Source organism: Dipodomys merriami, unplaced genomic scaffold (assembly GCF_024711535.1).
Source record: "Dipodomys merriami isolate MVZ:Mamm:240054 unplaced genomic scaffold, mDipMer1.0.p SCAF_23, whole genome shotgun sequence".
NCBI classification, from domain to species: Eukaryota; Metazoa; Chordata; class Mammalia; order Rodentia; family Heteromyidae; genus Dipodomys; species Dipodomys merriami.
Genome location: NW_027203715.1, coordinates 22,786,136 through 22,858,224, shown reverse-complemented (window position 1 = coordinate 22,858,224; position 72,089 = coordinate 22,786,136).

The window sequence follows — 72,089 nt, the reverse complement described above, 5'->3', positions numbered from 1 at the left end:
ATGTATTGTGTATTTTATTGAGTATAAGATGGCATATATAACTGTGCTCACATGGATGACAACCTATTCCCATGGGTGTAGAATTGCGTATGGTTTCTAGATCCTAGCTGTGACCCATGACTTGCACAGGATAGGAAAACATCTGCAAGGTTTGGCATCTCACATCAGGATGAATTTTTTGGCAGTGCTGGAACTTGAACTCAGGGCCTAGCAGAACCAACTGCCAAATGGGTCCACATGAGCACACCAACTTGTGAGCCACTAAGAAGGTAGGCCATACCCAGGACCTGAGATCTAGCCCCAGGGTGGGGGTGGAGCAACATATTCATCCATTCATAAGCTGAAATTAATATGCTAATAAATGCCTGTTTGTATAGAGTAGGAGATGTGGCCACCTGTGTTGGAATCCTATCTTCCATGTGACTACCGATTCTTGGATCTTTCCCAATGCTTCGATTTCTTAATGTAAGTATTGTCACACTTCATGCAGTCTTTTTTTTTTTTTTTTTTTGTCGGTCGTAGGGCTTGAACTCTGGGCCTGGGTGCTGTCCCTCAGCTCTTCAGCTCAAGGCGAGCGCTCTACCACTTGAGCTACAGCGCCACTTCCACTTCATGCAGTCTTAATTAAGATCTTGCCTATCATTTCCTATGTGAATCATGCACGCACTTCTCAACTCTTCCCTAGGCCTGAATTCAAGCACCAGTACTGAAAAACATAACATTTATAGACATTTTAAATATTTGAGTTATATCTCTATATTCATTTTAAATCATGTTTGTTGGAGTGATTCATTATATTATATTATTGATTGATTGATTGATTTAGCATTTATTTTATGGACTGTGAGTACACCTATAACATTTATTACATTTGTCCCAATCTATTCCATAGCATGTAACTTTGCAGACATAATATGTACATCATATGTGACACCTAGCACTTGCACAGAAAAGGAAAACAGATGCACACATGGAATCTTACACCAGGAAGAAACTTTTGGCAATGATGCGACCTTGACTGAGGGACTAGGAGGCCCAATTCATGAAGGGGTGAGTGTCAGCACGGCAGCATCTAGCCCATGCAGGTGCCAAGTGGATCCCAAGACCTGGGATCGAGTTCCAGGTTTGGCCAAAATAGCAAAAATGTTCTATGCATATGATGGTATACAAATAAATATAAATGTAGATATTTATGTACTGCCAGAAATGTGTATTTAGTATTCAATGACACATACTATGCTCCTACAGATTCTCAGGTCTTTAGTGAAAACTGCATTTAATCAATAGTATTCTTTTAGTGCATAATAAACTATGAATTAAAATCAGTCGGTGTCCTGTGATTATTGGGTCTAATTTTCTGTTAGACTGATTGATGAACTGATTGTAACTGGCGTGACCAGGATTCAAACTCAGGACCTAGGTGTCCAGGTTGGCCTATGGCTTCGCTGACAGCCTGCCAGCCTTCAGCAGTGCCGGATAACCTACAGGTTGTAGCTGTGTCATTTGGACTCGGGATGGTCACCATGCAAGAAAGGAAAACCATGAAATCGCCAACCATCCACAGATTGCGGATTTTTCAGTGCTATATTCATTTTGTTTTTCTGTCAGCCCCCGAGGCCTACCATCCCATGATAGGCTGTGTGTCCAGAGGCTGCATCATCCCAGCCTAGGGTGATGGAAGCTGAGGTTCCAGCCCTGTGATTGGCAATCAATCAATCAATCAATACAATTTTAAAATATTAGAAATAGTTCGGTGCCGGTGGCTCACTCCTGTAATCCTAGCTACTCAATAGGCTGAGGATTGTGGTTCAAATCCAACCCAGGCTATAAAGCCCATGAGAATCTTATCTCCAGTGAAGCACTAGAAAATCAGAAGTGGTGCTGTTGCTCAAGCAGTAGTGCACTTGCCATGAGCTGAAGAGCACAGGGACAACGCCCAAGGCCAGAGCTCAAGCCCCACGGAAAAAAAAAATTGTAAAAATACTAATGAAGCTCCCCAGCTTGGCATTCGTGCCTTTTTATTTTCCTGTCTGGTATGGGATTTGAACTCAGAGTTTGGGTAACTATAATGCACTGTGGGGGATGGGGAAACTCACCATCTTTGAAGACAAGTAATTCAGGCCTGTTCCCTAGGCCTGAATTCAATCCCCAGTCCTGTTAAAGTAATATTCATCCACATTTGAAATAATGATTGATATCTACATACTTATGTTTATCGTATATTATTTTACTGTGTATTTATTTTATTTTTTGCACTATTCATTCATTCATTATTTATATTGACTATTATTACACTTATAACATGTATTAAATTGAATACATCTTATGAGAACTATACAGATTAGCATACATATTCTATATCTTACTTCAGACCCAGGACATTCACAGAAATTCTATAGTAGATGATCCCATGCTTAGAAAAACAGAAAGAATACACCAACCAAAGTCGAATTCATCCCTAGACACCCCAGTGGCTCACATCTGTAATCCCAGCTACTCAAGAGGTGAGAACTGGAAGATGAAGTTTCAAAGCCAATCCAGGCAGAAAAGCCTGAGAGACAACCTCTCCAATTAACTGGCAAAAAGCCAGGCTACAAGTATGGCTGAAGTGGTAGAAAATCAGCTATGAGCAATCAAGCCAAGAAATAGCAAGCTGAAATTAAGTGCAGAGAGAGGGGAGTAGGGGAAGAAAGCAGAGAGAAACCCTCCAAAAACAGAGAACAAAACAACAGTACACACATCCCACCTAATATATGGTACCAACAAACTGAAAATAAAAAATCAAGCTTGTGCAGTTGTATGACTTTACATGAGCAAATATGCTTTTAGGTACACTTCAAAGTTATGTTTTGATAATATATATGTATATATATAACAAATGTATATATATATATATATATATATATATATATATATATATATTTAAATAAACTAAGAAACCAGCCAATGAATAAATACTTCTGAATTAGTGCCTTAACCATGGCATTGTAAATTATTTCTATTAAAAGTGTATTTCAAGTTTCTTTCCTCAGAATCAATCTAAGTTTGTTCATGCTCTGGGCTTCGGTGGCTCATGCCTATAATCCTAGCTACTCAGGAGGCTGAGATCTGAGGAAGGAGGTTCAAGGCCAGCCTGGCAGGAAATTCCTTGAGACTCTTATCTCCAATAAACTGGAAATGGCTCTGTGGCTCTAGCCGTAGAGCACTTGCCATGAGTTGAAGAGGTGAAGTCAGGCAGCCAAGCCCAGAGTTCAAGCTCCACCACTGACAAAAAAAAAAAAAAAGAAAAAAGAAAGAATGAAGGTTGTTCATACAGATCAAAAAATTCTAACCTTCTGAGCTTTCGGAAACTTGCCTTCCTTTTCTTCCAGAGTCTTCTGCTCTTTAGGCAAGTACTCCACTACTGAGCTACATCCCAGTCCCAATGTTTTAGTTTCTCATTTTACAATTCACTTTATTCCCAAAATGCTTACAAGTACCTACTGTCCTCACAAAAGTGAGTTTTTATTCAGAAACCCAACCTATTGTTGTATGAGGACTTCCCTAGTTTATTTTGTGGTAGGCACTGAGGAAAACTCACACGATACAATTGTAGAGAGTTTATAGTTATAGAAATAACTCTAAATAGAAATAACATCAATTGTCCCTCTAGGGAGGAATGATGTACTCATTTTCATTCTCACTCTTCATGGCAGATGGTCAAAATGGAAACACCAATGTGCTATGCTGAAATGTAAACGTTTAAACTCCTTTTTGAAAAACTCTCATGTTATAAAATCAAAATGTGGCAAATGAAGGCCAAGTGAACTTTAAAAAATATGAAAAATGCTAATGAAGCTTCCTGTCTTGGAATGTGTGTTATTTTTTTGTCTGCAAGGCCTGGGATTCGAACTCAGGGTCTGAGTAACTCTTGCAACTAGGGGAAGGGGAAGGTCTCTATGCTTGAAGACCAGAAAGTCAGGCCTCTTCCCTAGGCCTGAATTCAGGCCCCAACCCTGGAAAACATAGTCCTTACATGTATTTTAAAGATAAGATTGAACTTCCAGACAAGTGTTCAGTCTATATTATGTTTGGTGTGGTTATTCATTGTACTTTTTGGTTTATTCGTTTATTTACCATTTATTTTTTTAGACTATGATGACACCTAACCATGTATTACATTGTTTACACCCTATCACATAGCATTTAGATTTGTTGACTTGTTCTCCATCATGCCTGACACCCCACACTCTAACAGAAAAGGAAAACAGGTGTCACACTTGGCTTCTTACTCCAGGAGGAAATTTTTGGCAACCTCTGAGATCGAGCCCCACTGGTGGCCAAAATAGCCATACATGGATAGGCAGGTGGTAGTACACCAAAAATACATATTAGTAAAGAGTGCCAGAGCCATGTATCTAGTATTCAATGACATCTGCTACGTTCCTACTAAGTCTTAGGTAGTTATTATGCCTCCATTGAAGGAGTATTATTCTTTTCATGCCTAATTAACCATTAATGAAGTTCAATCAGCATCCTAGGATTATTGTGTGTAATTTGAGTCCAGACCACTGCACGAACTATTCAATCATGAGTTGGATACCATTCCATCGGAATTTCTATGCACAGGCAGGAGTCTCTTGGGATCTCCTGCCATTGGTAGTTGTCAGGACCAGGATTTGAACTCAGGGACTGTGTTGCGGGGTTGGCCTATGGCTTTCCTGACAGTCCACCAGCCTTGAGCAATGACAGGTCACCTGTGCGTGGCATCCATGTCATTCAGACCTAGGATGGTCACCATGCAAGGAACCAAAGCCAAGAAACCGCCTACCATGGGCAGCTGGCGCCTTGTTTTAGTGTCATTTTCATTTTGTTCTCCTGTCAGACCTCGGGTCTTAGGATTCCAGGATCGGCTTTGGTTCTGGAAGCTGCACCCCAGGCTAGTGTGATGGAAGCTGAGACAGAGCTGTCACAATCTGAGTTCAAGCCATTTCCATGGCCAAAAACAAACAAAAAAATTAAATTAAAAAGTAAAACAATTAAAAAATTAAAACAATTTAAACAATTATGAAAGTTATTTATCTCCATGTTTTGCAATTCGTGCCATTTTTTCTGCCAAGCCTGGGATTTGAACTCAAAGTCTGGGTAAATAGGCAGCACTGTCAGGCTAGGGGAATCACACCATACTTGAAGCCAAGAAAGTCAGGCCTCTTTCTTAGGCCTGAATTACAGCCTCAGTCCTGAAAAACATACTCCTTATATGCATTTTATTTACATTTTAAAGACAGGATTTATACTTCCATATAGTCAGACAATATCCTGTTTGTTGTGGTTATTCATTTCATTTCTTGTTTTATTCATTTATTTACCATTTATTTTACTGACTCTGATGACCCCTATACCATTTTTTACATTTTTTTACTTCCTATCACATAGCATCTAGATTTGTAGATGTGTTTGCTATCATGCCTGACACCCAGGACTTTCTCAGAAAAGGAAAACATGTGTCACACTCAGCTGCTTTCTCCAAGATTAAATTTTTGATAGTGCTGGGATATGAACTCGGGGCCTAGCAGGCCCAATTCATGAATGGGTAAGGGTGAGCACGGTAGCCTCTAGGCAATGAAGCTGTGAGGTGGTTCCCAGGCACTGAGATGGAGCCCAGGTTTGGCCAAAACAGTGATACATGGATTGGCACATGGTGGTATACAATTAATACATATTAGTAAAGAGTGCCAGAGCCATCTATCTGACTGAATGACACCTACTACATTCCTACCAACTCGTAGGTATTTATTATACTGCCTTTGAAGTTTTACTATTCTTTTCATGATTAATAACCTATCAATTAAAATCAATCAGCATCCTAGGATTATTACATCCACTTTTAGATTTGACTGATGCACGAATTACTCTTTCAATCAGTATTCCTATGCATAGGAATGAGTCTCTTGTGCTGTCCAGCCATTGGTAGATGTCAAGACTTAGATTTTTAACCCAGGGCCTATGTTGACAGGTTGGCCTATGGCTTCCCTGATGACCCACCAGCCTTCAAGAATAGAAGTTCAGCTCCACTTTTACAGCCATGTCATTCAGACTCAGGATGGTCACTCTGCCAAGAAAAAAATAACGTAAAACCCCCAGTCCTCTGCAGCTCGCCACTTTCTGTGCTGTCCTACTTTTTTTTTTCTTCATGCAAGTCCTCTTTGCCTAGAATCCCAGGATTTACTAAGGATGAGAGGCTGCAGTCCAGTCTAAGGCAATCAGAGCTGAGGTATATTTGCCATGACCTGAGTTCAAGCTCCATGGTTGTCAAAAAAATAAAATCCCCTGGTTTGGAATTTCTGCCAGTTTTCTTTCCTAGCCTGGGATTTGAACTCAGGATCTTGGTAAACCTGTAGCAATGTGAGGGAAGGTGTAGAGTTTCTACTACTTGAGTTCTAATCCTGTGCCAAGACAAAAACAAAAAACTTAAGTCACTGACCTCAGCTGGGGGTTCAGGAGATAGCTGTGGAGATGGGAGGGAAGGGATGGCAAGAGGAAAACAAAGGAGGAGGCAACAATGCTCAATAGTAAATGTACTCATTACTTTGCTCATGTAACTGTAACCCCTATATACAACATTTTTACAACAAAAAATGTACAAAAAAGGAAACAATTTAGAGCTCGCAGAACCACTTTGCAGGTAAGGGAAGGATGTCTGAATAGATATACAAACTGCTGTTTTTAAAATGTTCAGTATGGAACTGAATAAAAATAACTGCTTCCATTTAAAATAATTAAGTGACAGTCTTGGAATTGGGGCCAGTATTTCTGCCATTGCTGGGATTTGATCTCACCATCCGGGTAACTCTTTTGCATCGTAGGTGAAGGGGAAGCTCACTGTCCTTGAGGAAAAGAAATTCAGGGTAGATTTCCCAGGGCCTGAATTAAGTCCCTATAATGGAAAATAATATTTATGTACATGTGTAATATATGTTACATATTACATGTGTATGTTTAATACATACTATGATTTTTTATTATTGATTTTGTATTTCTGTATTTCTATATTCATTTACTTATTGTTTATTGTATTTATATTATTATTCACATAATATTTATTACATTTTGCACATCTATTATAGAATTATGCACAATAATTTAGGACATTGACTCATTTTTCATTAATACTTTATTATAAAGTGTTGAAACATGATACATAATTAAATGGAGGCATTTGTCACACTCTTCACATGTTTAGAGTCTTTCTCAAATATGAGATTTGACCTGTTTATCTTAACACCTTCCTATAGGAATTTCTTTAGATGATTTATACTCAGAAGACTTTCCTTGAGGATAGGCAAGTTGAGGGATAAAATTGTAAGGGTGGGACTGGGAATGTGGCTTAGTGGTAGAGAGCTCGCTGAACCTGCATGAATGCCAGGGTTTGAATCCTCAGTGCCACATACTCAGAAAAAGCCAGAAGCTGTGGAGTGCTCAAGTGGTAGAGCACTAGCCTTGAGAAAAAGAAGCATGGACACAGTACCCAGCCCCTAAGTTCAAGCCCCAGCACTGGCAAAACCAATAGGCCAGATGCCAGTGGCTCACACCTGGGACCCTATCTTCTCAGGAGGCTGAGATCCGAAGACCACAGTCCAAAGACAGCCTGGCAAGTAAAGCCTGTTAGACTCTTATCACCAATGAACCACCAAAAGGCCCCATGTGGTGCTGTGGCTCAAGTGGTAGAGTTTTGCCCTGAGATGGAGGGCTCAGGGACAGTGCCCAGGCTTGAGTTTGAGACACACAATGGAAAAATGTGAGGGTTAATCAAAGTACTTTTCCTATTTGCTAATTAGGAGAACATTCTCTGGAAAATTAACTCTGATATACAACCGAATTGGAGTCAGAGCTCAAGGTTAATGTTTACCAGATCCATTTGCCCAGCCTCTCAGACTCTAGCTTTATAACCTTGTGTCCTAGAGTTCTGAAAGGTCCATTGGAGAAAGGCTTAATATGCTCCTCAAGTCCTTTGTCATAAGTAGTTGACTTGTATTGTCAATGTTTTTACAGTTCTGACCTAGCAAGCCCGAGTAGCCAAGGCCCATCCCCTAGCTCAGGAGGCTTGAATCTGAGGATCACAGGGTGAAGCCAGCCAGGTCAGGAAAGTCTATGACACTCTGACTTCCACTTCTGAAAGGGCTGATGTTCAAGAGCTTCCTGGATTTCCCTTGGTGATGAGAAGTTACTTGTACTTGAGTTGAACTCAAGGCCTGGGCACTGTCTCTAGCACTCTACTACTGGAGCCACAGCACCAAATATGGCTTTTTCTGTGCATGTGCTACAGAGGAACGAACCCAGGGCTTCTTGCATGTTAGGCACTAATCCACATTCCCAGCCCTCTCATTTTTTCTTTATGGTTGTTTCTACATAAGTTTGCTACCACTTTACATTCCCCAAGTTTAATTTTCTGAATACAAGTTATTTCAAAAACCCTGATCTTCTCTTCCCCTGCCTGATTTGTGACTGTTCCTGCCTTGGCCTAATAATAATAGGAAATAAAGGCTGCTGAGATCTTAAGTGTGTATCATATGAGGACACAGGCCTGGAACTCTGGAAGAGAAAAGCCATGGGCATGAAAAGAAGAGAATGATGCAGTATGTGCAACAAGCCTATCTGAAAAATAAATCTGTACATAAAATGAGAAGCATTGCATACAATCTGATTCCACTCAGAGAGGTAATATACACACATAAGTAGGTAGGACACTGATACATACACTTGGCCTTCTCTTTTTGAATTTTTTTGGTGGACATCCCAGGGCTTAAACTCGGGGCCCTATGTGTTCCTCAGCTGTTTTGCTCAAGGCTGAGACTCTGCCACTGACACAGCTCTACTTCCAGACATCTGGTCGTTAATTGGACATAAGCGCCTGCAAGGCTTTCTTGCCTCATCTGTCATGTATCTACTGCTCAGCTTTCTTTCTCAAAGCTGGAGCTCTACCCTCTGGGCCACTGATTCACTTCTGGTTTTCTGGTGGTTTAATGGAAATAAGAGTCTCACAGACTTTCCTCTCGGGCTGGCTTTGAACAGAGATCTACTGAGGAGACTTCAAGTGGCTTTCCTGAGGGATTCACTGAGGATCTGCTCCACACAAAACCTTAGTCTAAATCTCGAGAGGTACTAGAGAAAAATGGAAACATGAAGATGCTTCTGTTGTGTTCTAGATATTTAAGGTTGGAGACACAAAACATTCATAAGTATTAGATAATTTTATAGGCCTAAGGAGCCATTCAGACAGTATGAGGATCGCTCCAGCTTTTGGTCCTCTCGTCCTGAGACAGTAAACTCACTGCAGCTCAATGCTAAGTGATTGAACTGGCATGTCCTGTGGACATTTGCTGCCAAAATCATGTCACACTCATTTCTCACTTTTGGCTTCAGACCTGTGACCAGAGGAGAAGATGAGGAGAGAAAATCCTTCTCAGAGAAAGCACCTATAAAGAACATTGGGTAGTTTACTTATATATTCAGAGCATTGGAATGATGCTGTTAAGTAGTCAGATTGTCCAGATTAAAAATGAAGAAGAAAAGAAAGGCAGGTGCCAGTGTCTGCTGACTGTAATCCCAGCTCCTCAGGAGGTTGAGATATAGAGAATCTGAGTTTGAATCCAGCCAGCATAGGAAAGTCCATGACACTGTTATTTCTAAGAGATCACAAAAAACCCAGAAGTGGGGCTGTGGCTCCAGGTTAATGCACTACACTTGAGCAATAGTAACTGAGGGACAACGCCTATGCTCATAGGTCAACTCCAGGACCTACTTCCATGTATTGTGCATGTGTGGATGTATTCCTATATGTGAAGCTCCAGAGTAGATATGATGAAAGGCACCAAGCTAGAAAATTTGTTTTCAAAACAATGATTTCATAACACAGAGACTGCTTTCATGACAGTGCATGTTCCTGGGATCCCCTCACAGTTCCCAGTGCAGCCTGAGGGTTTCTTTGCTTCCCAGGCCTGCTGGAAGAAGTCTCTCTCATTGTCTGAACAGGCAGACAAAAGGCCTCAGTCCTGTACAGCTGTGTAACAAACTGCATCTGGGCCAATTAGTGAGGATGAGTGTGGATGGGCTCTGAAGGTCAGGACAAAAAGGCCTCTTTTTACCCCAAATTATCTCTCTCCCCAGTGCTCCGTGTTGACAGGCAACCTTCATTTGGGCCACCTCCTGTGGCAGGCCAAGTTCTCAGCACTAATCCTGCCTTTGTGAGACTATATTCTGGTGTTCAGAATCAGTGCTCAATATAATTCAGGAGTCCTTCTGGCAGACAACTAGGGCACTTAACCTCAAGAAATGTTTCATTGAGGCCGATGATGGGCCTATGATGCCTCTGCTAGGTGTCCGGAAGCTTTGGAAATCCAAGCACATGTCTGATCTTATTTCCTGTCATCTAGGACTGCTGAAGCACATTAGGTTTTGAAACCTTTGACCTCTCCTAGTTGAGCCCTGGGTGGCAAGGTTTTGGGGTTGAATACAGGGCCTGGGTGCTGACCATGAGCTCAGTGCACGAGCCCAGCGCTTTACCATTTTGTGTCACCACTTTACTTCTGGTGTGTGTGTGTGTGTGTGTGTGTGCGTGCGTGTGCACACATACACCAGTCCTGGAGTTTGAACTCAGGACATGTGTGTGTGTGTGTGTGTGTGTGTGTGTGTGCGTGTGCGTGCGTGTGCACACATACACCAGTCCTGGAGATTGAACTCAGGACCTGAGCACTGTACCTAATTTCTCTTGTACAAGAATAGCCCTCTCCCACTTGAGCCACAGAGTCACTTCAGGCTTTTTTCTAGTGATGTGTTCCTGAGAAGTCAAGTCCAGGGTTTCATAGATGCAAAGCACTCTATCCCTAAGGCACATTCCCACCCCTCTACTTCAGGTTTGTTATTCATGTCATATTTTTCTGCCAGTCCTGGGATTTGAACTCAGGTCCTAGGTACATCTACAGCACTGTGCGAGAAGGGGAAGCTCACTGTACTGGTAGACAAGAAAGTCAGGCCTGTTCCCAGGGCCTGAATTCAAGTCCTAGCTCTTGCAAAAATAATATTCGTATGCATTTTAAGTACAGGATTCATATTTACATACACATGTTTACTGCATATTGCAGTTAGTTATTCATTTTATTTTATGTTTTATTTATTTCTTATGTATTTTAGTGAGTATGATTACACACATAACCTTTTTTACATCTTATTACATAGGACATAGATTTGCCAATGTACTATACCTGATTCCTGAGACCCAGGACTTTCACCGATAAGGAAGAAAAACGGGACATTTGGCTTCTTCCCCCAGGATTACTTAAGTTTTTGGCAGTTCTGTGATTTGAACTCAGGGCCTGGAAAGCCCACTTCATGAATGAGGAGTGGGTCAATGTTAGCACACCAGTCTGATGCAAATGAAGTTGTCTGGCAAATTTGGTCCTAGGAGTGGCCAATATATAAACACATAGATTTGTAAGATGCAGTGTGTGTGTATTTACATATGTATATGAATCTATAAACGTATACAGAGACAGATAGACATTTATGTAGATTCTAGTGTATAACTCTATATAAAGAGTGATGTCTATATCTTACTTTTGTATATTCTATTACTACTAATTATTCCGTCTAAAATTATTCCTCCATTAATTAATCATGGTAGAAGACTTAATAAAGTATTAATTAAATTAATCAATGACCTATATTTAATGCATACAATCTTACATTAGAAAGACTAGTTAATTAGTAATTCAATTAGTACATTTCAAACATTCTATTAGTGTTCCTAGAGATAGGAACCAGTTTCTTAGGACCTTCAGCCATATCTATGTGGCAGTCCCAGGATCGAACTCAGGGCGCAGGTGTCTGGGTTAACCTCAGGCTTCACTGACAGCCCACCAGCCTCAGCCATGCAAAGTCATGTACAATTTTCAAGCCAAATCAGTGAGACCCAGGATGGTCACTGTGCAAAAGAAACAAAGGTAAAACTGTTGTGAAAAACTTTCTGGTTTTCCTCTTCCATTTTGGTTTCTTTGTTTGTTTGTTGGCCAGTGCTGGGAGTTGAAATTGGGTCCTAGGATCCCTGGATCATCTGTGGGTGTAAAAGCTGCACCCCAGCCTAGGGTAATCAAGGCTGAGGCAGACTTGTGACGACCTGAGTTCAAGCCCTGTGCCTGCCCCCCCTCAAAAAAAATTAAGGTTCTGGCTTGGAATTTGGGACATTTTATATTCCATACCTAGGATTTGAAATCAAGGCCTGGCTAACTCTATTTTGCTGTGGGTAAAGTGGAAGCCCACCCTCCTTGAATAAAAGAAAGTCAAGAGCAGTTCCCAGGGCATGAATTCTAGCCCCAGGACTGGCAAAATAATATTTATATACATTTATAATGTACACCATATATATGTATTTGCGTAGGTATTACATCTTGTACCTAGGAAACAGTATTTTCACAGACAGCAGAACAGGTCAACATTGGCTGCTTAATCCACCTGTTGTCTTTTGCACTGCTGAACTCAGGGTCTAGAATGCCCAATTCATCAAGGGATCAATGTAAGTGCAGCAATTTCAAACAAATACATTGCCAGGGAGTTCCCAGGACCTAAGTTTAACCTCCAGAAATGGCCAGTATATAAATAGATAGATGCCTAATTGCTACAAATACATATATATATGCATAGAGAGTGAGAGAGAGAGATGTATATGTATATTCCAGTATATGTTTAAATATATAATATATTTATAGAATGTTAGATGTCTATATATCATTAATTTACACGTAATATATTACTAATAATTATTAGGTATTAAATTATGCCTTCATTTAATGATGCATCATGGTTTAAGGCACAATTAAGCACTTCTTTGTGCAAAATGAGCTCACGGAGAATGTCTAAGCTCACAGTTCAAGCCTCAGGATCTTTACCAAAAAAAAAAAAAAAAAATAGAGCCAGTAACTCCATGTGTCTGTGTTTGTGTGAATGAATTTCTATCAGTGAACCTCCAGAATGGCTATGAAGAAAGGCACCCAGCTAGGAAATTTGCTTTGAATAGAATGATTTCATAGCACAGAGGGTGCTTTCAAGACAGTGCATGTTCCAGGGCTCCCCTCCCTGTTCCCAGTGTACCCTGAGTGTTTCTCCACACCCCAGGTTGCTGGAGGAAGTCTGCCTCTTTGTTGGAACAAGCAGACAAAAGGCCTCACTCCTGCACAGCTCCGTAACAAACAACTCTATCCAGGCAAACTAGTGATTATGAGTGTAGGCAGGCCCTGAAGACCAAGAGAAAAAGGCCTCTTTGTACCCCAAGATATCTCTCTCCCCAATGCTCTGTTTTGACAGGAGGCCTCCATTTGTGCTATCTCCCGGGGCAGGCCAATTTCCCTGCACTTATCCTGTCTTTGTTAGACTGTGTTCCAGTGTTGAAACAAACTGCTACAATTAATTCAAGATTCCTTCTGGCAGACAACTAGGGAGCTGAACCTAATGATTCATTATTGGCAACGGTGCCTCCCTAGGTTTTTGGAAGCTTGCTACATCTAAGGCAAGCACTCTACTACTGAGCCACCTTCCCTGCCCTTCTCCTTTTTCTTTTATCAGTCCCGAGATTTGAACTCGGGACCTAGGATCTCAGGATGGGCTGTGGGCCATTGACTGCACCACATCCTAGGGTGATCGAAGCTGAAGCAGAATTTCCACAATCTGAGTTCAAGCCCCGGGCCTGGAAAAGGCCCAAGGCCATGACTTTGAATTTCCTCCATTTTTCTGGCAGGCCTGGGATTTGAACTCAGGGTCTGGGTAACTCTGTGACACTGCAGGGGAAAGGAAGCTCACTGGTGTTGAAGAGAAGAATTTCAGTTTCCAGGCCTGAATTTAAGCGCCAGCACTGGAAAAATTGATATTCATATATGTGATCTTTTTACATACATGGGCTTACTCCATATGACATTTATTACCCTTATTTATTCATTATTTATTTTATTTAGTATTATTACATATATAACATTTATTTCATTTATTACATCTTATCACATGCATATATTTGCATATGGGTTATACTTCATACTGAGACCAAGGATTTTTACAGAGAAAAAAAAATGTGTCAAAGTAGGCAGGATGACAGATATCAGCCACAGATGCCTAGACTGTAACATTTTGTACGGGTGTCCTTGGGTCCCCTTGGTAGGGTGTTAGTCATGAGCCCAACAGGGAAGAGTCAGTGTCTAGGCCCTGAGTTCAAGGTTCATGACCAAGAAAAATAAACCAAAAAAATTGTCTGCAGGAGAAAACTCACTAGAGTTCAGTACATACATCATTTTGGCCCTGACATGGGGACATATCTGAGCCTCAAGGTTCTCATCTGCACAATAATCAGTGGAGCTCTTACAAGGACCAGATGCAAGAATGCACTCAGTACACCATTCCTCATATAAGACTCATGACATAGCTGTATCCCACACGCTGTCATTAGAATTAGGGTGCTTTCATTAGTGTCACCATACTACACAAATTTCACATCATATGATTTAGAGGGGTGGGTTTTTTGTAGGGAGGGGGCGGTGAGTCAGCCACGGGGATTCCACTGAAAGTTTGGGGGTACTGTCCTAAGATCTTTTGCTCAAGGCAAGAGCTCTACCACTTTGAGCCACAGCTCAGAGTTTTGCAGACTTCCTGTCAGGGCTGGATTTTAAAACTACCAGTGTCTGATCTCAGCTCCCCAGTATCTTGGATGATAGGGCTGAGGAAGCCACAAGCATCCGGTTCCGTGTAGCTGGTTTGCAGCAGTTTACCTCTGGCTACATCAGGTTAGATGGCAGCTCTCAGCACCAGACTCCTAGCTTGCCTTACAATGAGGTATTTGCAGTCCTATTCTTATATCTTTGCAGTCAGAACCTTCTATCGTTTTGTTTTGGTTCCAGTCCTGCATCTTGAGTAAGTGTCTAGACACAGTCCCTAAACTTTTATGCTCAAAGCTAGTACTGGACTGATTGAGTAACAGCATGACTTCTGGATTTTTCTGTGCAAGTGGTAATGAGGAATGGAACCTAGGACTTTGTACATACTCAGTGAGCACTCTATCACTGAGCCACAGGAGTGAAAAGTGTATAAACAGATAAATGTGTAAATTGGTAAATAAAGATAGATAGATAGATAGATATAGATAGATAGATAGATGTATATGTATAAAACAAGAGATGTCTGTATATTATGAAACTGCATATATGATATTAATACCAATTATTGGCAATTAAATTATTCCTTCCTTTTTAAGTATCATGATTGAATACATAATAAAGTATTAATTGAAAATTAGTCAATGTAGAATAATTGTGCATAATTTTAGAATATAATCATATACTAACTACTAATTTAAAGGTTACTTTTATAACATTCCATTTGTATGGATGTATATCAGAATGAATTTCTTAGAACCTCCCACCATTCATTAGTGGCAGTTCCAAGATTCGACCTCCAGGCTAAAGTTGCTGGTTTCAGCTAAGGCTTCCCTAATAGCCCACTAAACATTAGCAATGCAGTGTCATGTACACATTCTGGGTCTTGTCATTTAGACCCAGGATGGTCACAATACAACGAAAAAAATACGTAAAACCACCTTCTTGAACTTCTCAGTTTTATCCTTCTCCTTTTTATTTTTATTTTTTGCCACCTCCAAAATTTGAAGTAGGGTCCAATGATCAGCTGTTGCAGAGATGTGAAGACCTGAGTTCAAGCCCTGTGCTAGGCCAAAAAACAAGTAATAATAACAGTAAGACCCTGGCTAGGAAATTGTACCATTTTTCTAGCAGGCCTGGGATTTGAACTCAGGGTCTGGGTAACTCTGTGACACTGTGTGTGAAAAGGGAAGCTCACAGTCCTTGAAGACAAGAAATTCATGGGGCTGGGAAGGTGGCTCAGTGGTAGAGTGCTTGCCTTGCATGCATGAGGCTCTTGGTTCAATAACTCAGCACCACATAAGCAGAAAAAGCTGGAAGTGGCACTGTAGCTCAAGTGGTAGAGTGCTCACCTTGAACTGAAGAGCTGAGGGACAGTGCCCAGGCCCAGAGTTAAGGCACCATGACTGGCAAAAAAAAAGAAAAGAAAAGAAAAGAAAAGAAATAAAGAAAAAAGAAATTCAGACCAGTTCCAAGGGCCTGTCTTGAAGCCCGAGAACTTGAAAAAATAATATTCATATATATGATATCTATTTACATACATGGGTTCTACTGCATATGACATTTATTACCCTTATTTATTTAGTATTATTACACATATAACATTTCCTTTATTATATCATATCTCATAGAATATATTTGCATATGGATTATACATCATATTGAGACCCAGGACTTTCACATAGAATGAAAAAAAAGTGTAAAATTGGCTTCTTACTCCACAAATAAATTTTTGGCCATGCTGGAATTTCAACTCAGCCTACAATGCCCAATCCATAAACGGGGTACAGTCTTAGCACACCAGCCTCCGGCAAACTGAGCATCCAGGAAATTCTGAGGACCTGTAATCAAGCCATAGTAGTGCCCGATAGATAGATGTGTAGATTGATATTATACATATATAATATATACATACATATATATCTGCATATATATGTATATATTTATATATACACACACATACAAAGGGAGAATGTGAGGATATTATTAAATAATATATATGTTCTTACCAATTATTAGTTACTAAATTATGACTGCATTTCATGAGGTATCATGGTTGCGTACTTATAAAAGCATTAATTACAAATATAATCAATATCCTTAATCATACCCTGGTGCTAGAATGGAAGATATAAATCCATTAATTTTTGTGTGGCATTCTAAAATAGAATCATGAATTTACTGTAAATTTAATTATTACTTTTATAACATTCCATTAGCATTCATATGAACAGGAATTAGTTCATCAGGATCTCCCTCCATTTGTGGGTGGTAGTCATAGCATTCGAATCCCAGGCCTGGGTAGAGTACTTTGAATGCAAACCATTGGAATGACACCATGAAGATTTCAGATTGTCATGATTTTAAAAAAGAACAACAAGAAGAAAAGAAAGCCAGGTGTCAGTGGCTCCTACCTATAACCCTAACTCCTCCGGAGGCTGAGATGTAGAGAATGCCAATTTGAATTCATCTGAGGCAGGAAAGTCCAAAACAATCTTCTTTCTAAGAGATCATAGGAAGAAAAAAAGCCCATGAGTGGGGCTGTGACTCAAGAGCAGAGTGCTATCCTTGAGCAAAAGGAGCTCAGGGACAGGGCCTAGACTCATAGTACAACCCTGAACCTGCCTCACCCCCCCCCAAAAAAAAAGGAGGCAATAACTCCATGTCTCTCTGTATGGATGGATGATGTATGGATGATGGGCATTCAGCAGGTTGCCCATGTCCATCCGCCCAACCTGGGCAAGACCTCAGAGAGTCCTAAGTCTGAACCAGCCACTTGAACAAAGCATCCTTCTCTGCCATTTAATAAGTGAAGCCCTGCCGGGTTTGCATGGGCTGTGCAACAGGTGACTTATATCCTGGCTGAGATATCCCATTGGGACACCTAGCAGCCAGCCACTGCCTCCAGGGAGACCAGAAGTCATCGGTCAGGTCATCAGAATGGCATCTGTCATGGGTGCAGTGTGGATCTGAGCTGTAAATCAGCATTTCAGACCAAGTTTCTGGGCCAGGAGGGGCAAGGGCTGCAAGATGGCACAGCAGGTAATGCCTACTCACTGGGACTAATTTGTCAGGCACACCTTGGGTGGGTGTTGAGTGGGGCTCATGAAAGCCTTGTAGGCTCAGGAATCCACAGCTGGCTGGCTGCTGCTTGTAGCAGTGGCTTTCCCAGGAGTCCCAGGGCTCAGAGCCCTGCTTTCCTCACCATTGCTAAGCGGCCGATGAAGATCTGCAATCATGCACCGAGTATAAATGAGCATCCATCGTGTTCTTCTCTTGGTCCTGTACCCTATGCATGGATGGAGGTGCAGGTGCCATGGAACTTACTGCCATGGCCCACACCACTCAGCCAAAGAAGGAGTTGGGGAGAAATAACTTATGTGTCGAGAGTTCACTATGACTGTGCCTCTAGATTGCCCCCAGTTCTAGCTCAGCTCATCATTACCACCTTCCTCTGTGTGTGTGTGTGTGTTTGTGTGTGTGTGTGTGTGTGTGTGTGTGTGTGTGAGTGTGTGTGTGTGTGTGTGTGTGTGTGTGTGTGTGTGTGTGTAGGTGTTCATGCACACATCTTGGTACTAGGGCTTGAACTCAGGACCCGGGCTCTGTCCCTCACTTTTTTCATTCAAGGCTAGCAACTCTACCACTTGAGCCACAGCTTTTCTTGCAATTTTAGGTGGTTATTGAGAAAGGAGAGTCTCACACACTTTAGAAAAGTGAGCTGGTGATAAGAAATGTACTCATTATCTTGCCCATGGAACTGTAACCCTTCTGTACAGTATTTTCACAATAAAAAAGATCCTACTGATACAAAAAAAAAAAAAAAACAAGAAAAGTGAGCTGGGCTGTCTCTGAATGCCAATCCTTAGATCTCAGCCTCCTGAGGAGCTAAGAATAAGAGAGCATGAGCTGTTAACATCTGATCACACTTTCCTTCTTGGCTAAGACAATGTACCTCTCTCCGAGCTTAGCACCATCTACAGCTAACCTTCCTCCCCCTCCCTCTACTCCTCTAGACTTCAGAGGAAACGTACCCTCCCCTGAAGACATAGAAATAGGATACTTGACAGGTTTGAGCTTTATGTTCTCCACACAGTCAAGGGCTGCTGGGAGCTGATGTAGAGATCAGAGATCTAGGCCAGGGCAAGTAGACAGCTGTTAGAACAGAAGACAGTATGAAGAGACATCCTTGCAGCTGGATGCCAGTGCCTCATGCCTATAATCGTAGCTAGTCAAGGCTGACACATGAGGATCAAGCAAGATTCAAAGCTAGCCTGGGGAGACTCTTACCTCCAATGAATGACCAAAAAGCTGGGAAGCAGAGCTACTGTAGTTCAAGTGGTAGAGCACCAACCTTGTGCAAACAAGCTAAAGGATACCACTTAGGCTCTGTGTTCAAGCCCTAGTAAAGACACACACACACACACACACTAACATCCTTAGCAGGTGCCAGTGGCTCATACCAGCAATCCTAACTACTTAAGAGGCTGAGCTCATAAGATGGCAGCTTGAAGCCAGCCCAGACGGAGAAGATCGTGAGAATCTTATCTCCACTAAACTACTAAAAAAAAATGAAATGTGAGCTGTGATTCAAGTGGTAGAGTGTTAGATTTGAGCAAAGGAAGCTCAGTGCCTAGGCCCGGAGTTCCAGCTCTAAGAGTTTTTTTTAAGACAACTTTTGTCCCCCTCCTTCCCTCAGGCCATAAATCCAGATGTTGGTCATCCTAGATCTCACTTCCACTCCTGCCACTTCCACAGAACCACAAGTGGGTGTTACTGGCCAGGTCTGGGTTAAGAAGTGAACGTACACAAGTGGGGGCATACCCAGGTCAAGGCTAATGCCCCAGAACATTGAGATATTGGCCATGCCAGTCTCTCCTCCCCCAATTCCCTGGCCCTGGAATCTAAAGTCTGTGCCTCTGTATTCTGGGCATCCAGAATTCTCTAGAAGGATTGGAGAGGCCCAGCTGGGGCTGAAAGATAGACTTGCCTGCGATAAAGTATGTTGACATTTCCTAGACACCAATACATATTTCCAAGCCACCTTGGCCTCACCTCCAATGCAGCCTAGAATCCTCCTTGCTTGGGCGGCCTTCAGTCCACTATCAAGCTGGAGTTGGCCAGAGTCACCGGCAACACCCTTCCCCCACTCCACTGCCAGCATGCTGAGAGAGACATGCAGCCAGAGGTCTAGCTGAGGAAAAGGGCAGGACATCCATGTCTGAGTTCCCCACCTAAAGGCAGGCAAGATTCTATTTCAGCTAGCCCTGCTGACCCAGAATCCCCTGCAGGAGGCCAAAGATTTGGACAGCTGGACTTGGGCTCCAAAGAAAAGCTTGAACTCAGGTCTCTGGCAATATAGGACTCATTGTAGACCCTGATAGGAGGATAAAGACAAAGTCGGTGTGGAGGAGGAGCACCATCCAAGGTCAAAAAGAGGCAGACAGGCACCCAGGAAGGGGACAGAGAAAGATGAGGGACACACACAAACACACACACACACACACACACACACACACACACACACACACACACAAATATGGCACTGGTATCTCACACCTGTCATCCTAGCTACTCAGGAGGCTGAGGTCAAAGCCAGCCAGCACTGAAATGTCTGTGAGGCTCTTATCTCCAATGAAACACCAAATAACCAGAAATGGAGCTGCAGCTCAAGTGTTAGAGCACTAGCTTTGAGCACAGAAGCATAGGAACTTCACCTAGACCCTGAGTTCAAGGCCCAGGTCTTCTACATCCAAACACACAGACACAGACACACACAGACAAAAGACACATGAACACACAGACACACACAGTGGTAGCCCAAAGCCTCAGCAGTCCCTGAGCACCCTGAATATTCCACCCCAGAGATGATGGCACTACCATCATCAGACCAACTGTAGACAAAACTCAGAGCCTCTCACATGTCTGGAATGGTTCACAACACATCATGGCATTTCTACTGTACACACTGTTATGCAGAAAATTCAGCTACCTTTTATTTGGTTGTAGGTTATGGGGTTTGAACTTTGGGCCTGCCAGAAGGCCTTCAGCTCTTCAGGTGAAGGTGTGCTCTCTACTACTGGTGCCACAGCACCACATCCAATTTTATGGTGGTTCATAGGGATAAAGGCTCAAAGACTTTCCCGCCCAAGCTGGCTTTGAACCGTGATCCTCAGATCTCAGCCTCCTGAGTAGCTAGGATGACAGTTATGAGCCACTGGCAGTGCCCGGCTACACCCAACTTCTTTTTTTCTTCAGCTCTTTTCTTTCTTTCTTTTTTTTATTGTGAAAATACTATAAAGAGGGGTTACAATTACATGGGCAAGATAAGGAGTACATTTCTAATCAGGCATTGTAGCCTCCTCAGCAGCCACCTTCTTATTCCAAGGGAAAACCCAACTCATCAAGACACAAACCAAATGTAACCCTACACTTCAGACTGGTCACCAGCATTCAAAACCTTCTTCCATGGATGGAGAGCATATAATTGACACTACCATTCCACCCCTGCTCCCATTCACCCACTCCCTGCCTGCCATAGCCATAACCTCTGGAGTTCTTGGTAAGGCACCACCCACCCTGCGTTGGCTTCACACTGGGGTAAACCTGGGGAGTTATTAGAAATGTCTGTACTGTGGGGCCAGCATCTGGTCTCACAACCTCAACCACCCCAATACTTCACTATCTCTTGCAAGCAAGGAAGGGGTATCTTTCTTTCTTGTTTGGTTTTTTGTTTTTGTTTTTTTTGGTTGAGAGCCTTGAACTCAGGGCTTCGGTACTGTCACTGATGTCTAATTTTCCTCAAGGCCAGTGCTCTACCACTTGAGCCACAGTGCCACTTCTGATTGGAGACTGGAGATGAGGCTCTGGAGGGACTTTCCTGCTAGGGCTGGGAAATAAGATCCACTGCATCTCAGACTCCCGAGTGGCAAGGATGACAGGTGTGGGATGACAGGTGTGAGCCAGCGGCTCATGGCTTAAGGTGTCTAGTCCTTCAGAATTTCCACCTAGTGCTCCTCTAGAAGATACCACCTAGACTCCCCTCTACCTCCCTCAGACACAGCAAAGGAAGGCTAGAATCTGGGTGTGGCCATGGGGATTAAAGGGCCCCCTCCACATCACTAACCTCCTCTAAGCTCCCATCTGCCTCCTCTGGATTGCCTGGTCTTCCAGGGCAGATCAGACCCACTAGAAGTTCTGGGGCCTCCCCTATTTCCCCCTGCCCCACCAAACTGATACCTGAGGACTTCCGGGGCAAACTGGTCCATGTCCTGGTGGAAGACCTTGGGAGGCTTGCTGAAAACTGGGTACAGGGGTGCAAAGGGCAGGAGTGTCCAGCTCCCCTCTGTCAAAGGAGACACAAAGCACGTATTTATCTACTAAGAGCTTCAGGGCATAGCCATCCACCTGTCACCAAGGTCCCTGGGAGAACTGCTTTATGGTGACAGCCCTGGGGCCTGACCTCAGAGCCCCGGTACTATCCCTGACTTTCTTTGTCTCCAGAGGAGTGCTCTTTCACCTGAGCCACAGTGCCACTTCCAGCTTTTTCTGTGTATGCAGGACTTAGAAATTGAACCCATGCTTTCCTGTGTGCTAGGCAAGCCCTATACCTCTAAGACGCAATTCCAGCCCTGGATAGCTGTCCTTCTGTGACCCCTCAGGCCTGTCTTGGGACAGTCTCGCACATCTATACCAAGTCTCTCACCAGCAGCCCTGGTTGGAAATGAACATGCTCTGCTATGTTGTCTCCAAGAAGCCCTTTCTGATCACCTTGGCATAGCTGGAGATTCTCCGCTGTGCAGGCTGCCAAACTTATCAAGCTCTGCCTTCCAGCCAGTGTGAGTTGAGAATGCATGAAGGGGAAGGCCTGGATTCCACCACCAGATTTCTGAAGGCCCTGATACACCACCCAGGGGCAGGTGTTGTATCACACTCCGTGAGAGGGTCTCGAGGCCTGGGCAATCTGTGGGCAACAAGACAGGACCATTTCTTTGTGTGGGCTTGAACTGAGGATCTGGGAGCTGTCTCTCTGAGTTTTATTGCTCAAGGCTGGCTCTACCATTTGAGCGACAGCTCCACTTCTGGCTTTTTGGTGGTTCCATGGAGAGTAGATTTTCATGGGCTTTCCAGCTTATGGCTGCCTTCAAACTGTGATCCTCAGATCTCAGCCTCCCAAGTAGCCAGGATGACAGGCATGAGCCTGAACCCCAGGTGATGAGCACCAAAGTTTTTTTGGTTTTTGTTGGCTGATGTTCATCTCCTATCAACTAGCAAGCCTAAGTTAAAATAATCAGTTAGAGGGGATCAAATTCCTCTCCTAGGTCAGTTAATCCAAGGAGATAAAGTGTCTTTGGAAAGGGCTAGTCTGGGTTGCCTAAGGGATGTTTGTGTGTTTGTGTGTGTGTATGTGTGTGAGTGTTGGGGTCCCTACCCTCAGCTCTGTGGTGCCTCATCCTCCCAGCAGGGAGTGCACCCAGGATCTTGACCCCAAGGGAGGTGGATGGGAGAGGGTACCTAAGGTCACATCCAGGGGGATGATCTGAATTCTGTCCTGCAACCTAAGCCTGGACAGATAAAGGAGAGAAGGAGAGGGTTGGGGGAACATCAAAGTATCCCCTTACCTTTGGCTGAATGTACCAGCGAGAAAACTGAATACATCTTTCTTGGTAGTCAGCTAAAAGGTGTACAGTGTTCATTTATTTTATGATTGTGTTAGTCCTAGGGCTTGGATTCAGGGCCTGGGTGTTATCCCTGAGCTTCTTTTGTTAAGGCTGAGGCTCTACCAGTTGAGCCACAGCACCACATCTGGCTTTTTTGTCTGTGGTTTTGGGGAGGGAGGTGGTTTATGGGAGATAAGAATCTCCTGGACTTTCCTGCCCAGGATACTCAGAGTCACAGACATCAGATCTCAGCCTCCCAAAGAGCCAGGATGATGGTTGGGAGCCATGAGCTCCTGACTGCCACCATCCATTTATAATCCCTTAAGCCCAGGGCCAGGCCACCCATACTACACCTCCTTGTTGGGAGTAGGAAGCAGACATGAGTGGGTTTGATACTTCAACAGCCTACCTATCTTTGAGTATTGTTCTGGGTCAGTCTGATGGAGGCTTCATCCTTATCCACAGCAATGACATGGCTCTGTCACCAGAACAAATTTCCCGCCCCCCCGGGGAGGTGTCAGGTCTTGGGTCTTTCTTCTGAGCCCCACCACCATAACCAAAATGACACTCCCCAGCAAAGGGTAGTACACACAGAGTGTTTTTATTGTCTTATAGCCAGGGTCTTGTCAGATAGGTGGGGGTATAGGTCAGAGGTCCTGGATTGTGCTGGGCAGGGGGACAAGGTGACCCCTCCTCATCCACTTTTCTTCAACGGTGTAGCAGAGGGATGTGGGGAGGGACTCATGGGATGGACAATGAATAACCGTCACGGTCTAGCCAGGGCACAGAGGGGCTTACCTCATGAAGCTGCTTCAACAGGCTGAGCAAAACAGCTCCTGACCCACAGCCCACCTCCAGAATGAGAGGGCCACCTTGGGTTCCAGGCACATGGGGATGCTGGGCCACTTCCTCCAGCACTCATTCAACCAATAACTGAGAGAGAAAGAGAGAGGGAGAGAGAGAGAGAGAGAGACAGAGAGAGAGGGGGGAGAGAGAGAGCAGGGGAGAGACAGAGAAAGACAAAGGTCCAGAATTACACTTAAGTCAGGTGCCGGCGGCTCAGACCTATAATCCTACTTATACGGGAGGCTGAGATGTGAAGATTGTGGTTCATAGCTGGCTTGGGAGGAATGTCTGTGAGACTCTTATCCTCAAAGAACCAAAAGAAAACCCGAAGTGATGCTGTGGCTCAGGGGGTAGAGTACTAGCCTTCTTCTGAGGAGCTCAGGGATTGCATCCAGGCCCAGAATTCAATCCCCACAAATGACAAGAAGTGGACTTCCCACCACAAGAAGTGGACTGAATAACACCCACTGTTCTAGGAGGCATGGCAGAGAAATCAGGCCAAGATTCTTGTCAGCTGGAGGTCATGAGTAGATCACCTGGCTTCTCCATGACTCATTTTCCCCAGCTGGAAAAATGAATAGAATGAAGGATCCCTTCCTCATGGAGACAGGGTAATGATGAAAGACAGCCATGTTTTGTTTCATAATCCCACACCTGTTGCATGATTAATAACAGACCCCATCTGAGCCCTTTCCCGGCAACTTCCTGTCATATGCTCACAGAATTGTTGAGAACTGTATCTGACACCTGCTCCCTCTGTGCCTGGCCCTGCTCCAGAGATCCCTCTGTATTAATCCCTTATTTACTCACACCTGTCCCATGAGGAGACTTAGGTCCAATGGTTGACATCCAACCTAGAGCTTCACCTGTGGTCAAGAATCGGCTGCCGTGAACTAAGAGTTTGGGACAATCCATCTAAAATGATGACTGAGCAGGGCGCTAAATGTCTACCACCACCACCACCACCACACACATACACACAAACACTTCTCCACCATCCTTTACAGGCAAAGATGTTTTACTTTCTTTCTTTTTGTTGGGTGTGGGGCTCGAACTCTGGGCCTGGGTGCTATCCTTGAGCTCTTCAGCTCAAGTCCAGCACTCTATTACTTGAGCCACAGCACCACTTCTGGTTTTCTGGTGCTTTATTGGAGAGAAGACTCTGAGGGTCTTTCCTGCCCAAGTTGGCTTTCACCCATGATCCTAAGATTCAGCTCCTGAGTACTTAGGATGACAGCCATGAGCCAATGGCACCCGGCCAAAGAGGCTTTTCCATGCCTGTCATCCTATCCCCTCTGGAGACTGAGTTCTGAGGACTGCAGTTGGATGCCACCCTTGGCAGCATAGTCATTCAGAACTCTTATCTCCAATTAAACACCCAAAAACCTTGCAAGTGGAGCTGTGGCTCAAATGGTAGAGTGCTAGCTTTGAGCCTGAAACCAGGGATGGGACCCAGGCCCTAGTTTTAAACTTTTTCTAGCATAGACACACCTAAGAAAAGGAAGTAGGTGAACACACGGGAGCTCAAAGCTCACACATAATATTCAATACTCACAGAATAGACCCCATCCTGCTCTGATTCTCTAGATTCTATGTCCTAGGTCATGGCAGGCTGAGATGGGACTGACCATGCACCAAGTCAGGACATTCAAGTACAATCTCATACTGAGGATCCAGTGATCTCATGAAGGACTCAAGATCTCTCACTGTCCTGTCTTGACACTGGGCAGTCAGGTGAGATCTAGTTATCCAAACAAAGGATATGGGAATGAATGAATTTCTCAGCCAAGAGATGCAGACTGGAGGGCTCTAGGTCCCTCTCTCTCAGGGAGGAGAAAAGGGCTGATCCATCTCAGTAATATTCCTGGGTTGTGAGTATCCTCAAAGAAACAACCCTGCTCCCACCCCAGTGCCTCTGGTGTTCTCACCAGCCTCGACCTTCAGTCCACCCTCTTTAAATCCCACATCTGCCATCTAGACTAAAGGCTGAGCCAGCAAGGAGACCCACCTCTACCTCTGAGAATGGCAGTCACAGGGCCCAAAGTCCCCTAGAGGAATTCTCAGAGCAACATGGGTCTGACTCTCGCCCTCATTCCCTGGGTGTCCTCTTCTAGTGGCATGCTTACCTCTGTCTCTGGTTGAGGAATGAACACTGGGGGTGTCACCTTCAGATTGAGCCAGCAAAAGTGCCAGTCCACAAGGATGTACTGCACAGGCATCCTGCAGTGGATGACAGCCAGGTTGTCAAAGGTGAACCCAGAGTGCCAGGACTTTTAATAGCCATGTGGCTGGGTTGAAGATTCTATCACTGATGGTCTAGGTTGTCAGGTGAGGTCATGGCTCCAATGGCCTGACACACTGGATCTGGGATCATCCTCCCTCTTCATCTTCCTGCTTATCCCTTTCCAGCCCCATCTTGCCACTCCCTCAACCTATACCTCCCTAGCCCTTGGACAGTTTCTTCTTATCTGACCAGAAAATAAACTCCGTGAGCCAGGGGAGATTGAAACTCTGTGACCCACCCTGAGCCCCAGGGACTACCTGAGGCTGTTTCCCTCTGCAGTCAGCGACCACTCAGATTTGGATATAATGATGTTGCTGATGCCATGAATGGGTCAGTGGCTTGGTCCTACACAGTAGCTTTAGGCTCTGAAACTGTCCCCACAGAGATTGTGAATCGTTGGCTCCCTTGATCCAGGGACTCCAAACCAAGGCTTGCATGCTCCCTTCTTCCTTCCTTTCCTCCTTTTCTCCCTCCATCCTTCCCTCCTCTCTTTCTCTTTCCTTTCTTTGTGTCATTCCTGGGCATGAACTCAGAGCCTGGGTGCTGTCCCTGAGCCTTTTTACTCAAGGCCAACAGTCTACAGCTTGAGCTACTCATCCACTTCTGGCATTTTCTTTTTGGTAGTAAGTTGGAGATAACAGTCTTACAGGCTTTTCTGCCTGGGCCTTAAGCCTCAATCCTCCTATCCCAGCCTCCTAAGTAGCTAGGATGACAGGTGTGAGGCACCAGCATCCAGCTCAAACCAAGATTTCTTCATGTGCTGTGGAACCAGCACTGGAACCTTTCATCGTGTATGATCCCCCTCTTTCATCCCCCCAAGAAACTGGCACACACTGTAACGTTTTGTTAGATAAATAGATGAGCATCTGTCTATGACAATACTACAGAACAGTCCCATCCAACTCAGGTAAGCATCCTGGCTAGGGGTAAAACCTGTGTTAGCTCTCCCACAGTTCTCCCTCCTCCCTCTTCCCACCCTCCTGGTGCCACCGCACTTAACTGTTTTGGTTCCAAGGACATGAGCCATGATGTACTCACTGTATTCTGGGGTCTCTGGGATGCCTATCTTCTCAAAGATCTCTGTCCAGCCACTCTGACCAGCTGTATGGCACTCAATTCCCTACTCAACTGTGAACAAGGATGTTGTGAGGTGAAAGCCTGGTTCAAGGGGTCTCCTCTGCACTCCCTAGGGCCAGACAGGATGGTCCACCATATTCGGCCCCCAATTTTCATGTTGTAGAAAAGGATCCCTGAGACATCCTGGGTCTCTGAATCTCCCAGAGTCCAGTACAGGTCCTGGGAATTGTCTCTGCTCACAGCGATCAGGCTGCAGATGGCAACGTCACAATCTCTGCTACCCACTGGACTGGGAGCACTAGAAGAAGCTGGCAGAACTGGGAAATATGATCACCCAGTCAGAACTGTTGACAGCTGAGGTTGGGGGTACAGGCCAGTTGTATGTGTGTCAGAGGGGGTGTGTTTTTCTCCCAAATACCCACCTTCTATCTGACCCCAGTGCCCTCACCTCTCTAGTGGGCTCTTCTGGGAATGTCCTCAGGTGAAAGGGTGACTGAGCACAGAAGAAAAGGGCTCGCACAATAACGGGGTCTATCTTCTGCATCCAACACTCCCCTGCCCAGCAAAAGGGAAAAGACCCCAGAAGGCAGGTGTGGGGTGCTGCTCCCCACCTCTGACTAAAGCCACCAGGTACCCACCAGGGAGAGGAAGGATGCAGATGCACAGCTGTGTGGCTCCTACTGCTCCAGGCCAGGGGCTCTGTGGTGCCCCCACCTCCCCATCCCTGAAGCTCCCCTTTTCCTGGAACATTGGCCACTAGGGATGAGGGAGGGACCCCCGGATGGACACCCACCTCCACCCCCACCCCTGGGGTGCATTTGTGGCAGAGCCAGGACAGACTTTGGGGCACGGGGGAGGTGCAGGCAGGAAGGGAGGGGGAGGCAAGAGGCAAAGGTCCAGGTCTGCGAGGGTGGGGAGAAAGGGTAGAGTGGGGGACGGGATATACAGGGGAGGTTGTGGGGTGCGGGGTGCAGGTCGGCCACTCACGTGTGCTGCTGGGAGAAGCTGTAGGCTGCGACTACGGGTGCATGCCAGGAGTCTGAGGACCGAAGGCCAGAACCAAGTCAGGGCCACAAGCAGGCCAGGGGCGCAACAGCTCCTCCAGGTGACTGCTAGAGGCAGCAGCCATGTTTGAACCACAGCACGGGCACATGGTGGAGCTGCGCACAGCCTCTGCTCCTCCTCAGCCACCACCGCAGACTCAGCGGCCTCCTAACCTGTGGCCGCCGCCGCCTCAGCAGACACTGCCATCACCGTGCTCCCCGCACCGGGACCTCAGACTCAGGGCCACCATGGCTGGGCGCCTCCGAGGGGCTGTGTGTGGCGATGTGCCTGCCATGCAGGCTCTGCATGCTCTGGGCTCCCACCCAGGACCCACACTATGATCAGAGCAGCCGCCAGCCACTGAAGCCGTTTCCACTGCTGCTAGTGCTCGTGCTCGGTCTTCTCCCAGCTCTCTCTTGGCCCCACACTCCTCTCCTGGGCCACCCCGCCCCTTCTGCACACACACCCCTGCCCCCTTGTGCCCCTGGCCATTGCTGCCACAAAAGCGTGCTCCTGAGCCCCGCCCCCTCATTCACTGGGCCCCGTCCCCAACTCCTAGCCACAATTGCAGTCCTGACTGGGCCCTGAGGCTTCTAGACCATGGCAATTGCAGCCTTACCTCAGCTTAGCACGACCCTCTACCCGAGTACAGGCCCAGAGGATCGAATCTCCCCTCAGCCCCACCGCTGGGGAAAACTCTCCTCCATCCTCCTCCACTCCACACACCAAGCAGGTGCATGGTGACACTCGTGTGTGTATGTGTGTTTGTGTTTGTGTCTGTGTTATTGTTGGGGATAACCACCTCTCAAGGACCCAGAACATAGCACCCTTTGGGATGATTCAGCACACAGCACACTTCCAAAATCAGCACAAAGCACCCTGTGTAAATGACTCAGCACACAGCTCCCTTTGAAGGACTCAGCATGTAGTATGCTGGGTAGAGTACTCAGCACACAGCACTCTTTGAAGGAGGGAGTCTATAGCCCACAGTTTAAAGGACTCAGTGCATGGCCACTTTGAAACTCTCAGCACATAGCACACTTTTCCAGAGACTCATCACACTCTGTGTTGAAGCACGCTGTGTAAAACACCCAGTGCACAGCTTCCTTCGATAAACTCAGCACACAGAACAATTTTGAAGGACTCAGCACATACCACACTGTGGAAGCTCTCAGCACGCAGTACCATTTGAAGGACAGTACAGAGCACCCTTTGTAAAGGACTTAGCACACAACACTCAAAATACACCTCATCCCTCTCTTCTCAAGGGCTCACACATAGCAGGACCCTTTAGGATTCATTAGCACACCACACCTTTTGAAGGACTCAGCATACAGTACGTTGTGTAATGGACTCAGCACTAAACCCCCATTAAAAATCCCAGGATGGCCCACTCTTCTCAGGGACTCAGCACATAGCACCCTTTGGGATGACTCAGCAAACAGCACCTTTTTGAGGACTCAGCACATAACTCCCATGAGGGAAGGACCCAGTAAATAGCACCCTGTGAAGGACTCAGCACATAGCTGTATGTTACAAGTTCAGCTGTCATTAGAATTAGGGTGCTTTCTTCAGTATCACCATTCTTCAGAAACACTTCACAAATCCTACTAGTTCACATTTAGACAAGCTGTGTTTTATGGGGGAAGTCAGCTGGGGGTCTTGAACTCAAAGCTTGGGGCCCCTGTCCCTGAGCTCTTTGGTTCAATGCTAGAGCTCTAACATTTGGAGGCACAGCTCCAATTTTGTTTTTTTGGGTTGTTCCTTGACAGGTCTTATGGTGATAAGTAAGGCCAAGTTGGGGTATCTGTGGGCAAAGGCCCTTAGCTCAGCCTGGAGCTGACCTCTCCCTTCCCTGTGTCCCTGAAAGCTGGGCCTCCTGGAGCTCTCATGGCCTAGGGTGGAACAGACCCGCTCTGGCATCAGAAATGAGGGTGAGCAAAAGTCAGCTTGGCCCTAGTAACTTGCGCAAATTGAACTCTAGAGGATAATGGCATGGAACCGCATGTTCCGCATGTGGCCACCAGGGAGCAGGAGTGGCCCACCATAGGGATTGTACTTGAGAGTTGGGTTTACTCTTGCTTCTCTTGGGCCCCCATCATGATTCAAAGCCACCCTGGACAGGAAAGTCCTTGAGACTCTTACCTACATTAACCATTGAAAAGCAAGTGGGGCTGTTGCTCAAGTGGCACAGCACTAGTTTTGAGTGAGAAAACTCAGGGATAGAGCCTTGGCCCTGAGTTCACACACACACACACACACACACACACACACACACACACACACACACACACACTCACACACACACACACACACACACACACACAAACACACACACCACATACATGCAAAATCAGAGATTTCTACACTGCAGTCTTTGAGTATTCTCTAGTTTTTCCTCCACTAAGCCTGGTGGCTGCTGGCCTAGGGGTTTGGTGTATACAACATCACCTGGCATCTTCAATTTTGGGGGAACAGAATGGCTAGAAGGTCAACCTTCCCCCATACCAGCTCCTTGATTGGGTCATGGTCTATCCAGGCTCTTTTTGGCTCCTTTACAGACTCGCCAAGATGCCTTCAAAAGGCATCACATACTGGGCACTGTTGGCTCATGCGTGTCATTCTAGCTACTCAGGAAGCTGAGATCTGGAGGATCACAGTGCCAAGCCAGTCTGGGCAGGACAGTGTATGAGACTCTTATCGATGAACCATCAGAAAACAAAAGTGGCATTGTAGCTCAAGTGGTAGAGTGCCAGCCTTGAGAAAAAGAGCTCAGGGACAGCCTTCACGACCAACAACAACACGGAGAGGCATTGCATGATGTCTTTGGGATTGGCATGGGCCAAATATAATTGGAATTAATTATAATTGGAATTAATCAAGTCCTCCAAGACAAAGCAGTACCTCCTTTAGTCCTGCACTCCTCCATCTGGTCTCACCCCCTGGCCTTGTCTATGGTTTGGGTCAGAATGGGTCTGGCTTGACCGGAGGGCTCCAAGGAAGATCCCAGAGCAATCATCCCACTTCCTTCTGCCCTGCTCACCCTACTGTTCCTGCTGTTTTCCATAGACCTTCTTCTGGGAATCCATCCATGAGGTCATCAACACCAACATAGTGGTGAGTGGTGGGTCTGGCCTAACTAGGGGCAGTCAGAGGTGGAAGTAGGTCTGGGACTAGGAGCTTCCACTTTGGGTGTGGGCTGAGGCCAGGGCTGACTTTTATTTCATTCTGAGCCTTGCAGTGGTGGGGCGACAGTGTAGACTTTACAATGAGTCAGGTAAGATCACAATCTGGAGGACCACTTGTGTGTGGGATGATGTGGGACTCAGGGGTCCACGGTTTTTGTTACTCTCTTGGGACTACCCTCTCCCTCTCTCATCCCTCAATGTTAGAAGAGAAGCTTCAACTCAGGGTGTGGGAAGAGGGGGCAGGGGAATATTTTGGGGCGAACCAGAGTTATGCTTCATATTCATCCTAAGGCCTACTTCCTATTTATCTGAGGAATGGACATATGGGTTTGGGAGGGGGAAAAATCATCCTAGCTGAAAATGTGGCTCAGTGGTAGAGTGTTAACCTAGCATGCCTGAAGCCCTTGGTTCTATTCCACACAGAAAAAGCTGGAAGGGGAAGTGGGGCCAGCCTTGATCAAAAAGAGCTAAGGGACAGTGGCCAGGCCCTGAGTTCAAGCCCCAGGGCTGGAAGAACAAATCTTTGTTTTTAGGCTTTTGTTTTTTGCTTTGAAAACAATTTACTCTTTGTGATAAGCAAAACATAGGCCTCTTTCCTGGCCATCAATGGGCCATTAGATGTCCCTTGAGTTTGGGCCAACTCCCTTCAGCCTCTGCCCTACCCTACCCCCAGTTTAACCTTCCCGTTGTGCAGCAGATGGAGGCCTGAGAGAAAGCCACCTGGTCACCTACTTCTGGTGGCTGCCAAGGCTTTTGAGAGTCAGTATGTCACATAGAGAGAGTCATCATCTACATCAATCTACAAGAGAAAGTGAGAGAGCACTCCTCCCCTGAGCCTGGGAGTTGTGAGCAGATCTGGATGTGGGGCATCGGGGCAGGACATACTCCTTGAGGGAGTCCACTATGGGGTCGGGAACCCTGACCTCTCCTCTGGCAGTCTCCATGCTGTCTTCAAGTTGCTTCTGAAGCTGTGTTGGGGAGGAGGGTGGGAGGCTCAGCCTGTGCTGGCATCTGGAGACTGCTGTCTTTGCCTTCCCTGGCTAGGAGTGACAGCAGCTCCTCAACACTCTCCTCTTCTCGATCTTCTCCTGGGACAGCCAGTGCGTGCACTGGGCTTTCTCCCAACACAGCTCATTCAGGACCAACATCTGCTCTTTACACACCATGAGGGACTCCTTGATAGTTTAGATGTGTGCCGTCAGCTGGCTGCATCAATGGTGGAGCTCACCTGCTGGACTCTGGAAGTCCACCTCATCAGGCAGGTCATGGACGAAGCATATTTTCTTCTCAGATGCTCTTGACCCACTTTCCAATCCCACACATGCTGTGGTGGCAGCTCATGGGGTTGAGGGCCTGTGGCTCCAGCTCAGTCTGGCACTGAGCTTCTGGGTTGGCCAGGGGGTGCCTGCAGCTGGCCCGCCATTCTTGTGTCAGGACGTTCCCCCTGTGGACTCATCCTCCAAGAGGACTCTCAGAGCCATGTCACTCTTGGTCTGGAGAACATCTCCATCCTCTCTGATGGTCACATGGGGGGGGATTCACCTCCTTACCTTTTGCTTCTCCAGGGCTCATGCCTTCCCCTGCCACAGGGAAAGCCAGGAAGCTCAGCTGGGACTGCAGGCACTCCTCCTGTGATCTGGTGGCTTCCAGGCACTTGAGAGTGTCCTGCCACTTCGGGGACATCACCTGGTCCCTCCAGTTTGGTGAGCCCTGCACTTGTTTCAGCTGCTCCAGCAGCTGGGTCTGCCTCTCTAAGTGCTGCTGCAGGGCCTCCTTCTCAGACCACAGTCGCTCATTGGAGACAATGTGCCATTCACAGGAGGTTCTGAACTCCTGCACTGGCCCAGGGACTGTTCCTGCTGCTCCTGAGCTACTTGTCTCTCTCTCTCAGCCACCACTATCCATTTCTCTATCTTCTCCTCTGAGCAGTCCTACTGTTCCTGCAGATGTTTCTTCATCTGCTGCTCTGTGTTCAGGATGCTGGCAAGCTCCTCCTTCTCACTGCTCACCCTGTGGAGAGCGTCCCACAGCAGGGCCAGCTTTTTCTCCGGTTGTCCATTCCAAACACGTGCACATCGTGGGGTCTCAGGGATCTCCTGCTGATCCTAGGCTTTCTCCTCCAGTCTCTGCAGTTGCTCCTGCTGCTCCACGTTCTGAAGATGGAGACTGGTTTTCCTGGACCTGGATGTGAAGTTGTTCCTCCAGGTTTTTCTTTTTTTTTTTTCTTTTTTCTTTTTAATTTTCTTTTATTTGTGAACATACTGTACAGAGGGGTTACAATTACATGGGCAAGATAGTAAATATATTTCTTACCAAGCATTGCAACCTCCTCCTTTGTTTACCCTTCACCTCCCTTCCCAGCCTCTCCCCTCCTGCCCACCCAATCCTTCCCCCCTCCCTCCCCACCGACATTGTAAAGCTCATTTTTGACATGACAATTTGTACTTCTCATTGTTGCAACAGGTCCACCTGAATCCTTAAACAACTTGTTTTTTCCCATCTCCTCCACAAGTTATACTGACATCAAATATATTGAAAGCGGGGGTTATACTGTGGGGGAGGGACATACAAAGCAACAAAGAAATAATCTTATAAATGCGTTAGAAACACATGCATGAAAGAAAAAAAAAACATTAAAATACCTATCTAAGGAATCATTTTCCTAACATCACATTATCTGACTTTTTCCACTTGACTCATACATGTACTAGATATTGCAAATAAGGGAAACCATGGGACTTGTGTTTCTTTGTGCCTGGCTTATTTCACTTACTATAAATTTTTCCAAGTTTTTCCATTTCCTAACAAATGGGGCAATGTCATTCTTTCTGATGGAGGCATAGAATTCCATTGTGTATATATACCACATTTTCTTTATCCATTCATCTACTGAAGGGCATCTGGGTTGGTTCCATATCTTAGCTATGGTAAATAATGCAGCAATAAACATAGTTGTGCTGGTAGCTTTAGTGTGGTCTTGTTTGTAAACATTTGGGTAAATGCCCAAAAGTGGGATTGCTGGGTCATAGGATAGTTCTCCAGATTTTTCAACTCCATCTTCACTACCTCACACCCTCCAGTGCTTGTTGGAACTTGCATATTCTCTTCTTCATGTTGCTCCCTTGTATCTACAGGACTTCCACATTCTCCTGCAACTCTGTTTTCACTTGCTCCAGGTCATCAAAGTTTCTGCTCTTTTCCTCAACCTGAAGGGTCACATCATTCAGCTGTTTGAAGAATATTTTGGTATCCTTTGCAGCAGTGACCACAGAAGCTGCTATCTCCAGCTCTGCCACGGGCCACTCTGTAGCTTGCAGGCAGCTGGTGACAGCTTCATGCTCCCTTTCTCTGTCATCAGTGGCCTGCTGCACTTGGGCCAGTGCACATTGTAAATCGCTTTCTGCTGAAACCAACCACTGTATGGGTGCCTCGTGGATCTCTACCTCCATTTTTGGTGCTGCATGTATCTGGGCTATCTTCTCCCTCTCTTACTCCCATTGACCCTGTGGGTCTGTCTTTCCCTGCTTCAGTTGTTGGATCTTGGCAAAGAGTGCCTGGTTTCTTCTTTTCTGTGGTCCAGGGTGGGCACCACATGAAGGTAGCACCTCTGTGGATCCTTGGTGGGATTGGGACCCTTGACACTCTGGACCCTGGTGGCTGTGACTGTGTCCAAAAGCAAGGTAGGCCCATGGTCGGCATCACCTTTCGCCGGACTCTCCATTCAATCTGGCTCCCCAGTGGTGTTTCTCTTGGGGATCCCTCCCTTTTTCGTGTTATTTGTTTTCTTCAATGTTTCAGGTCTGTTGGGAGGATACTGCTGGTGTTCTTGTGGCAGTTTCTTGCCCACAGTTCTCTCATTGATTCTTATTGTTTCAGACATCTGAGCAATGGGACGGGAAAGATGGGATGTCCACATTCCCAGGCTCTAGGAAATCCTCTATTCTCCCACTAACCGACTAGGACATCATTTCCTATTCTACCTCAAAGTCACCTGGAGTCTCTTGCTCACCACTCAGCCACCTCTACCTTCCTCAACTGCTGGTAGTGGTGTCAATCAACAGAGGGAATCCAGGTGTAACTGGGAAGCATGGAATGTGGGCATGGCCACTATTCTTGTATCCCATTGGCCAAAAAGAACCATGAAAGAATGGGGGTGTGCCTGGAATCCTGGGATGCATACAGAATGGACCGAGTCAAGATGACAGCAGCTCCTTTACCTGGAAACTCTGTCCAATCCAGTTGGGGACAAGAGTGAGACCTGCTTTAGCCAGATGGCTTCACAGATGGTGATGTATGTCTGTTTGTTGCCAATCCTGGACCTTGAACTCAGACTCTGCGCACAGTCCTTGAGCTGATCTTGCTCAAGATTAGCCCTCTACCACTGGAGCCACACAGCTCTACTTTTGCTTTGTTGGCATTGAGGTTGGACAGGGGTCTCAAGGACTTTCCTGCCTAGGCTGACTTTGACCATGATCCTCCTATCACAGCCTTGTAAGTGTCAAGGAGGACTGGTGAGAGCCACTGGTGCCTGACTAATCATTGTTCGGGATTATGGCTTCCCCAGTAGTCTGCAAGCCTTCAGCAATCCAAGGTGAAATTTCCTTTGGAGCCGGATCACTCAGACCCAGATGGCCATAGTGCAAAGGAAGAAAATGTAAAAATGCCATCCCGCCACTTTTTTTCTGTGCATTCCCCCACCTCCCTGCACAAGGCCTGAACTTCTAGGATCCCAGGATATGCTGTGTTTCCAGCGGCTGCACCCCAGCCTATAGTGATGAAAGCTGAGGCAAGGTTGCCATGACCTGAGTTCGAGACCGTGCTTGGCAAAAAAAGCAAAAAAAAAAAAAAAAAAAAAAAAGCTCCCTAGCTTGCAATTCACGCTGATTTTCCTACCTTTGAATTTGAACTTAAGACCTGGGTAACTCTGAAGCACTGTGGATGAAGGGGAAGCTCACCATGCTTGAAGACAAGAAAGTAAGGCCTGGTCCCTAGGCCTGAATTCAAGTCCCAGCCCTGGAAACATTCTCTTTATGTACATTGTAAAGGTATGATTTGTACTTCTGTATAAATGTTCAGTCTATGTCCTGTTTGTTGTGTTTATTTATTGTATTTTTGTTTTCTTCATTTATTTTCCATTTTTGTATTGTGAAAATGTTGTACAGAGGGGTTACAATTACATGGGCAAGATAATGAATACATTTCTTATCAAGCATTGTAGCTTCCTCCTTTGTTTCCCCTTCCCATCCCTTCCCATCCTTCCCTCCGCCCCCACCCAATACTCCCCACTCCCCCCTGCCATTCCACACCAAAGTTGTAAAGTTCATTTTCGACATAACAACTTGTACATCTCATTGTTGAAATGGGTCCACCTGTATCCCTGTTAAAATGAATTGTTTTTCCCCTTCCCCTCCACAAATTATACCGACATCAAATACAGTGAAAGCAGGGCTTATACTGTGGGGGAAGGACATTCAAAGCAACAAAGAAATAATCTTATAAATGTGTTAAAAACAATCACAAGAAAGAAATACACATTTGAGCACATATCTTAGGGTTCATTTCCCTAGCATCACCTTATCTAACCTTTTCTGCTTGACTCAGACATTTACTAGATATTGCAAATAAGGGAAACCATCGGACCTATGTTTCTTTGGGCCTGGCTTACTTCACTTAATATAATTTTTTCCAAGTCTTTCCATTTCCTCACACATGGGGCTATGTCATTCTTTCTGATGGAGGCATAGAATTCCATTGTGCATATATACCACATTTTCTTGATCCATTCATCTACTGAGGGGCATCTGGGCTGGTTCCATATCTTAGCTCTAGTAAATAGTGCTGCAATAAACATAGTCGTGCTGGTAGCTTTAGTGTGGTCTTGTTTGTAAACATTTTGGTAAATGTCCAAAAATGGGATTGCTGAGTCATAGGGGGGCTCTATATGGAGTCTTTTGATGAACCTCCATACTACTTTCCAAAGTGGTTGAACAATTTTACACTCCCACCAACAATGCAGTAATGTTCCCTTCTGTCCACATCCCCTCCAGCATCTGTTGTTATTAGAGTTCTTCATTCTAGCCATTCTAGCTGAGGTGAGGTGGTATCTCAATGTTGTTTTGATTTGCATTTCTTCTATGGCTAGGGAGGTTGAGCATTTCTTCATGTGTCTATTGGCCATCCTTCTGTCCTCTTCAGAGAAGCTTCTCCTTAAGTCTTTTGCCCACTTATTTATTGGGCAATTGTTTCTTTGAGGATTTATTGTTGGGGGATTTAAGTTTTTGAGTTCCAAGTATATTTTAGATATGAGATTTTTATTGACTGTGATGACACACATTCCATTTATGATATTGATGACAACCCATCACATAGTTTCTCGATTTGTACATGTGTTCTTCATCATGTGTGACACCCAGGACTCTCAGAGAAAAGGAAAACAGATATCACACTCAGCTTCTTACTCCATGATCCAATTGTTGGCAGTGCTGGGATCTGAACTCAGGGCCTGGCAGACCCAATTCCTACCCTGAATGGGTGTGTCAACATGGCAACCTCTAGCCAATGAAGCCCCAGGGCATTTCCAGACCCTGAGATTGAGCTGCAGGGGTGGACAAAATAGCCATACATGGAAAAACAGGTGGTAGAAAACCAATAAATATTTATTTGTACAGAGTACCAGAGACCTCTACCTAGGATTCAATGACATCAACTACGTTCCTACTAACTCTTAGGTCTTCATTATGCCACCATTGAAGGAATAGTATTCTTTTCATGCTTAATAAACCATTCATTAAGATGAATTATCATCCTAGGATCATTGCATGTAATTTGGGAGTACACCAATACACGCAGAAACTTCTCATTCAATCAAGAGTTTGCTAACATTTCATTGTTATTCCCATGCATAGGAACAAGTATCTTGGGATTTCCCCCCATTGGTAGGTATCAGGACCAGGATTCAAGCTCAGGGTCTATTTTGCCACATAGGCCTATGGCTTCCCTTATAGCCCGTTAGCATTCACCAATGCAAGTTGAAGTACCCTTTGCAGCCGTGTAATTCAGACCCAGGGTGGTCACCGTGCAAAAGAAAATATTAAAAAATCCATCCTGCGACATTTTTCTGTCATTTTTCTGTCATCTTTTCCTGTCATTTTTCTGACATTTTTTCCTGCAAAGTTTCAGAGCCTAGGATCCCAGGATAGGCTACAGGCCCATGGGAGCCCGCCAGCCTGAGGTGATCGAAGCTGAGGCAGAGTTGTCATGAACTGAGTTCAAATCCCATGCTTGGCAATATTAATATTAATATTAATAATAATAATGATAATAACACACCCTGGCTCAGAATTCTCACCATTTTTCTGCCACCTCTGAGATTCCAACTCAGGACTGGGTAACTTTGTTGCACTGTGGGCTAAGGTGAAGCTCACCATCCTTGAAGACTACAAGGTCAGGCCTAGTCCCAGGGCCTGAACTGAAGCCCCAGCACTGGCAAAAATCATGTGCTCACCTATTTTACACATAGGATCTCTCTTTACATAGAGATGTGGAATGCATCATGCATTCAATGTAGTTATTCTTTTTATTGTGTGTCTTAGTCATGGATGCGTTTTGTATTTTATTACATATGATGACAGCTATAACTGTGCTGACATGGATGGCAACTGATTCCCATGAATATAGAGTTGCCTACATAGCATACTGCATCCTAGCTGAGACCCAGGACTTTCACAGGACAGAGAAACAGGTGCAACGATTGGCTTCTCACATCAGGATTCATCTTTTGGCAGTGCTGGGATCTGACATGGGGACTGGCAGGCCCAATAGGCGAATATGGGTCCAGGTAAGCACACCAGCATGTGAGCCACTGAGGAGCTAGGCCGTTCCCAGGACCTGAGATTGAGCCCCGCAGTGGGGGGGATAGTGGGGAGGACAATAGTCATCCATTCAAAATCTGAAGGTAGTATGTAAATAATTACATATTTGTATAGAGTAGGAGAGATGGCGACCAGTGATGGAATCCAATCTACCTTGTGACTAAAGATTCTTGGATCTTCCCCTATTACTCCATTTTATGAGTCTGATGATTATGGCCATGTTTCATCAACTCTTCATTAAGAAATAATCGATACCCCATGAGTCTTGCCTATCATTTCCTACTCGCATCAAGCAGGAACTACTCATTCAAAGATGAGATCCATCTAATTCCATGACTCTTCCTAGGTCTGCAAATGAATATCTCAGGATCTCCTTCCATTCCCTCAATGTATGGGTGCTGACCAGGAATTGAACTTGGGGCCTACATTGCTGGGTTGGCCTCTGGCTCTTCTGATAGCCAACAGACCATCAGCCACACCAGGTCACCTTCACTCTGCAGGCCACCGTGTTTGGTCCCAGCATGGTCAGCATGCAAAGGAAAATAAATGTAAAAGTGCCAGGTGGAACTTCCCACTGCTTTTATTCCCCCTCTAGGCTTTTTTTTTCCAGGAACCCCTGGGAACCTAGGGTCCGAGGTCTGTGGGTCCAGAGGCTGCAGCCTAGGATGATCACAGCTAAGGCAGAGTTGCCATGACTTGACTTCAAGTCCCGGGTCTGGCAAAAAAAAAAAATTGAAAAGTTACGAATGAAGCACTCTAGCTAAGAACTCACAGTGTTATACTGCTAGAGCTGGGATTTGAACTCAGGTCTGGGGAACCCCATTGCACTATGGGAAAAGGGGAAGCTCACCATCCTTGAAGACTAGAATGTCAGGCCTGGTCCAGGGCTTGATTTGAAGCCCAAGCACTGGACAAAATAACAAGCCCACCTCTTTAACACACAGGATCTCTATTTACATACAGGTGTGGTATGCATCTTGCTTTCAATGTGGTTATCTTTTTTTTATTTTGGGTGTTATTCATGGATGTATTGTGTATTTTATTGAGTATGCTGACAGGTATATCTGTGCTGACATGGATGACAATTATTCCCATGGCTATAGAGTTGCCATCCTCGCTGAGGCCCAGGACTTTCACAGGACAGGAAAACAGGTGGATCGATGCGCTTCTCACATCAGGGTGAAGCTTTTGGCAGTGCTGGGATTTGAACTCAGGGCCTAGCAGGCCCAATTGGTGAATGGGTCAATTTGAGCACACCAGCCTGCGAGCCAGTACGGAGCTACGATGTACCCAGGTCCTGAGACTGAGCACTGGAAGCAGGGATCAATATAGTCATGAATTCATAATTTAAATACAGGATCTATATTATCATATATGGATGGGTGACATCTTGCATTCAGTGTATTTGTTCTCTTTATTTTGTGTCTTATTCATGGATGCAATGTGTATTTTATTGATTATGATGACAGATATTACTGTGCTGACATGGATGGCAAACCATTCCCTTGGGTATAGGGTTGCCTATGTAGTAATCTCTGTCCTCCCTGAGACCCAGGTATTTCTCAGGACAGGAAAACAGATGGATTGATGGGCTTCTCACATCAGGATAATCTTTTGACAGTGCTGGGATTCAAACTCAGGGCCTAGCAGGCCCAATTGGTGGATGGGCAAAAGTGAGCACACTAGCCTGTGAGCCACTAAGGAGGTAGGCCAGTCCCAGGACCTGAGATACAACCCTAGGAGGAGGGGATTGGGAGGGGTGGGAAATAGTCATGCATTTATAAGTGCAAGTTTGTATGCAAATAAGTACATATTTTTATAGTGTAGGAGAGATGGCGACTTGTGATGAAATCTACCTGTGACTACCAATTCTTGGATCTTCCCTGATGCCTCCATTTCATGACTGTGATGATTATGGTCATGCTTCATCAATTCTTCATTAAAAATAATCGATACCCCATGAGTCTTGCCTATCATTTCCTACTCACATCAAGCAGGAACTACTCATTCAAGGATGAGATTGATTGCATTCCACAACTCTTCCTAGTTCTGGAAACGAGTGTCCCAGGGTCTCTGGCCATTCCCTCATTGTAACAGGGCTGACTGGGATTCGTCCTTGGGGCCTCCATTGTCTGGTTAGCCTGTGGCTCCCCTGAAAACCAGCAGGCCTTCAGCCATGCCAGGTCAACTTCACTCTGCAGGCAGCCATGTTATGACCCAGAATGGTCACCATGCAAAGGAAAATAAACATAAGAGCGCCAGGTGGAACTTCCCACAGCTTTATTTCCCCTCCCGGCTTCTTTTTTTTTTTTTTCCAATAAGCCCCAGGTCCTAGGGTCTGAGGACGGGCTGTGGATCCAGAGGCTGAACCCTAGGATGATCAGAGCTGAGGCAGAGTTGCCATGACTTGAGTTCAAGCCCCGAGTCTAGTAAAAAAAAAAATTTAAAAAACTATGAACGAAGAACCCTAGCTCAGAATTTGTGCCATTTTACTGTGAGAGCGGGATTTGAACTCAGGTTTGGGTAACTCTGTTGCACTGTGGGGAAGGGTAAGATCACCGTCTTTAAAGACTGAAAGGTGTGGTATGCACCTTGTTTTCAGTGTAGTAAATCTTTTTATTTTGTGTTTTATTCATCTATGTATTGTGTATTTTATTGAGGATAGGATGGCATATATAACTGTGCTCACATGGATGACAACCTGTTCCCATGGGTATAGAGTTGCCTATGCTTTCTAGATCCTAGCTGTGACCCAGGACTTGCATAGGATAGGAAAACATCTGCAAGGTTTGGCATCTCACATCAGGATGAACCTTTTGGCAATGCTGGAAGTTGAACTCAGGGCCTAGCAGAACCAACTGCCAAATGGGTCAACATGAGCACACCAGCTTGTGAGCCACTAAGGATCTAGGCCATACCCAGGACCTGAGATCTAGCCCCGAGGTGGGGGTGGAGCACCATATTCATTCCATTCATAAGATGAAATTAGTATGCTAATAAAGGCCTGTTTGTATAACATAGGAGATGTGGTGATCTGTGTTGGAATCCTATCTTCCATGTGACTCTTGGTTCTTTCTCAATGCTTCGATTTTCTGAATGTAATCATTGTCACACTTCATGCAGTCTTAATTAAGATCTTGCCTATCATTTCCTATGTGAATCATGCATGAACTTCTCAACTCTTCCCTAGGCCTGAATTCAAGCACCAGTACTGAAAAACGTAACATTTATAGACATTTTAAATATTTCAGTTATATCTCTATATTCTTTTTAAATCGTGTTTGTTGGAGTGATTCATTATATTTTATTATTGATTGATTGATTGATTTAGCATTTATATTATGGACTGTGAGTACACCTATAATATTTATTACATTTGTCCCAATCTATTCCATAGCATATAGCTTTGCATACATAATATTTACATCATACCTGACACCCAACACTTGCACAGAAAAGGAAAACAGGTGTCACACATGGAATCTTACACCAGGAAGAAACTTTTGGCAATGATGGGACCTTGTCTGAGGGACTAGGAGGCCCAATTCCTGAAGGGGTGAGTGTCAGCACGGCAGCATCTAGCCCATGCAGGTGTCAAGTGGATCTGAAGACCTGGGGTCAAGTTCCAGGTTTGGCCAAAATAGCAAAAATGTTCTATGCAGATGATGGTATACAAATAAATATTAATTTAGATATTTACATATGGCCAGAAATGTCTATTTAGTGTTCAATGACGCATTCTACGCTCCTACAGATTCTCAGGTCTTTAGTGAGGACTCCATTTAAGCAATAGTATTCTTTTAGTGCATAATAAACTATGAATTAAAATCAGTCTATGTCCTGTGATCATTGGGTCTAATTTTCTGCTAGACTGATTGATGAACTACTCATCAAACCATGACATTGTTCACGTTCCTCTGGTGCTCCTATGGATAGGCAATAGTTTCTTAGGCTCCCCAGCCCTTTGTAAGTGGTGTGACCGGGATTCAAACTCAGGACCTAGTTGTTCAGGTTGGCCTATGGCTTCGCTGCCAGCCTACCTGCCTTCAGCAGTGCCAGGTAACCTACAGGTTGTAGCCATGTCATTTGGAACCGGGATGGTCACCATGCAAGGAAGGAAAAACCAAGAAACCGCCAACCATCCACAGATGGCCATTTTTTTCTTGCTGTTTTCATTTTGTTTTCCTGTCAGCCCCGGAGGCGTACCATCCCATGATCGGCTGTGGGTCCAGAAGCTGCACGATCCCAGCTTAGGGTGATGGAATCTCAGGCAATGTTGCCACAACTTCAGTTCAAGCCCTGTGATTGGCAATCAATCTATCAATAAAATATTAAAATATTAAAAATATCAGGGGGCCAGTGTCTCACACCTGTAATTCTAGCTACTCAAGAGGCTGAGGATTGTGGTTCAAATCCAACCCAGGCTGTACAGCCCATGAGACTCTTACCTCCAATAAAGCACTAGAAAACCAGAAGTGGTGCTGTGGCTCACGCGGTAGTGCACTTGCTTTGAGCTGAAGAGTGCAGGGACAGCAACCAAGGCCAGAGTTCAAGCCCCATGAAAAAAAAAATTGTAAAAATACTAATGAAGCTCCCCAGCTTGACATTCATACTTTTTATTTTTCCTCTCAGGCCTGGGATTTGAACTCAGAGTCTGGGTAAATCTAATGCACCGTGGGGGATGGGGAAACTCACCATCTTTGAAGACAAGCAATTCAGGCCTGTTCCCTAGGCCTGAATTCAATCCCCAGTCCTGTTAAAGTAATATTCATCCACATTTGAAATAATGATTAATATCTACATACTTATGTTTACCGCATATTATTTTACTGTGTATTTATTTTATTTTTTGCACTATTCATTCATTCATTATTTATGTTGACTATTATAACACTTATAACATGTATTAAATGGATTACATCTTTTGAGAAGTATACAGATTAGCATATGTATTATATATCTTATTTCAGACCCAGGACATTCACAGAAATTCTATAGTAGATGATCCCATGCTTAGAAAAACAGAAAGAATCCATCAACTAAAGTGGAATTCATCCCTACGCACCCCAGTGGCTCACATCTTTAATCCCAGCTACTCAAGAGGTGAGAACAGGAAGATGAAGTTTCAAAGCCAATCCAGGCAGATAAGCCTGAGAGATGACATCTCCAATTAACTGGCAAAAATCCAGGCTACAGGTATGGCTGAAGTGGTAGAAAATCAGCTATGAACAATCAAGCCAAGAAAGAGCAAGGTCAATTCAAGTGCAGAGAGAGGGGAGTAGGGGAAGAAAGCAGAGAGAAATCCTCCAAAAACAGAGAACAAAACAACAGTATAAACATCCCATCTAATTTATGGTACCAACAAACTGAAAATAAAAAATCAAGCTTGTGTAGTTGTATAACTTTACATGAGCACATATGCTTTTAGGTACACTTCAAAGCTATGTTTTAATAATATATATGTAGATATATTAAAATATATATATATATATATTTAAATAAACTAAGAAAGCAGCCAATGAATAAATACTTTTGAATTAGTGTCTTAACCATGGCATTATAAATTATTTCTACTAAAAGTGTATTTCAAGTTTCTTTCCTCAGAATCAATCTTTAAGAAGTTCATGCACCAGGCAACAGTGGCTCATGCCTATAATCCTAGCTCCTGAGGAGGCTGAGATCTGAGGATGGTGGTTCAAAGCCAGCCTGGGCAGGAAAGTCCGTGAGACCCTTATCTCCAAAAAACCAAAAACGGCACTGTGGCTCAAGCGGTAGAGCACTTGCCATGAGTTGAAGAGTTGAAGGTGGGCAGCCAAGCTCAGAATTCATGCCTCACCACGGACAAAAAAAAAAAAAGAAGAAAGAAGTTTGTTCGTATGGATCATAAAATTCTAACCTTCTGAGCTTCAGGAAACTTGCCTTCCTTTTCTTCCAGGGTATTAGGCTCTTTAGGCAAGTACTCCACTACTGAGCTACATCCCAGTCCCAATGTGTTTGTTTTTCATTTTACAATTCACTTTATTCCCAAAATGCTTACAAGTACCTACTGTCCTCAAAGAAGTGAATTTTTGTTCAGAAACCCAACGTTTTGTGGTATGAGGACTTCCCTAGTGTATTTTGTGGCAGGCATGAGGAAAACTCACATGATACCATTGCAGAGAGTTTATAGTTACAGAAATAACTCTAAATAGAAATAACATCAACTGTCCCTCTAGGGAGGAATGATGTACTCATTTTCATTCTCACTCTTCATGGCAGATGGTCAAAAGGGAAACATCAATGTGCTATGCTGAAATATAAGTGTTTAAACCCCTTTTTGAACAACTCTCATGTTGTAAAATCAAAATGTATGAAATAAAGGTGAACCTTAAAGTGAACTTTAAAAAATATGAAAAAACCTAATGAAGCTCCCTGGCTTGGAATGTGTGCTATTTTTAGTCTGAAAGGCCTAGGATTTGAACTCAGGGTCTGGGTAACTCTGTTGCACTCTGGGGTAAGGGGAAGCTCTCTATGCTTGAAGATCAGAAAGTCAGGCCTCTTCCCCAGGCCCCAACCCTGGAAAACATAGTCCTTACATGTATTTTAAAGATAGGATTGAACTTCCAGACAGGTGCTCAGTCTATATCATGTTTGGTGTGGTTATTCATTGTACTTTTTATTTTATTCATTTATTTACCATTTATTTTATTGACTGTGATGACACCTAACCATGTATTACATTATTTACACCCTATCACATAGCATTTAGATTTGTAGACTTGTTCTCCATCATGCCTGACACCCCTTACTCTCACAGAAAAGGAAAACAGGTGTCACACTTGGCTTCTTACTCCAGGAGGAAATTTTTGGCAGGCTTTGAGATCGAGCCCCAGGCGTGGCCAAAATAGCCATACATGGATAGGCAGGTGGTAGTACACCAATAAATACATATTAGTACAGAGTGCCAGAGCCGTGTATCTAGTATTCAATGACATCTGCTACATTCCTACCAAGTCTTAGGTAGTTATTATGCCTCCAGTGAAGGAGTATTATTCTTTTCACGCCTAATTAACCATTAATTAAGTTCAATCAGCATCCTAGGATTATTGCGTCTAATTTGAGTCTAGACCGCTGCACGAACTATTCAATCATGAGTTGGATACCATTCCATCAGAATTTCTAAGCACAGTAGGAGTCTCTTGGGATCCCCTGCCAATGGAAGGTGTCAGGACCAGGATTTGAACTCAGGGACTGTGTTGCGGGGTTGGCCTATGGCTTTCCTGACAGTCTGCCAGTCTTCAGCAATGACAGGTCAGCTGTGGGTGGCATTCATGTCATTCAGACCTAGGATGGTCACCTTGCAAGGAATCAAAGCCAAGAAACTGCCTACCATGTGTGGCTCGCAGCTTGTTTTAGTGTCATTATCATTTTGTTTTCCTGTCAGACATCAGGTCTTAGGCTTCCAGGATTGGCTTTGGTTCTGGAGGCTGCAACAGAGCTGTCACGATCTGAGTTCAAGCCATGGGCATGGCCAAAAATAAACAAAAAAATTAAATAAAAATATTAAAACAATTTAAAAATTAAAAAACAATTATTTATCTCCCTGTTTTGCAATTCATGCCATTTTTTCTGCCAGGCCTGGTATTTGAACTCAAGGTCTGGGTAAATAGCCGCACTGTCAGGCTAGGGGAAATCACGTCATATGTGAAGCCGAAAAAGTCAGTCCTGTTCCCTAGGCCTGAATTCAAGCCTCAGTCCTAGAAAACATACTCCTTGTATACATTTTATTTACATTTTAAAGACAGGATTTATACTACTATATAGTCAGACAATATCATATTTGGTATGGTTATTCATTTCATTTCTTGTTTTATTCATTCATTTACCATTCATTTTATTGACTCTTTTGACCCCTATCCCATTTATTACATTGTTTACTTCCTATCACATAGTATCTAGATTTGTAGCTGTGTTCACTATGATGCCTGACACACAGGACTCTCCCAAAAAAGGAAAACATGTGTCACACTCGGCTTCTTACTCCAAGAATAAATTTTTGGCAGTGCTGGGATCCGAACGTGGGGCCTTGCAGGCCCACTTCATGAATGGGTAAGGGTGAGCACGGCAGCCTCTAGCCAATGAAGCTGTGAGGTGGTTCCCAGGCACTATGATGGAGCCCCAGGTTTGGCCAAAACAGTGATACATGGATTGGCAAATGGTGGTAAACAATTAATACATATTGGTAAAGAGTGCCAGAGCCATCTATCTGACTGAATGACACCTACTACATTCCTACCAACTCTTAGATATTTATTATACTGTCTTTGAAGTGATATTATTCTTTCCATCCTTAGTAAACTATCAATTAAAATCAATCAGCATCCTAGGATTATTACATCCACTTTTAGACTCGACTGATACATGAACTACTCTTTCAATCAGTATTCCTATGCATAGGAATGAGTCTCTTGTAATGTCCTGCCATTGGTAGGTGTCAGGACTTAGATTTTTAACCCAGGGCCTATGTTGACAGGTTGGCCTGTGTCTTCCCTGATGACCCACCAGCCTTCAGGAATAGCAGTATAGCAGTTCAGCTCCACTTTGCAGCCATGTCATTCAGAATCAGGATGGTCACCCTGCAAAGAAAAAAATAACATAAAACCCCCAGTCCCCTGCAGCTCGCCACTTTTTGTGCTGTCGCACTTTTTTTTTCTTCCTGCAAGCTCTGATCCTAGGATCCTAGGATCGACTATGGGTGAGAGTCTGCAGCCCAGTCTAAGGCAACTGAAGCTGACGTAGAGTTGCCGTGACCTGAGTTCAATCTCCATGGTTGGCAAAAAAAAAAAAAAAAAGAATAAATAAATAAATACTTTATTTAACTAAATTGAAAAAATTCCCCTGGTTTGGAATTTCTGCCAGTTTTCTTTCCTAACCTGGGATGTGGCTTAGTGGTAGAGAGCTTGCTCAACATGCATTAATGCCAGGGTTTGAATCCTCAGTGCCACATACTCAGAAAAAGCCAGAAGCTGTGGTGTGCTCAAGTGGTAGAACACTAGCCTTGAGAAAAAGAAGCACGGAGACAGTACCCAGGCCCTAAGTTCAAGCCCGAGCACTGGCAAAACAATAGACCAGATGCCAGTGGCTCACACCTGGAATCCTATCTTCTCAGGAGGCTGAGATCTGAAGACCACAGTTCAAAGACACCCTAGGCAAGGAAAGCCTGTTAGACTCTTATCACCAATGAACCAGCAAAAGACCCCATGTGGTGCTGTGGCTCAAGTGGTAGATTGTTCGCCTTGAGATGAAGGGCTTAGGAACAGTGCCCAGGCTCGAGTTGGAGACACACAATGGGAAAAAAGTGAGCGTTAATCAAAGTACTTTTCCTATTTGCTAGTTAGGAGAACATTCTCTGGAAAATGATCGCTGACGCTGATGTACACCAGAATTGGAGTCAGAGCTCAAGGTTCCAGTTTAGCAGATCCATATGCCCAGCCTCTCAGACTCTAGCATTATAACCTTGTGTCCTACAGAGTTCTGAAAGGTCCATTGTTGAAAGGCTTAATATGCTCCCCAAGCCCTTTGTGATAAGCAGTTCACTTGTATTGTCAATGTCATTACAGTTCTGACCTAGCAGAGCACCAGTAGCTAAGGCCTATCACCCTTGCTCAGCGGGTGAGGTCTGAGGATCACAGGGTGAAGCCAGCCAGGGCAGGAAAGTCTATGACACTCTGACTTCCACTTCTGAAAGGGCAGCTGTTCAAAAACTTCCTGGGGTTCCGTTGGTGATGAGAAGTTACTTGTACTTGAGTTGAACTCAAGACTTGGCCACTGTCTCTAGCACTCTACTACTGGAGCCACAGCACCCATTCTGGCTTTTTCTATGCATGTGCTACAGAGGAGGGATCAAACCCTCTGTAGGGCTTCTTGCATGGCAGGGAAAAGCACTCTCTCACTAATCCACATTCCCAGCCCTCTCATGTTTTTCTTAATGGTAGTTTATACATAAGTATGCTACCATTTTACATCCCACAAGTTTAATTTTCTGAATACCGGTTATTTCAAAAACCCTGATCTTTTCTTCCCCTGCCTGATTTGTGACTGTTCCTGCCTTGGCCTCATAATAATATGTAAATAAAGGCAGCTGAGATCTTATGTTTGCATCATATAAGGACTCAGGCCTGGAACTCTGGAAGAAAAAAGCCATGGGCCTGAAAAGAAGAGAATGATGCAGTATTTGCAACAAGCCTATCTGAAAAATAAATCTGTACATAAAAGGAGAAGCAATACATAAAATCTGTTTGCACTCAGGGAGGTAATATACACACATAAGTAAGTAGGACACTGATACATAAACTTGGCCTTCTCTATTTGAATTTTTTTGGTGGCCATATCAGGGCTTAAACTCAGGGCCATATGTGTTCCTCAGCTGTTTTGCTCAAGGCTGAGACTCTACCACTGCCACAGCTCCACTTCTAGCCATCTGGCTTAATTGGACATAAGTGCCTGCCAGGTTTTCCTGCCTGGTCTGGATTGTATCTCCTGCTCGGCTTTCTTTCTCAAAGCTGGAGCTCTACCCTCTGGGCCACTGATTCACTTCTGGTTTTCTGATGGTTTATTGAAAATAAGAGTCTCCCAGATGTTCCTGCTCAGGCTGGCTTTGAACAGAGATCTCCTGAGACTTCAAGTGGCTTTTCTCAGGGATTCGCCGAGGATCTGCTCCATACAAACCCTTAGTCTAAATCTCGAGAGGTACTAGAGAAAAAAGGAAACATGAAGATGCTTCTAGTATGTTCTAGATACTTCAGGTTGGAGACACAAAACACTCATAAGTATTAGATAATTTTATAAGCCTAAGGAGCAATTCAGACAGTATGAGGATCGCTCCAGCTTTTGGACCTCTCGTCCTGAGACAGTAAATTCACTGCAGCTCAATGCTAAGTGAATGAACTGGCATGTCCTGTGGACATTTGCTGCCAAAATCATGTCACACTCATTTCTCACTCTTGGCTTCAAACCTGTGTACAGAGGAGAAGAGGAAGAGAGAAAATCCTTCTCAGAGAAAGAACTTATAAAGAACATTGAGTAGTTTACTTATAAATTCAAGGCATTGGAATGATGCTGTTAAGTAGTCAGATTGTCCAGATTAAAATATGAAGAAGAAAAGAAAGGCAGGTGCCAGTGTCTGCTGACTGTAATCCCAGCTCCTCAGGAGGCTGAGATGTAGAGAATCTGAGTTTGAATCCAGCCAGCATAGGAAAGTCCATGACACTGTTATTTCTAAGACATCACAGAAAACCCAGAAGTGGCGCTGTTGCTCAAGGTTAATGCACTACTCTTGAGCAAATGTAACTCAGGGACAAGGCCTATGCTCATAGTTCAACCCCAGGACCTGCTTCCATGTCTTTGTGTATGTGTGGATGTATTACTATAGGTGAAGCTCCAGAGTAGCTATGATGAAAGGCACCAAGCTAGAAAATTTGTTTTCAATATAATGATTTCATAACACAGAGACTGCTTTCATGACAGTGCATTTCCCTGGGTTCTCCTCACAGTTCCCAGTGCAGCCTCAGGGTTTCTCTGCCTCCCAGGCCTGCTGGAAGAAGTCTGTCTCACTGGCTGTACAGGCAGACAAAAGGCCTCAGTCCTGTGCAGCTGTGTAACAAACAACTCCATATGGGCCAATTAGTGAGGATGAGTTTGAATGGGCTCTGAAGGTCAGGACAAAAAGTCCTCTTTGTACCCCAAGCTATCTCTCTCCCCAGTGCTCCGTTTTAACAGGAAGCCTTCATTTGTGCCACCTCCTTTGGCAGGCCAAGTTCTCAGCACTAATCCTGCCTTTGTAAGACTATATTCTGGTGTTCAGATACAGTGCTCAATATAATTCAGGAGTCCTTCTGGCAGACAACTAGGGCACTTAACCTCAAGAAATGTTTCATTGTGGGTAATGATGGGCCTATGATGCCTCTGCTACTTTTCCGGAAGTTTTGGAACTCCAAGCACATGTCTGATCTCACCATACTTCCTGTCATCTAGGACTGCTGAAGCACATTAGGTTTTGAAACCTTTGACCTCTCCTAGTTGAGCCCTGGATGGCAAAGTTTTGGGGTTGAACACAGGGCCTGGGTGCTGACCATGAGCTCAGTGCAGGAGACCAGTGCTTTACCATTTTGTGTCACAGCTTTTACTTCTGGTCTGTGTGTGGGTGTGTGTGTGTTCGAGCGTGCACACATACACCAGTCCTGGAGCTTGAACTCAGGACCTGAGCACTGTACCTAACTTCGCTTGCACAAGAATAGCCCTCTCCCACTTGAGCCATAGAGACACTTCATGCTTTTTTCTAGTGATGTGTACCTGAGAAATCAAATCCACAGTTTCATAGACGCAAAGCACTCTCCCCCTAGGCACATTCCCAGCCCTCTTCTTCAGGTTGGTTGTAGCAGTTGAAGTCTGGGCCTGTGTGCTGTCCCTCAAGTCTTGTGCTCTACCACTTGAGCCAAAGCACCATTTCAGGTTTTCTCATGGTTCATTGGAACTAAATGTCTCGAGGACTTTCCTGCCCAGGCTAGCTTTGAACCATGATCCTCAGATCTCATCCTCCTGAGGAGCTAGGATGACAAGCATGAGTGACAAGCATCCAGCTTCCACTTCAGGTTTCTTAGTGGTGAATTGGAGATAATAGTCTCATGGGATCTTTTGTGACTGGCATAGTTTGCAAGCCAGATCCTCAGATCTCAGCTTCCTGAGAAGGCAGGCTGACAGACCTCAGCTATAGAACCCTAGGCTGTGGCACTCTACTGCAAGGGGGTCCTTGGCTCCACATGTTGGAGTGCTAGCCATGTGCCCAAGAGGTAAGGGTCAGTGCCTATGCCGCGAGTTCAAGGTTCATGACTGAGAAAAAACAAAACAAAACAATTGTCTGCAGTAAACAACTCACTCACTCTTCAGTAATATATAATTTTGTCCCTGCCATGGGGACATATCTGCATCTCCATATTCTTGTCTGCATAATCATCTCAGTTGTGTAGCTCTTACAAGGACCATATGAAAGAATGCACTCTGTGAAGGACACAGCAGATGGCACTCTTTGAAGGACTCAGCCCACAACATCCTGTGAAGACTCAGCACCCAGCACCCAATGCAGGACTTAGCACACTTCACCCTGTGAAGAACATAGCACACAGCACCCTATGCCAGACTCAGCACAGGGCACCCTATGAAGGACTCAGCACATAGCACTATTCCTCAAGCTGTCATTAGAATTAGGTTGCTTTCATCAGTGTCGCCATTCTTTGAGAAACATTTCCCAAATCACACAAGTTCACATCTAATGGTTTAGTGGGGTGTTTTTTGGGGGGGAGCAGCTACCCATAGGGCTTGAACTCAACGCATGGGGATACTGTTCTAATAACATTTGCTCAAGGCTAAGGCTCTACTACTTAGAGCCACATCTCCAAGAGTCTCACGTACTTCCTACCAGAGCGTGGTTTTAAAGCTCCCAAGCACCCAGGATGGTGGGGGTAAGCCAGCAGCATCTGCTTCTGTGGAGCTCAGTTGCAGCTGTTTACATATGCCTAAGTCAGGTAGGTGGCAACTGTCAGTGCCAGACTCCTAGCTTGTTCTGTGATGTGGTATTTGAAGTCCTGTTCTTCTATAATTGCAGTTAGAACATTCTACCATTTTTTCGTGGCACTGGTGGCGCTTGAGTAAGGGCTTAGACACTGTCCTTAAGCATTTGTTCTCCAGGCTAGCACTCAATTGATTGAAAGACAGCAGAACTTCCAGGTTTTCTGCTTATGTGGCACTGAGGAATCGAATCCAGGGCTTTGTGCTTACTAGAGGAGCACTCAATCACAGAGCCCCAGGAGTAAAGGAGGTATAAATAGATAGATTGTTTTATATAACTATTATATAGACAAAAGAGAGATGTCTATATTATTACATTATAGATAATATTGTTATCAATTATTAGGTATTAAATTATAACTCCATTTAATGATGTGTCCCAGCTAACAATTAATAAAGCATTAATTAATACTCAATATCTTGTTATTGTTTATCATATATGTACATACATCCATACATATAATTAAATATTTTATAGAATGAGACAGCTGTCTATATATTATTAAATTATGAATCATGTGCTACTACCAATTATTAGGTATTTATGTCTCCATGAAACTTTTATTCTGTTAATACTTAATAAAATATTAATTAAACTTAATCCACATCCTATAATTACTGCATCTAATTTTATCCTAGAATGATTCATTACTAATTCAATCTGTTTATCATTTATTGTAGTGACAATTCTTCCATCTATGACTTCTTTTACCTTTGTGACATTCTACTTACTCAACATATTGATTTGCATCCTAATTATACATCCTACTTGACACTGAGCACTTTCAAAGAAAAGAAAATCATGTGTCACGCCGGCTTCCCACTCTATGATTACATTTTTCGCAGTGCTGGGATCTAAACTCAGGGCCGAGAATGCTCAATTCATTTATGGGTGGCTGCCAGCACAGCAGCCTCTAGCCAATTCAGCTGCCAGGTTATTCCCAGGCCCTGAGATTCAGCCCCATATATTGACTCCATATTGTGCTTAGTGTATCTATTCATTTTTTTTGTTTTATTCATTTATTTACCATTTATTTTATTGACTGTTCTTACACATGGACTATTTATTACGTTTATTACATAGGATAGATTTGTCTATGTATGAAACTTCACACCTGACATCCAGGACTTTCACAGCAAAGGAAAACCTGTGTCACCAAGGGTTTCTTACTCTATGAATCAATTTTTGTGAGTGCTGGCATCTGAACTCACAACCTACAAGGCCCAATTCATGAATGGGTGAGTGTCAGTACGCCAGCCTGGGGCATATGGAGCTGACAAGCAGTTTCCCGCACCTGAGATGGAGCCACAGGGGTTGACAAAATAAGAACAGATTGATATGCAGATGGTAGTACACAAATAAATATAGATCTTTATAGAGTGCCAGAGATGTCTATACATTATTCAGTTAAATAGGCTACATTCCTACCAATATTTGGGTATTTTTAATGCCTCTATGTAATTTATATTATTGTTTTCATCCTTAATGAATTGTTAATTAAATTGTTAATTAAAACTATTGAGTCCATGTAATTAATAGTATTCTTTTAATGTGTCAAAAATATTCATGAAAATCCATCGGCATCATTCAGGAACAACTTATTCAACCTTGACATTCATAACCTTACATCGGTATTCCTATGAATAGGAATGAGACTATTAGGATCTCCTACCATTTGTAGGGGTCAGGACCAAGCTTTGAACCCAGGGCCTATGTTGCCATGTTGGCCTATGGCTTCCCTGGTAGCCCTCCAGCCTTCAGCAATGCCAGGTTTCCAACACTTTTCAGCCATGTCATTCAGACACAGGAAGGTCACCTTGCAACGAAAACAAATGTAAAACTGGCAGCCATCTGCCAGTTTCAGGTTTTTCTTCTTTGTTTCTGTGTTGTTTTATGTATTTATTATTCCTGTGAGCATTTGTGCCCCGGGAACTCAGGTTTGGCTGTGGGTCCAGTGGCTGCACCCCAGCCTGGAGTGATCGATGCTGAGGCAGAGTTGCCATGCCCTGAGTTCAAGCTCTGTGCTTGACAAAATAAATAAATAAATAAATAAATAAATAAATGAACACATTAAAATATTTTAAAAATTATGAGGCTGCTTGGCTTGGAATTCATGCCATCTTTTCTGCCAGTCCTGGGATTTGAACTCAGGGCCTAGGTACATCTACAGCACTGTGGGAGAAGGGGAAGCTCACTGTGCTGGTAGACAAGAAAGTCAGGCCTGTCCCAGGGCCTGAATTCAAGTCCTAGCGCATGCAATAATAATATTCGTATGCATTTTAAATACAGGATTCATATTTACATACATATGTTTACTGCATATTGCAGTTAGTGTGGTTATTCATTTTATTTTGTGTTTTATTTATTTCTTATGTATTTTAGTGAGTATGATTACACACATAACTTTTTTTACGTCTTATTACATAAGATATAGATTTGCCAATGTACTATACCTCATTCCTGAGACTCAGGACTTTCACCAATAAGGAAGACAAGTGGGACATTTGGCTTCTTCCACCAGGATTACTTAAGTTTTGGCAGTTCTGTGATTTGAACTCAGGGCCTAGAAAGCCCACTTCATAAATGGGGTGCGGGTCATGTTAGCACACCTGTCTTATGCAAATGGAATTTTCGGTCAAATTTGGCCTTAGCAGTGGCCAATATATAAACACATAGATGTGTAAAATGCAGTGTGTGTGTATTTACATATGTATATGCATCTATAAACATATACAAAGAGAGACAGATAGACATTTATGTAGATTCTAGTGTATAACTCTATATAAAGAGTGATGTCTATATCTTACTTTTATATATTCTATTGCTACTAATTATTTGGTCTAAAATTATTCCTCCATTAATTAATCACGGTAGAAGACTTAATAAAGTATTAATTAAATTAATCAATGACCTATATTTAATGTATACAATCTTATATTAGAAAGACTAGTTAATTAGTAATTCAATTAGCACATTTGAAACATTCTATTAGTGTTCCTAAAAATAGGAACCAGTTTCCTAGGATCTTCAACCATGTGCATGTGGGAGTCCCAGGATCCAACTCAGGGCCCAGTTGTCTGCATTAACCTCAGGCTTCACTGACAGCCCACTAGCCTCAGCCATGCAAAGTCATGTACAATTTTTAAGCCAAGTCAGTGAGACCCAGGATGGTCACTGTGCAAAAGAAACAAAGGTAAAACTGTTGTGTAAAACTTTCTGGTTTTTCCTCTTCCATTTTGGTTTGTTTGTTTGTTTCTTGGCCAGTGCTGGGAGTTGAAATTGGGTCCTACGATCCTTGGATCATCTGTGGGTGTAAAAGCTGCACCCCAGCCTAGGGTAATCTAGGCTGAGGCAGAGTTGTGAAGACCTGAGTTCAAGCCCCGTGCCTGCTCCCCCCAAAAAAAAAGTTAAGGTCCTAGCTTGGAATTTGGGACATTTTATCTGCCATACCTGGGATTTGAAATCAGGGCCTGGGTAACTCTATTTTGCTGTGGGTGAAGTGGAAGCTCACCCTCCTTGAATAAAAGAAAGTCAAGAGCATTTCCTTGGGCATGAATTCTAGACCCAGGAATGGCAATATTATATTTATATACATTTATAATATACATCATATATATGTATTTGCATAGGTATTACATATTGTACTTAGGAAACCATATTTTCACAGACAGCAGAACAGGTCAACATTGGTTTCTTAATCCACCTATTGTCTTTGGCACTTCTAGGATTTGAACTTAGGGCCTGGAATGCCAATTCATCAAGGGATCAATGTAAGCACAGCAGCCTCAAACAAATTCACTGCCAGGGAGTTCCCAGGACCTAAGTTTAACCTCCAGGAGTGGCCAATATATAAATAGATAGATGCATAATTGCTGCAAATACATATATAGGCATAGAGAGGGAGAGAGAAAGAGATGTATATGTATATTCCAGTGGATATTTAAATATATAAATATATTTATATAGAATGTGAGATGTCTATATATCATTAAATTACATGTAATATATTACTAATAATTATTTGACATTAAATTATGCCTTCAATTAATGATGTATCATGGTTTAAGGCACAATAAAGTGCTTCCTTGTGAAAAAGGAGCTCAGGGACAATGTCTAAGCTCACAGTTCAAACAACAGGACCTGACCCCCCAAAAAAAATACAGCCAGTAACTCCTTGTGTCTGTGTATGTGTGAATGTATTTCTATTGGTGAACATCCAGAGTCGCTGTGAAGAAAGGCACCCAGCTAGGAAATTTGCTTTGCATAGAATGATTTCATAGCACAGAGGGTGCTTTCAAGACAGTGCATGTTCCAGGACACCCCTCCCTGTTCACAGTGTAGCCTGAGGGTTTCTCCACACCCAGGTTGCTGGAGGAAGTCTGCCTCATTGTTGGAACAGGCAGACAAAAGGTCTAACTCCTGTACAGCTCTGTAACAACTCTATCCAGGTCAACTAGTGATGGTGAGTGTGGGCAGGCTCTGAAGACCAGGAGAAAAAGCCCTGTTTGGACCCCAAGATATCTCTCTCCCCAGTGCTCTGTTTGGACAGGAAGCCTTCATTTGTGCCACCTCCCATGGCAGGCCATGTTCCCTGCACTTATCCTGTCTTTGTTAGACTGTGTTCCAGTGTTGAAACAAACTGCTACAATTAATTCAAGATTCCTTCTGGCAGACAACTAGGGAGCTGAACCTAATGCAGTGATTCATTATTGGCAACGGTGCCTACCTCGGTTTTTGGAAGCTTGCTACATCTAAGCACATTTGCAAAATCACATCTAAGCACATTTGCCAAATCACAATGTTCCGTTATGTAGGGCTGGTGGAGCTCATCAGGTTTGGAAACCTTTGACCTCTCCTAGTTGGTCCTTGGGTGGATAGGTTTACAGGTTGAACACAGGGCCTGAGTACTGACCATGAGCTCAGAACAGAAGCTCAATGTGTAATAGGAAGTCCCCTACTCAGGCAGGCAAACCCACATAGTCATCTGGAGTGACAGATCCCACCGCAACTAAGTTGTTAATAAAGAAGCAACTGTATTGAGAAGTTTTCTACACTGACTGGCCATGGCCACAGCACAGGCTCAGGATCTGATACTGCCACCCTGAGCAGCCCCCATTCTTTGGTTTTTAAAGGCAAAATCCATGAGGTCGAGCCTGGTCATGCACAGGTGACCAATGGGATCATACCAAACAAAAGGATTGCATGGTCATACCAGACCACACACAGGTGGCTAATAGGCAGAGTTTACTGTAAGCATGTGTGAAAGGCAGGGTTTACCACCATAAGCAGGTGGTGTCTGGTAGTTGGAGTCAGATTACAACCATCTGTTTTATGGGTCAGTCTTTCACTCAACAATCAAGTTGAGTTAGGTTGTTATGGAGAGGGGGAACTAGAGGTATATTCTTTCCATTCCAGGAACAGGGCTGGTTGGAGCCAAGGTCTAGTTTACCTTGTTTAAAGTTTTTTTTTCTGGGCTGGTGAGGTGGCTCAGTTGTAGAGTGCTTGCCTTGCACCCATGAGGCCCTGGGTTTGATTCCTCAGCACCACATAAAGAAAAAGAAAAAAGCCGGAAGTGTTGCTGTGGCTCGAGTGGTAGAGCACTAGCCTTGAACTGAAGAGCTGAGGGATAGCGCCTAGGCCCAGAGTTCAGGCCCCATGACTGACAAAAAAAAAAAAAAGTTTTTTTTCTAAAATCCCCAAAACAAAGGCAAAGCCTGGAAAGAAGCTGTACCAGCTCAAGTCTCCTCTCAGGGCCTATTTCCCAGTGCTTTACCCTTTGATGTCACAGTTTCACTTCTGGTATCTGGGGGAGGGGGAGGTAATTTGTGTGCATATACCAGTCCTGGAGTTTGAACTCAGGACCTGAGCACTGTACTCGAGTTTCTCCTGTACAAGGATAGCACTCTACCACTTGAGCCACAGAACCAGTTTAGACTTTTTTTCTAATGAGATGCCACTGAGAATTCAAAGCCAGGGTTTCATACATGCAAAGCACTCTACCCCTAAGAACCATTCCCAGCACTGCACTTCAGGTTTCATTCTTTCTTTTCTTGTAAGTTGGAGGAGTTGAAGTCTGGGCCTGGGTGCTGTCACTCAGCTCTTCAGCTCAAGTGGAGAGCTCTACCACTTGAGCTACAGAGCACATTCAGGTTTTCTGGTGGTTCATTGGAGATAACATCTCAAGGAATCTCCTGCTCAGGCTGGCTTTGGACCATGATCCTGAGCTCTCAGCCTGCTGAGTAAGTAGCTAGCATGACAGGCATGAGTCACCAGCACCCAGCTTCCACTTCAAGTTTTTAAGTGGTGAATAGGAGATGATAGTGTCATGGGACCTTTTGTGGGGGATAATTTTGAACCCAGATCCTCAGCTTCTTGAGCAGGCAGGATGATAGAACTCAAGTAAAGACACCTAACACATGACACTTTGCTACAAGGGGGTCCTTGGCTCCACGTGGTAGAGTACTACCCATGAGCATAAGAGGAAAATGAGAGTCTAGGCTCTGAGTTCAAGGTTCATGATGGAGAAAACTAAACCAAAACAATTGTCTGCAGAAGACAAGTCAATAGAGTTCAATACATTCATAAATTTGGAACTGCCTTAGGAAATATCTGTGCCTCAAGTTTCTCACCTGCACAATCATCTTACTTGTGGAGCTCTAACAAGGATCAGATGAAAGAATACACCCCGTGAAGGAGTCAGCACATAGCACCCAGTGAACGACTCAGCACACAGCACTCCGTGAAGGACCAAGCACCCCAGGAAGGACTCTTCATATAGCTGTATCCCACAAGCTGTCATTAGAATTAGGATGCTTTCATCAGTATCACCATTCCTTCAGAAACATGTCACGAACCACACAAGTTCACATCTAATAGTTTAGATGGGTCGTTAGTAGGGGGTGGGGGGCGGGAAGGGGAGGAAGGATCATCAGACCCAGGGATTGCACTCATAGGTTGTGGGTACTGTCCTAAGATCTTTTCCTCAAGGCTAGAGCTCTACCACTTTCAGCCACAGCTCAGAGTCTCACAGACTTCCTGCCAGGCTGAGTTTTCAACCCACCAGTGTCAGATCTCATCCCCTGAGCAGCTAGAGATGAGCCAGCAGCGTCTGGTTGGATGGAGTTGGTTTGCAGCTGTTAACCTCTGGCTGTCAGGATAGATGGTAGCCGTCATCTTCACATTCCCGGCTTGCTCTGTCATGAAGTATTTAAAGTCCTGGCCTTGTATATTTGCAGTTAGAACATTCTAACTTTTCTTTGGTGCTTGAGTAACAGCACCACTTCTGGCTTTTTCTGTGCATGAGATAGTGTGGAAACGAACCCAGGGCATCATACATACTAGGCAAGCACTCTATCACTGAGCCCCAGGAGTGACAAGTGTAGAAATAGATATATACATAGCTTATATATATACCTATATGTATAAAATAAGAAAGATATGTATATTATTAAATTACATATACTATATTACTACCAATTATCCATAATTAAATTATTGCTTCCTTTATTTCTCATTGTTGAAAATATAATTAAGTATTAATTGAAAAATAGTCAATGTACTATGATTATTGTTTACAATTTTAAAATATAATCATATACTAGCTACTAATGTAATTGTTACTTTTACAACATTCCATTAATATGGAAGTATGTCAGAATGCGATTCTTAGGCTCTCCCGCCATTTGTAGTTGGCGGTCCCGGGATTTGAACCCTGGGCATACGTTCCTGGTTTTGGCTATGGCTTGCCTGATAGCCCACCAAACTTCAGCAGTGTAAGGTCACCTACTCTTTCCGGGCCCTTTCATTTAGACCCAGGATGGTCACAATGCAAAGGAAAAAACAAAGTAAAACTGCCTTCTGGAACTTCCCAGTTTTAGCCTTATTCTTCTTTTTCCCCCCCTCTCTTTCTTTTTTTTTTTTATTTTTTGTTGGTTGTGGGGCCAGAAATGTGGGTCTGGACACTGTTCCTCAATTATTCACTCAAGAATAGTGTTCTACCACGAGCAATAGCACCACTTACAGCTTTTTCTGCTTATGTGGTGTTGAGGAATCAAGCCCAGGGCCTTATGCATTCAAGGCAAGCACTCTACTACTGAGCCACCTTCCCTGACCTTGTCCTTTTTTTATCAGTCCCGAGATTTGAACTCGGGTCCTAGGATCTCAGAATGGTCTGTGGGTCCATTGGCTGCACCCCAATCTAGGGTGATCAAAGCTGAGGCAGAATTGCCACAAGCTGAGTTCAAGCCCAGGGCCTGGACAAAATAAATTAAGGCTGTGACTTGGAATTTGCTCCATTTTTCTGGCAGGCCTGGGATTTGAACTCAGGGTCTGGGTAACTCTGTGACACTGCAGAAGAGTGGAAGCTCACTGTTGTTGAAGACAAGAATTTCAGACCAGTTTCCATGCCTGAACTTAAGCACCAACACTGAAAAAATTAATATTCATATATGTGATCTTTTTACATACATGGGCTTACTGCATATGACATTTATTACCCTTATTTATTCATTATTTATTTTATTTTGTATTATTACATATATAACATTTATTTCATTTTTTGCATCTTATCACATGGATATATTTGCATATGGATTATACTTCATACTGAGACCCAGGATTTTTACAGAGAAGTAAAAAAAATGTGTCAAAGTAGGCAGGATGACAGATATCAGCCACAGATGCCTAGACTGTAACACTTTTGTACGGGTGTCCTTGGGTGCCCTTGGTAGGGTGCTAACCATGAGCCCAACAGTGAAGAGTCAGTGGATAGGCCATGAGTTCAAGGTTCATGACCAAGAAAATTAAACCAAAAAAATTGTCTGCAGGAGACAACTCACTAGAGTTCAGTACATACATCATTTTGGCCCTGACATGGGGACATATCTGAGCCTCAAGGTTCTCATCTGCACAATAATCTGTGGAGCTCTTACAAGGACCAGATGCAAGAATGCAAGAATGTACACCATTCCTCATATAAGACTCATGACATAGCTGTATCCCACACGCTGTCATTAGAATTAGGGTGCTTTCATCAGTGTCAAAAAACTACACAAAGTTCACATCTAATGATTTAGAGGGGTGGATTTTTTGGAGGGGGCGGGGACTCAGCCACGGAGATTCCACTGAAAGTTTGGGGGTACTGTCCTAAGATCAAGGCTAGAGCTCTACCACTTTGAGCCACAGCTCAGAGTTTTGCAGACTTCCTGTCAGGGCTGGATTTTAAAACTACCAGTGTCTGATCTCGGCCCCCCAGTATCTTGGATGACAGGATTGTTCGAGCCACAAACATCTGGTTCTATGTAGCTGGTTTGCAAGCAATTTACCTCTGGCTAATTCAGGTTAGATGGCAGCTCTCAGCACCAGACTCCTAGCTTGCTCTACGATGATGTATTTGCAGTCCTATCCTTATATCTTCGTAGTCAGAACATTCTATCGTTTTGTTTTGGTGCTAGTTCCGCAGCTTGAGTAAGTGTCCAGACACAGTCCCTAAACTTTTATGCTCAAAGCTAGTACTCTACTGCTTGAGTAACAGCATGACTCCTGGATTTTTCTGTGCAAGTGGTAGTGAGGAATGGAACCCAGGACTTTGCACATACTCGGTGAGCACTCTAACACTGAGACCCAGGAGTGACAAGTGTATAAACAGATAAATGTGTAGATTGGTAGATAGAGATAGATAGATAGATAGATAGATAGATAGATAGATAGATAGATAGATAGATAGATAGATGATAGGTAGATAAATAGATAGATAGATGTATATGTATAAAACAAGAGATATCTGTATATTGTGAAACTGCATATATGATATTACTACCAATTTTTGGCAATTAAATTATTCCTTCCTTTTTTAAGTATCATGATTGAATACATAATAAAACATTAATTGAAAATTAGTTAATGTAGAATAATTGTTGTGTACAATTTTAGAATATAATCATACACTAACTACTAATTTAAATGTTACTTTTATAACATTCCATTTGTACGGATGTATATCAGAATGCGTTTCTTAGAACCTCCCACCATTCATTAGTGGCAGTTCTAAGATTCCTCCAGGCCTAAGTTGCTGGTTTCAGCTAAGGCTTCCCTAATAGCCCACGAAACATTAGCAATGCAATGTCATGTACACATTCTGGGGCTTGTCATTTAGACCCAGGATTGTCACAATACAAAGGAAAAAAAAGTAAAACCACCTTCTTGAACTTCTCAGTTTTATCCTTCTCCTTTTTATTTATTTATATTTTTTTGCCAGCTCCGAAATTTGAAGTAGGGTGGTAGGATTCAATGATCAGCTGTGGCAGAGATGCGAAGACCTGAGTTCAAGCCCTGTGCTAGGCCAAAAAAAAGTAATAATAACAATGAGACCCTGGCTAGGAAATTGCACCAATTTTCTATCAGGCCGGGATTTGAACTCAGGGTCTGGGTAACTCTGTGACACTGTGTGTGAAGGGGAAATCTCACCGTCCTTGAAGACAAGAAATTCATGGGGCTGGGAAGGTGGCTCAGTGGTAGAGTGCTTGCCTTGCATGCATGAGGCCCTGGGTTCAATTCCTCAGCACCACATAGGCAGAAAAAGCTAGAAGTGGCTCAAGTGACAAATATGTCACTGGTCCTTTCATCCTAGCTACTCAGGAGGCTGAGGTCAAAGCCAGCCAGCACAGAAATGTCTGTGAGGCTCTTATCTCAAATGAACCACCAAATAGCCAGAAATGGAGCTGCAGCTCAAGTGTTAGAGCATTAGCTTTGAGTACAGAAGCATAGGAACTTCACCTAGACCCTGAGTTCAAGGCCCAGGTCTTCTACATCCAAACACCCAGACACAGACACACACAGACAAAAGACACACGAACACACAGATACACAGACAGTGGTAGCCCAAAGCCTCAGCAGTCCCTGAGCACCCTGAATATTCCACCCAGAGATGATGGCACTACCATCATCAGACCAACTGTAGACAAAACTCAGAGCCTCTCACATGTCTGGAATGGTTCACAACACATCATGGCATTTCTACTGTACACACTGTTATGCAGAAAATTCAGCTACCTTTTATTTGGTTGTAGGTTATGGGGTTTGAACTTTGAGCCTGCCAGCAGGGTCTCAGCTCTTCAGATGAAGGTGTGCACACTACTACTGGAGCCACAGCACCACATCCAATTTTCTGGTGGTTCATTGGAGATAATGTCTCACAGACTTTCCTGCCCAAGCTGGCTTTGAACCGTGATCCTAAGATCTCAGCCTCCTGAGTAGCTAGGATGACAGTTATGAGCCACTGGCAGCGCCCGGCTACTCGCAACCTTTTTTTTTTTTTGTCAGCTGTTTTCTTTCTTTCTTTTTTTATTGTGAAAATACTGTACAGAGGGGTTACAATTACATGGGCAAGATAAGGAGTACATTTCTTATCAAGCATTGTAGCCTCCTCATGCAGCCACCTTCTTATACCAAGGGAAAACCCAACTCATCAAAACACAAACCAAATGTAACCCTACACATCAGACTTTGTCACCAGCATCCAAAACCATTCTTTCATGGATGGACTGGGAGCACTAGAAGAAGCTGGCAGAACTGGGAAATGTGATCACCCAGTCAGAACTGTTGAATGCTGGGTTTGGGGGTGCAGGCCGGTTGTATGTGTGTCAGAGGGGGTGTGTTTCCCTCCCAAATACCCACCTTCTATCTGACCCCAGTGCCCTCACTTCTCTAGTGGGCTCTTCTGGGAATGTCCTCAGGTGAAAGGGTGACTGAGCACAGAAGACAGGGCTCACACAACAACGGGGTCTATCTTCTGCATTCAACACCCCCCTGCCCAGCAAAAGGGAAAAGAACCGAGAAGGCAGGAGTGGCGGTGCAGCTCCCCACCTCTGACTAAAGCCACCAGGTACCCACCAGGGAGAGGAAGGGTGCAGATGCACAGCTGTGTGGCTCCCACTGCTCCAGGCCAGGGGCTCTGTTTTACCCCCACCTCCCCATCCTTGCAGCTCCCCATTTCCTGGAATACTGGCCACTAGGGATGAGGGTGGGATCCCCGGGTGGACACCCACCTCCACCCCCCACCCCTGGGGTGCATTTGTGGCACAGCCAGGACAGACTGTGGGGCACAGGAGGAGGCGCAGGCAGAAAGGAAGGGGGAGGCAAGAGGCAAGGGTCGGGGTTCGCGAGGGTGGGGAGGAAGGGTAGAGTGAGGGATGGGGGTTTAGGGGGGGAGGTCATGGAGTGCGGGAGTGCAGGTTGGCAACTCACGTGAACTGCTGGGAGAAGCTGTAGGCTGAGACTCCGGGTGCGCGCCCGGAGTCTGTGGGCACAACAGCTCCGCCAGATGACTGCTAGAAGCTCCTTGGGTCCGAGCCAGCAGTGCCCTGTTTGAAAAGCAGCATGGGCACGTGGTGGAGTTGCGCACAGCCTCTGTTCCTCCGCAGCAGCCTCCTAACCTGTGGCTCCCACCTCAGCAGCCACTGCCTCTGCCGTGCTCCCTGCACCGGGACCTCAGACTCAGGGCCACCATGGCTGGGCGCCTCCGAGGGGCTGCATGTGGCGATGGGCCTGCCATGCAGGCTCTGCATGCTCTGCACTCCCGGCCAGGACCCACACTATGATCAGAGCAGCCTCCAGCCACTGAAGCCGTTTCCATGGGTGCTAGTGCTTGTGCTCACTCTTCTCCCAGATCTCTCTGGGCCCCACACTCCTCTCCTGGGCCACCCCGCCCCTGCTGCACACACACCCATGCCCCCATGGGCTCCTGGCCATTGCTGCCATCAAAGTGTGCTCCTGGGCCCCGCCCCCTTCTCCCCTGGGCCCGCCCCCAACCCTGGCCACAATTGCAGCCCTACTGGGCCCTGAGGCTTCTAGACCATGGCAATTGCAGCCTTACCTCAGCTCAGCACCAACCCCCCACCCCCAGTACTGGCCCAGGGATTGAATCTCCCCTCAGCCCCACCGCTGGAGGAGACTCTCCTCCATCCCCCTCCACTCCACACACCAAGCAGGTGCATGGTGACACTCGTGTGTGTATGTGTGTTTGTGTTTGTGTGTGTGTGTTGGGGATAACCATCTCTCAAGAACTCAGAACATAGCACCCTTTGGAATGTCTCAGCACAAAGCACTCTTCCAAAATCAGCACAAAGCACCCTGTGTAAATGACTCATCACACAGCTCCCTTTGAAGGACTCACCATGTAGTATGCTGGGTAGAGCACTCAGCACACACCACCCTTTGAAGGAGGGAGTCCATAGCTCCCAGTTTAAAGGACTCAGTGCATGTCATGCTTTCAAAAACTCAGCACATAGCACTCTTTCCTAGGGACTCATCACACCCTGTGTTGAAGCACACTGTGTAAAACACCCAGTGCACAGCATCCTTCAAAAAACTCAGCACACAGAACAATTTTGAAGGACTCAACACATACCACACTGTGGAAGCAGTCAGCACACAGCAACCTTTGAAGGACAGTCCAGAGCACCCTGTGTAAAGGACTCGGCATACGGCACTCAAAAAACACCTCATCCCTCTCTTCGCAAGGGCTCAGCAAATAGCAGGACCCTTTGGGATGCATTAGCACACCACACCCTTTGAAGGATTCAGCATACAGTATGTTGTGTAATGGACTCAGCATACAGCACCCATTGAAAAACCCAGGACAGCCCACTCTTCTCAAGGACTCAGCACATAGCACCCTTTGGGATGACTTACCAAACAGCACCTTTTTGAGGACTCAGCACAAAACCCCCATGTGGGAAGGACCCAGCAAATAGCACTCTGTGAAGGACTCAGCACATAGCTGTATGTCACAAGTTCAGCTGTCATTAGAATTAAGGTGCTTTCTTCAGTATAACCATTCTTCAGAAACACTGCACAAATCCTACTAGTTCACATTTAGACAGCCTGTGTTTTATGGGGGAAGGTCAGCTGGGGGTCTTGAATTGAAAGCTTGGGAGCCCTGTCTCTGAGCTCTTTGGTTCAATGCTAGAGCTCTACCACATGGAGGCACAGATCCAATTTTGTTTTTTGGGGGTTTTTCTTTCACAGGTCTTATGGTGATAAGTAAGGACAAGTTGGGGTATCCCTGGGCAAAGGTTCTTAGTCAACCTGGAGCTGACCTCTCCCTTGTGTCCCTGGAAAGCTGGGCTTCCTGGAGCTTTCTTGGCCTCGTGTTGAACAGACCTGCTCTGGCATCAGCAATCAGGGTGAGCAAAAGTCAGCATGGCTCTAGTCACTTCCCCAAATTGAACTCTAGAGGATAATGGCATGGGGCCGCATGTTCCTTGTGTAGCCACCACAAGGGGGCAGGAGTAGCCCACCATAGGGATAGTACTTGGGAGTTGTGTTTACTCTTGCTTCCCTGGGGGCCCCAATTATGATTCAAAGCCACCCTGGAGAGGAAAGTCCTTGAGACTCTTACCTACAATTAACCAACCAAAAGCAAGTGGGGCTGTGGCTCAAGTGGCAAAGCACTAGACTTGAGCAAGAAAACTCAGGGATAGAACCTAGGCCCTGAGTTCACACACACACACACACACACACACACACACACACACACACGCACACGCACACGCACATACCACATGTATGCAAAATCAGAGATTTCTACACTGCAGTCTTTGGATATTTTCTACTTTTTCCACAATAAGCCTGGTGGCTGCTGGCCTAGGTGTTTGGTGCATACAACATCACTTGGCATCTTCAATTTTGGGGGAACAGAATGGCCAGAAGGTCAACCTTCCCCCATCACAGCGCCTTGATTGGGTTATGGTCTATCCAGGCCCTTTGGGGCTCCTTTACAGACTAGCCAAGATTCCTTCAAAAGGCATCACATTCTGGGCACTGGTGGCTCATGCCTGTCATTCTAGTTACTCAGGAAGTTGAGATCTGGAGGATCATGGTGCCAAGCCAGTCTGGGCAGGACAGTGTATGAGACTCTTATTGATGAACCATCAGAAAAAAAAAGTGCCATTGTGGCTCAAGTGGTAGAGTGACAGCCTTGAGAAAAAGAGCTCAAGGACAGTGCTCACACCCAACAACAACAAGGAGAGGTAATGCATGCTGTCTTTGGGATTGGCATGGGCCAAATATAATTGGAATTAGTTATAATTGGAATTAATCAAGTCCTCTAAGACAAAGAAGTACCTCCTTTATTCTTGTGCTCCTCCATCTCGTCTCACCCCCTGGCCTTGTCCCTGCTTTGGGCCACCATGAGTCTGGCTGGACGGGAGGGCTCCAAGGAAGATCCCAGAGCAATCTCCCCACCTCCTTCTGCCCTGCTCACCTGGCTGCTTCTGATCTTTGCCATAGACCTTCTTCCTGGAATCCATCCATGAGGTCATCACCACCAACATAGTGGTGAGTGGTGGGTCTGGCCTAACTAGGGGCAGTCAGAGGTGGGAGTAGGTCTGGGACTAGAAGCTTCCACCTTGGGTGTAGGCTGAGGCCATGGCTGACCTTGATTTCTTCCTGAGCCTTGCAGTGGTGGGGAGACAGTATAGACTTCACATTGAGTCAGATAAGATTGGAATCTGAAGGACTACTTGTGTGGGGGAGGATGTGGGACTCAGGGGGCCACTGTTGTTGGTACTCTCTTGAGACTCCCCTCTCCCTCTCTCATCCCTCAATGGTAGAAGAGAAACTTCAACTAAGAGTGTGGGAAGAGGGGGCGGAGGAATATCTTGGTGTGAACCAGACTTGTGATTCATATTCATCCTAGCCCTTACTATCTATTTATCAAAAGAATGGACATATGGGTTTGGGAGGGGGGAGAATCATCCTAGCTGAGAATGTGGCTTAGTGGTAGAGTGTTCACCTAGCATGCCTGAAGCCCTGGGTTCTATTCCACACAGAGAAAGTGGAAGGGGAGGTGGGACTAGCCTTGATCAAAAAGAGCTCAGGGACAGTGGATAGGCATGGGTTCAAGCACCAAGGCTGGAAGAACAAATCTTTGTTTTTAGGCCTTTTTTTTTTGTTTGAAAACAATTTATTCTTTGTGATAAGCATAACATGGGTCTCTTTCCTGGCCACCAATGGGCCATTAAATGTCCCTTGAGTTTGGGCCAACTCCCTGCAGCCTCTGCCCTACCTACCCCCAGTTTATCCTTCCTGTTTCCTGGCAGATGGAGGCCTGAGAGAAAGCCACTTGGCCACCTACTTCTGGTGGCTGCCAAGGCTTTTGAGAGTCAGTATGTCACATAGAGAGTCATCATCTGCATCAGTCTACAGGAGAAAGTGAGGGAGCACTCCTCCCCTGAGCCTGGGAGCTGTGGGCTGATCTAGATGTGGGGCATCTGGGGCAGGACATGGTCCTTAGGGGAGTCCACTAAGGGGTCGGGAACTCTTTCCTCTCCTCTGGCAGTTTCCATGCTGTGTTTAAGTTGCAATTCTTCATAACCTTTCTGCTCCTCCCTCATTTCACCCACCACAGGCCCTGTGGCCTCTGAAGCAGTGTTGGTGGTGGGGGGCTCAGCTTGTGCTGGCATCTGGAGATTGCTGTCTGTGCTTTCCCTTGCGAGGAGTGACAGCAGCTCCCACAGCACTCTCCTCTTCTCCAGCATCTCCTAGGACAGCGAGTGCATGCACTGGGCTTTGTCCCAACACAGCTCATTCAGGACCAACATCTGCTCTTTACACACCATGAGGGACTCCTCGATAGTTCGGATGTTTGCTGACAGATGGCTGCATCAATTGGGGAACTCACCTCCTGGACTCTCGAAGTCCATCTCATCAGGCAGGTCATGGACAAAGCAGATTTTCTTTTCAGATGCCCATGTGTCCTGCTTCCCATCCCCACACATGCTATGGTGGCAGCTCATGGGGCTGAGGCATTGTGGCTCCAGCTCAGTCTGGCACTGAGCTGCTGGGTCGGCCAAGGGGCGACTGCAGCTGGCCTGCCATTCTTGTGTCAGGAGTTTCCCCCTGTGGATCTCATCCTCCAAGAGAACTCTCAGGGACATGTCACTCTTGTTCTGGGGAACATCTCCATCCTCTGTGATGGTCACATCACGATGGGGGGCGGGGGGCAGAGAATCGCCTCCTTATCTTTTGTTTCTACAGGGCTCATGCCTTCACCTTGCACAGGAAAAGCCAGGAAGCTCACCTGGGCCTGCAGGCACTCCTCCTGTGATCTGGTGGCTTCCAGGCACTTGAGAATGTCCTGCCACTTCGGGGACACCACCTGGTCACTTCAGTTTGCTGAGTCCTTCACTTGCTTCAGCTGCTCCAGCAGCTGGATCTGCCTCTCTAAGTGCTGCTGCAGGGCCTCCTTCTCAGAGCACAGCCGCTCATTGGAGGAGATGTGCCATTCACAGGAGGCTCTGAACTCCTGCACTGTCCCAGGGACTGCTCCTGCTGCTCCTGAGCTGCTTGGCTCTCTCTCTCAACCACTACTACCGATTTTCCTATCTTCTCCTCTGAGCAGTCCTACTGTTCCCGCAGATGTTTCTTCATCTGCTGCTCTGAGTTCAGGATGCTGGCGAGCTCCTCCTTCTCACTGCTCACCCTTTGGAGAGCTTCCCACAGCAGAGCCAGCTTTTCTTCCGGTTGTCCATCCCACACACATGCTCATCGTGGGGTCTTAGGGATCTCGTGCTGATCCTAGGCTTTCTCCTTCAGTCTCAGCAGTTGCTCCTGCTGCTCCATGTTCTGAAGACGGAGACTGGCTTTCCTGGACCTGGATGTGAAGTTGTTCCTCCAGGTTTTTCAACTCCATCTCCTTGCTGTAGGCCTGGGCTTGCAGATGCCACTAGGCCTGAGATGGTCCCGTGGGGGCTGTGGCTTTACCAGCTTCCTTCTCAGTTCCTGCAGCTCATTCCCTAGGTCCAACACATGCCTTGACCCTCATTCCTTAGGTCCAACACATGCCTGGACCCTCATTCCTTCTCTTCTGTCAGTTGGTTCAGCCATTGGGTCAGCCGCCATGCCTCCTCCCTCCGTGCGGAACTCTCAATGCACACGTCCTACATGAAGGTTTCTCTCTCCAGATTCGCTGTGGTCACCAGCCAGCTCAGGTTGTCCAGTAGTCTCTTTAGTACCCCATGTCCCTCCAGCGCTTGTTGGAACTTGCATATTCTCTTCTTCACGTTGCTCCTCTGTATCCACAGCACTTCCAGCTTCTCCTGTAACTCTGTGTTCACTTGCTCCAGGACATCTTAGCTTCTGGTCTTTTCCTAGAGCTGAAGGGTCACATCATTCAGCTGTTCGAAGAACATTTTGGTCTCCTTCTTTGCAGCAGTGATCATAGAAACCGCTATCTCCAGCTCTGCCATGGGCAACTCTTTAGCTTGCAGGCAGCTGGTGAGAGCTTTGTGATCCCTTTTTCTGTCATCAGTGGCCTGCTGCACTTGGGCCAGTGCACATTGTAAATCGCTTTCTGCTGAAACCAACCGCTGTATGGGTGCCTTGTTGATCTCTACCTCCATTTTTGGTGCTGCATACAACTGGGCTATCTTCTCCCTCTCTTACTCCCATTGATCCTGTGGGTCTGTCTTTCCCTACTTCAGTGGTTGGATGATGGCACAGAGTACCTGGTTTCTTCTTTCTGTGGTCCAGGGTGGGCACTACATGCGGGTAGCACCTCTGTGGATCCTTGGTGGTATTGGGACCCTTGACACTCTGGATCCTGGAGGCTGTGACTGTGTCCAAAGGCAGGGGAGGTCCATGGTCCGCATCACCTTTGGCCCGACTCTCCATTCAATCTGGCTCCCCAGTGGTGTTTGTCTTGGCGATTCCTCCCTTTTTCGTATTTTTTGTTTTCTTGAATGTTTCAGGTCTGTCGGGAGGATACTGCTGGTGTTCTTGTGGCAGTTTCTTGCCCACAGTTCTCTCATTGAGTCTTATTGTTTCAGACATCTGAGAGCTGGGATGGGAAAGT